Raw genomic sequence first — 60,948 nt, 5'->3', positions numbered from 1 at the left:
TGATTTTACATGAGTCCAGAATTTCCAGCCCCCAAACCCAGTGTACTTGGCGTTCTCATCTGCGGAGATTAGTTGTGAAGCTGTGAACCTGGGCCTTTTGCTTGGCAGTGACTGTGGGTGTGGGTGCAGCTGTGGCTGCCAGGGCTTTGGCAGGGTGGGGGCCCTGGATTGACATTCTGGGTTGACATTATTGGCCTCTGAGATCTCACAAACCTCCTTTTCTCTTCTGCTTTTTCTAGATCCCCAGAGGTGGGGGAAGAGAAGGTGGTCTTTCTCAGTTCCCTGCTCCTCAGCATAGCTTCCCACTAGGACTTCCCTTTCATTTCTGGTGCCCCTGCCCTTGTGCCCCTTCTGGGGGTATAGACCAGAGCTCTCTCTTTGCTTTCCCCTCCAACACACTCACTGGCCACCCTCCTTTCGCTTCCATCCTGTACACACAGACAGGTGAACCCATTTCCTTCTGACATCACAAGTCCTTGTAAAAAAAAGGCTGCATAAGGAGCAGGGAGCTAGGTGATTCTGCAGAATACCTTCCAGCCCCATCATGGAAGAGGGTTTCCGTGACCGGGCAGCCTTCATCCGGGGAGCCAAGGACATTGCCAAGGAAGTGAAGAAGCATGCAGCCAAGAAGGTGGTGAAGGGGCTAGACCGGGTCCAGGACGAATATTCCCGCAGATCCTACTCCCGCTTCGAGGAAGAGGATGATGAGGACGATTTCCCTGCCCCAGCTGACAGCTATTATCGTGGGGAAGGGGCCCAGGATGAGGAGGAAGGGGGCGCGTCCAGTGATGCCACAGAGGGCCACGATGAGGACGACGAGATCTACGAGGGCGAATATCAGGGTATCCCCCGTGCAGAGTCTGGGGGCAAAAGCGAGCGAATGACAGATGGAGCAGCTCTGGCTGGAGTGAGGGGGGGAATAGGCGATGGGGAGGCCCCCTCTGGAGGCCGGGGGGAAGCACAGCGGAGGAAGGAACGAGAAGAACTGGCCCAGCAGTATGAAACCATCCTGCGGGAATGTGGCCATGGCCGCTTCCAGTGGACTCTCTACTTCGTGCTGGGGCTGGCGCTCATGGCTGATGGTGTGGAGGTCTTTGTGGTGGGGTTTGTGCTTCCAAGCGCTGAGAAGGACATGTGTCTGTCCGACTCCAACAAAGGCATGCTAGGTAAGTAAGAGGGGGCACTGACCCCTTCATGCACCCCCTCCTCTGAGGAGGTAAAATGTGCATGTGAGAAGAAGGGCAGTCAGAGGCTTGGGTGGTCTGTAGTGCCGGGGCTCCCATGTCATGTTTCTTCAGAGCTTGTACTGGTGTGCTTTGCTTCCTGACTTGGGCGCCAGGACCAGTGTCCAAACTCCTTGGTTCATGGGGGTCCATTTAGGTCTCAAGAAGAATCCCGGCCATCATTTGTTACTTGGTCTAGGCAGCCTGTGTAGTGTTGAGGGGCTAATGGCCATTTCAGGAAGGGGTCCTGAAGGAGGAATCCCTCTGCTCACTCAATAATCTCTGTTGTGGGGCCAGAGAAATAGCACAGCGGTAGGGCATTTGCCTTGCAAGTGGCCAACCCAGGAGTAAAGGTGGTTCGAGCCTGGCATCCCATATGGACCCCCTTGCCTGCCAGGAAGGATTTCTGAGCAGATAGCCAGGAGTAACCCCTGAACACAGCCGGGTGTGGCCCCAAAACCAAAACAAACAAACAAACAAACAAAAAAGCCTGTTGTGTTGCCATTTGCTTTGCATCTTCCAAAAAAGCACAGACATAGGTAGAGTATAGAATAGATTATTATTTTTTTTTATCTCATTTAACTGTTTTCAGGAAGGGAGGAAGAAATGGGAGTTTAATTACCCATGCCACTCCAGATTTAATGGAGCTAGAGAGAGTTTTAGTAGATTTGAGCAAGGTGGGGTGAGGTTGGGGAGGGATTTTTTGGGGAGGCTTTCTCAGGGAACTTCAGAGAATCTGAAGGGAGGATAAATGGGACCCAGCGGGGGGGGGGGGGAGGAGAGAAAGAGAGTGAGAGAGAGAGAGAGAGAGAGAGAGAGAGAGAGAGAAAGAGAGAGAGAGAAAATATCTGGGAAACTAGTAAAATCCATTCCTCGTTTCAGACAAGTCAGACATGGCATATATTTGCATATGTGTGTGTTAAAAGTAGGGCCAGAGCCATACTATATGCCTTGCATGTAGTCAACTCAGGTTTGGTTCCTGGCACCCCGTAGGATCCCCCAAGCTCCCCACAACCTTGAGTGTTGCAATAGAAGTGAGAGCAAACAAGAGTGGAAGATAGAAAATGTAGATTTCTGGAGTTATCCCATGTTTCTGTTTCTGCCTCTGAGTCCCTGGCCTGCACAGATGACTGCATCTTTGCCATAAAATTCATCTCTCTCATGCATTCATCTCTGGAGGCCTTAGTCTTCCAGACTCACTCCATCTTATGTGATGACTGGCAGGAGAAGTGACTCTCTGTCTTCTCATGTGCTTCTCTTTCCTCCCTCCAGGCCTTATCGTCTACCTGGGCATGATGGTGGGTGCCTTCTTCTGGGGCGGCCTGGCTGACCGGCTGGGCCGGAGACAATGTTTGCTCATCTCGCTCTCTGTCAACAGTGTCTTCGCCTTTTTCTCATCTTTTGTCCAGGGTTATGGCACTTTCCTTTTTTGCCGCCTCCTTTCTGGGGTTGGGTGAGTGTCTGCCTCCTAGGACTGTGGCTTGGGGTGGTCACAGTGGCCCCTCAGTGATGTTGGAGCCAAAAGATCAATTGCCTTTGTTCTCCCTTCACTGTCAGGCTTGATCCCTGCCTCCTGTCTGCAAGCCATTCCCTCCTGGGCCACTCCTCACCCCTGATCCCCAGCTCCATTCAGAGCTTGGGTTCATGAGGGATTTTTGACCTTACACCTGAGCATCTAGGAACCCCTTTTCCAATCTCTGTATGTCCCACATTCCTCTCCATACCTTGCTGATGCCTATCATTGCCAGCTCCCCAAACCCTGAGCTGCCCCCCTCCTGTTCCCTTAGACTCCTGCCTGCACCCCTCCTCTGCCTATCTCTAGGGTTGTAGACTTCCTTCCACAAACTTGCCCTTGTTTTCCCCTTGCCCACCCTTTTATTTTGGGGTCTCCCCTCTTTTTGCAGTTTGTCCTCTTCAAGAGCCATTGTAGTTTTCTTCCTGGCCGGAACCCCTGCCTGCTTCCCTAGGTGCCATGGTTGGTTGTTTCATCTGGAGTTCCCTTCAAAGGCTCCTAAGCACTGGGGAGGGGGGTGAAGAATGTTTCCTCCTTATGCTGAACTCTTGCACTGCTCCCCAGGATCGGAGGCTCCATCCCCATTGTCTTCTCCTATTTTTCCGAGTTTCTGGCCCAGGAGAAACGTGGGGAGCACTTGAGCTGGCTGTGCATGTTCTGGATGATTGGTGGGGTATACGCAGCTGCTATGGCCTGGGCCATCATCCCCCACTATGGTGAGCAGCCCCTGCCCTTGAAGAACCCCCTCCCACTCTTCTACCTGGATTGGGTGTCCCCTGTCTCTGGCAGCTCTGCTAATGCTCTTCCTGTCCTCGCCAGGCTGGAGTTTTCAGATGGGGTCCGCTTACCAGTTCCACAGCTGGAGGGTCTTTGTCCTCGTCTGCGCCTTCCCCTCTGTCTTTGCCATCGGGGCTCTGACCACACAGCCTGAGAGTCCCCGCTTCTTCCTGGAGGTGACTGGGATGGGATTGAATTGGGAGGCACAGAGGCTTGTGTGTTCAGACACCCACTTAGGTTTGGCTACTTTTTTGCCTGCTGCTCCTCATTCTGGGGACTTGGTTCCCGTCACCTGGGGAAGCATCTCCAGAAGGGCTGGGGTGGTGGTGAACCAGGGCACCCATTTCACATGGGGCCTAAGATTTTGGCAGGCCCTGACCTAGCTCGGACTTGACAACTAAAACTACGGCCCATCCCTGTCCCCCTTCTCCCCGTCACTTTCTTAGGGATGGGAACCACCTTGCTATGTCTCTGCCCATCACCATTGCTTTAGACTTCACCTCTTTCAGGGGAACCCCAGAGCCCCAGGATCTGTGCACTTCCCTGTCCCCTGCATGTCCTCTTCCCCATCCCTGCCCAAGTCCAGCTGAATGCTCTTTCATAGCTGGGGACCAAGAGTCAGGGCTGGGGAGAGGGCAGCATTCTACAGTATCCAGTGACTCCAGAAACCAGGCTGGACATTGTGGGAGGCTCAGGGGTCTGTAAACTGCTGTGGGGGTTCACTGATGGGTGTCTGCAACTCTAGAATGGGAAGCATGATGAGGCCTGGATGGTGCTGAAGCAGGTGCATGATACCAACATGCGCGCCAAGGGGCACCCAGAGCGCGTCTTCTCGGTGAGCTTGGCCCAGCCCCCTGCCCCTCCCATTCCTCTAGGCCCATCCCATTCTGCCCCCATTTTCCTGACCCCCAACCTCATCATCTTTTTTTTTTTTGTTTTGTTTATTTTGTTGTTTTTTTTTGTTTTTGGTTTTTGGGCCACACCCATTTGACGCTTAGGGGTTACTCCTGGCAATGTGCTCAGAAATCGCCCCTGGCTTGGGGGGACCATATGGGACACTGGGGGATCGAAACGCGGTCCGTTCCTTGGCTAGCACTTGTAAGGCAGACACCTTACCTCTAGCGCCACCTTCCCGGCCCTCATCATCTTTTTTTTTTCTCTCCCCCTAACCTCATCATCTTAACCCCCATACCCTCAATCACCATTCCCCAGTACCATCCCCCAGCCCCACCCTATTCTCCATCCTCATCCTTCACCCCTTTCCCCTTGGCCCCCATCTCCCTAGCCCCATCCTCCTGTTCCCCCCACACACACCCAGCCCCCAGAGGGCCCCTCTCTGGGTGAGGGACATCCCTCACCCCTTCCTAGAAAGCTCCTGTCCCTCCAGCCCCACCCCTATACTTGGAAGGTAGGAAGTATGCTCTCTGGGACTCAGCCCCTCTCTTGCTCTCAGGTGACCCAAATTAAGACGATTCACCAGGAGGATGAGTTGATTGAGATCCAGTCTGATACAGGGACCTGGTACCAGCGCTGGGGGGTCCGGGCATTGAGCCTGGGGGGACAGGTAAGGGGATGGGTGGGGCCAGGGGAGAGAGGGACAGGGTTGGAGCTGGTGTGTAGGTGACTCAAGGGGTGAAAGGCAGACTGTTGGGGTGTGGGTTGCTGGAAGTGAGTACATCAGCTGTCCAACTTAGTTCTTTCTGTTCACCCAGGTCTGGGGAAATTTCCTTTCCTGCTTTGGACCTGAATATCGGCGCATCACACTGATGATGATGGGCGTATGGTTTACCATGTCCTTCAGGTGAGGGGAGCAGGAGTATGGAAACAGAAATGAAGGGGGTGAAAACTGAAGAAAGGGGCTCTTTACCTCCTCTAAGGTTTCACCCTATATTCATTTGTCCAACAGATAGGCAAAGGGCTAGAGCCAATGTCCAACAGGTAGGGCACTTGCATTGCATTTGGCCAACCCAGGTTCAATCCAGCCACCATATATGTTCCCCTGAGCCCCCCAGTAGTGAGCATAGAGCCAGGAGTAAACTCTGAACACCACCAGTGGATATGACCCTCCAAACAATCCCCAATCAATACATACAAGCTATATTTAGTGTCTATTCTGGGCCACACATGGTGCTGGCATGAAGTAGCCATGATCTCAGCCCTTCTGGAGTTGTTCAAATAACTGTAGGGGGTCCTTAACAAGGAAGATGAATGGGAGTTGAGGTGAGAATAGGATGGGAGCTTTTAGGGTGAGGGAAGAGCAGCTAGACTGGCAAGATATAAGAAAAGGGCTGGGGAGATAGTACGGCAGGAAGAGCATTAACCATGTAAGAGGTTGACCAGGGTTTGATCCACAGCATCCCATATGATCCCTCAAGTACTGCCAGTGTGATTTCTGACTGTAGAGCCAGGAGTAAGCCCTAGCATCATTGGGTGTGCCCAATATCCCCCCCCCCAATGATTAGAGAGAGAATTCTGTGGAGAACTAGTACAGGGATTAAGGCATATGTTTTGCATTCCCTGAGCACCATTTCTATCCCCCAACCCCTGGCCAAAAAAGGAATTGTGAATAGGTTAGTACAACTGGTGAGAGAGAGGACCAGATAGGCCGAAGAGGTGTTATGGCACCTGCCATACAAACGGCTGATTAGGGTTTGTTCCTTGGCACCATATATGGTGCCCCAAGCCCTCTTCAGGAGTTGTCCCTGAGACAGCTGGTGGGCCTCCCAGTCTACCCCCCAAAAGGAGAAGAGTTGGTGAAGGGAGGAGGGTGAGGCACACCTGACAGCATCTCCTGTCCTGGCCTCTCGTTCCGCGTTGCCCCTTGCCAGTCCCAGAGTTCTGTGTGATTCCATCTTCCTGGACACTTTAGCTACTACGGCCTGACTGTCTGGTTCCCCGACATGATCCGCCACCTCCAGGCTGTGGACTATGCAGCTCGCACCAAAGTGTTCCCTGGAGAGCGTGTGGAGCACGTGACCTTCAACTTCACTCTAGAGAATCAGATTCACCGTGGGGGCCAATACTTCAATGACAAGTACGTGCAGATGCATGCTTCACTCTATACTTCACATCCTGTACCTCTGACCCTCACTGCTAGCTAGGAGTTTAGGACCAAGTCCTGTGGTCTCTTACGAGTGCCAATTTGGGGTATAGGAGGGGAGTACCTTTCACCACTTGTCTTCCAGGTTCATTGGACTGCGTCTAAAATCTGTCATCTTTGAGGACTCGTTCTTTGAAGAGTGCTATTTTGAGGATGTCACATCCACCAACACGTTTTTTCGAAACTGTACATTTGTCAACACAGTGTTTTACAACACTGGTAAGGTGGGGTGTCTGGTGTCTGTTGGGCCAAAGGGTGGGGTGGGAAAGTGGGAGAAGGCATTTAACTTATTTCCTCACTTTGGGTTCTCCTGAATCTTCATCCTGGAGACCTTTTAGCTGCAAGCTGGGAATCTAGAAATGGAATGGAAACATTTTGCTGTAAGAACTGGAATAGCTGGTGAAAACATCCCTTTTCTTTGTATCTGGCTGAAATGTAGCTCAGGCAGTGATTTTATGTGCAAAATCATTCATAAGAGAGTCTTTGGGGAAAAGAAAAATAATCAGAGATTTGATGGAACAAACATTGGGAATTGTTTTGTTGTTTTATTGTTGTGGTTATTATTTTTTGAGCAGCACTGGTGCTGCTCTGTGCTCAGGGATCACTCTTGGTTGGGCTCAGTATACATATGGGATGCCAGGGATCAAACTGTGGTCAGCCCTGTGGAAGGCACATGCCCTTTCTAGTCTCAGGTTGGGACTTACTACATGGATTGTTTTTTGGGGGGTCACACAAGGTGGTACTCATGGATTACTCTGGCCTTATTGCTTAAAGGATGCTCTGGGAACTGCTGGGGAATCATGAGCTGTCAGGGATGGAACCCAGGCCTCCTACATGCAAAGCACATACTCTAAGCCTCTGAGTCCTCTCTTAGACTCCAGAATCCTCTTGCTTTTTTGTTTGTTCTTGCATTTTGGGACATGCCCAGAAGTTCTCAGGGGCTAGACCTGGCTCTGTGCTTGGGGGTTGCCCCTGGAGGTCCTTGGGGGGAATCCAGACAGAGTTAGCTACATTGCAAGGCAAGTGCTGTAAGCTCTATTTATCTAGCATCTGAATCTACTTCTTTAGCAATAACTCGCCAATGATTTGCAAAAGAAGTGCTGATTTTGTGAGCTCCCTTGAACTTTCTTACCTCCGGTGAACCACCTCACTGGAAAATGAATGAAGAGGCCATCTCATAATTTTAGATATTTTCAGTGGTGTTTCTTAAATCCATCACATAGTGGCTGCTTGGAGTCAATTCAGGACAAACCAAAAGGAGTCAGCACTAAAGACTGTTAGTGGGAAATTTGGGGAGAGCCTGTCTGGGTGTTTTGCTGGCAGCTGTGTCACCTCTATAATAGAGATGGCATCCTGTGAGAGTCTTCACTGAGGCAGCCCAGAGCAGGAGCATTCCTCTCCCACCTTGCCCTAACTCCACATATCTTGGTCTTTACCCCAGATCTGTTTGAGTACAAATTTGTGAAGAGTCGCCTGGTAAACAGCACGTTTCTGCACAACAAGGAAGGGTGTCAGCTCGATGTGACGGGGACAGGAGAAGGTGCCTACATGGTCTACTTCGTCAGCTTCTTGGGGACATTGGCTGTACTTCCGGGGAATATTGTGTCTGCTCTGCTCATGGACAAGATTGGGAGGCTCCGAATGCTTGGTGAGAGGCCGAAGTGGGGTGCCGAAGTGGGGGCTATTATCAAGCATTGCAAGTGAAGATTCCATTCCAGCTTCTGCATAGTGGCAGCTGGAGCTGAATGTGGCATGGGAACTTCTGGAGGATTAGTAAAGGAAGAGTGCAATAGCAAGTGGTGGAGAGTACAGATGCTGAAGTTATGCATCTTTTATTGTTGTTGTTGCTATTTTTTTTTATTTGTTTTGGGGTCATTCCTAGCAGTACTTGAACTGTGCCTGGATCTATGCTCAGGACTAACTCCCGGTGTTGCTCAGGGAACCATATATGACACTGGGGATTTGAACCAGGGTCACAGCCACACAGCTGCATGCAAAATAAGTGCCTTCCCTTCTGTATCATCTCCAGCTTGGAAGTTATTTTTGGGCTACATCTTGCATTGTTCAGGGCTTACTCTCTGTACTTAGGGGTCACTCTGGACTGCAGACTACTTGTCGTGTCAGGGATCAAATCCAAGTTACTTGTTTATACTGTCTCTCTGGCTCCAGGCTGATGATTCATCTGTGAGCCCACTTACGTACAAAAGGGAGTGAGGATCATACCTGTTCATAAGAGTGACATTGTGAAATACATGCAACTTGCTTGGTCCATAGCTGGCATTGAGAAAATAATTGTTCCTGATAGTGTCCATTTACCAGGGGTCTCAAACTAGTGGCTCACGGCCGCAAACAGCCCTCCATAAAACATTTTATGGCCCTGCCCTAGAGGAATCTTTTTTTGTTTTGTTTTGTTTTAGTTGTTTGGGTTACACCCCCCCCCAATGTTCAAGGCTTACTACTGACTTTGCACTCAAGGATCACCCCGACTTTGCCTCCTGCGGCCCCCAGGTAAATTGAGTTTGAGACCCCTGCAAGGAGAAAGAGCCTCACAAGGAGCTAGTCTTGGAGGAGCTTGAGAGGGAAGGCTGGGTGTAGCAGGCTTCTGTGTAACTAGGCCCTTGTTTTTGTCTCCTTTCCTGACTCTAGCTGGCTCCAGTGTCATGTCCTGTGTCTCTTGCTTCTTCCTGTCTTTTGGGAACAGCGAGTCAGCCATGATTGCTTTGCTCTGCCTCTTCGGTGGGGTCAGCATTGCCTCCTGGAACGCGCTGGACGTGTTGACTGTTGAACTCTACCCCTCGGACAAGAGGTAGATGGGATGGGCTGTGGGTGGAGATAGAGCAGAAGATTTAGGGGAGCAGTGGGCTGAATAGAAATACATTCAGGTCAATGGGCACACTGTTGAGTTTCTAAAACTCTAAAAGTTGGTAGCATCTGCTCATTGAGGTCATAACTACTAACCTGATTTTGGGGTCTCTTTTTCTCTCTCTCTGGCCTCTTAATTTTTCTCTATTCCCTGATTGTACCGGCCACTCTTCTGTCCTACATCCCTCTATGGATGCTGGCTCCTGTGCAGAACCACCGCCTTTGGCTTTCTGAACGCCCTGTGCAAGCTGGCAGCAGTGCTGGGGATCAGCATCTTCACCTCTTTCGTGGGAATCACCAAGGCTGCCCCCATACTATTTGCCTCAGCTGCCCTGGCCCTTGGGAGTTCTCTGGCCTTGAAGCTGCCAGAGACCCGGGGGCTGGTGCTGCAATGAGGGGGCCCCTGGGGCTTCAGGGCGGCAGGCACACTGTGAGATCAACAGTTCCCTCTCCTGCTCCCTGCCCTGCTCCCCAGCCCCTCAGCCCTCCATGTTGGTGTCTGAGCCATGTGATTATGTGTGTGTGCTTGTGTATGGCCCCATGGGCTGGGACTAAAGGAAGGTGCCATGGTCCCAGGGCTGGGGTGCAGCTCTTTGGCCCTCTCCTACTACCTTTGACTTCATAAGAGAAGGCTTGGCCTGGCCCTTCTTCCCAGTGTTAGCCAGAGACCCTCTCTTCCTGGCTCCAGAGCAGGTTTCATGCCCTCCCAGGCCTTCCCTCTGCCTGGACCCCTCAGAGCACTCATGCCCTGGGGGGTGGGCAGGGGCTTGTCATAGACTCGTGTACACCCCATAGACCATGAACTTGGGAGTCAGGTGGGAGCCCTCACCCTTCAGCTGGACTCTGGGAGCGTAGCAATAGCACTCTGTTCCTGGGCTCCACTTTTCTTCTGGGCTGCACTTTCTGGAACAAGTTTTCAGATTGATTTCTAGTTCCTTCGGAGGCAGCCCAACAGGACTGTGTGAATGCGTGTAGACGTGCCATGGGCAGGGGTACCCCTAGACTATCCTCAGATACAGCCAAGGGTACTTTTAAGGGACATGTGCATCCCTGTCTCCCATGGTTACCCTTTAGCTTGTTTCAGTGTTAGACCTGGGAGGAGTCCAGGGCCCACGGTGATGAGGCCAGAGTAATGCCTGGATGGGGCCTTACCCCTGGCTGTGCCAGGCCCAACCCAACCTGGAGCTCAACTGGGACCCCAGAGGGAGAGTTCCAGGGCAAACCAGTGGGTCAAAAGCACAAGGAGGAGCTGCAGCCTGGAAGCTCCTCCAGAGAGGCCATGTTTCAGCAGTCAGACAGGGACCCCTGTGCAGAGGACCAAGCCTTTTTCCCATCTCATTTCCACACCTCTGGCCCTGTAGGCTAAGCTGCTCCTGCCCCGCCTGCCTCCCTGTGGTCACTTCTCTGGTGCCCCCTCCCACTATAGCTGTGATGTGTTGTAGTTTTTAGCTGTTTGTAAAAATGTTTAAAAAAAAGTTAAAAGGATAAAAGTACAAACAACCACACAAAACAAGAAAATCCAAATTCACTTTCCTCTTGCTGTGTCTGGCACCCCCAGCTCATGGCCACACCTGTTTTGTGGCCCCAGGTGGTAACTGTCTGTTGTCTGTGCCCAGGACTGCCATGTTCCCTCCCTGCTGGACTCAGCATCTTCCTGTAGCCCCCGGAGGGATTCTCCATCTTTCTGCTCTCCTGGGGACCCTAAATACAACATGTCAATGTGAAAAATGAAAACTAATCATGAAAAATAAAAAGGAAATATCTTTCCAATCCAGAATGGTTGCTTGTGCTGTCCTTGGTTTGATTTGGGTGAGTCCAGGAGAGGGACAGTTGCAGAGAATATTCTTTCCCCTAGCCAATGGCCCTGATGCCTTATGGCCAATCCTTGTGGAAAATGTCCTCAGTAAACTTGGAATTGAGTCTATGACCCAGCAATTCCACTTTTGGGTACTTATGTTCAGGACTTAAAACATTCATTCAGAAGGACACACACACACCATTTTCATTGCTGCAGTTAGTAAATAAAATAGCTAAGACATGCAATCAATATAGGTATGTAATCACAGATTAATGGATTATTAGGGTGTGTCATATATATACAATGGAATACTATGCAAAGAATGAAGAAATCAAGCTATTTTCTGCAATCTGGTTGGAACTGGAAGCCATGTTGAAGTATTCCAGAAAGACAAATAGGATAATCTCACTTATCTGTCATATATAGAATAATTGGGTGAAGAAATGTAATGTTGGAAAGGGGAGAAATGTCTTGATCCCTCTTAACTCCAGAGCTAGGGAGATAGAAAAGAAACCAAGGCAAGAAGATGAGAAAGGGTAGTAGAGGGGGCGGGCAGGGATTGGGGCTTCAGTTATATTGGTGATATGGGAGAGTGGTAAAATTATAAATCCAAAGCACAGATTAAATAACACTAAACACATGAGCTCTTGGCTGCAAATGCCAAGCTTTGTAATGTGCCTGTCAAGGTAGCAGGCAGTGGATAGGTCGTAGGGGAGAAAATGGGAATACGGGTGATGGGAGTTGAGACTGGAGGTGGAATTGGGGTTGATATGATATGCCTAAAACTCAACTATCAAGAACTTTGTTAATCATGGTTCTCTAAATAAAAAAACAAACAAAAAAACCAAAAAAACCTCTCACCCCCAAGTTTGAAAACCAATGGACCAAGGACTTGCACAGATATTTTTTCCGAAGAAGACATCCCAACAGGGATATGAAAAATGCTGCAACTGGGCTGAGGAGACAGTACAGGGGCTACAGTGCTTTCCTTGCATGCAACCCACTCCAGTTCAAAGCCTGGCACCTTCTTTTTTTTTGGGGGGGGGGGGGGTCATATGCGGCAGCACTCAGGGCTTACTCCTGGCTCTACACTCAGAAATCGCCTCTGGCAGACTCGGGGGACCATATGGGATACCTGGATTTGTTTTTGTTTTTTGTTTTTGGACCCGGCAGTGCTCAGGGGTGACTCCTGGCTGTCTGCTCAGAAATAGCTCCTGGCAGGCACGGGGGACCATATGGGACACCAGGATTCTAACCAACCACCTTAGGTCCTGGATCAGCTGCTTGCAAGGCTAACACCTCTGTGCTATCTCTCCGGGCCCTTTTGTTTTTGTTTTTTTGGGATGCCTGGATTTGAACCACTGACCTTCTGTATGAAAGGCAAACGCCTTACCTCCATGCTATCGCTCCGGCCCCAAAGCCTGACACCTTCTAATCTAAAGTCTCCAAACACTGGTGGGAAAGATCCTTGACCACTGGTGGGTGAGGCCAACCACCTACCCTACCCCAAAGCTACAAGTTAGGGAATGCTAACCAAAACCACAATAAGAGTTTTTTTTTTTTTTTTTTTTTTTTTTTTTTAAAGACAGGAGAGGCATCAGGTAAGCTGATATTCAGCCTTAAAACATGAAATCCCTAGAGCCAGAGCACAGTGGTTAAGGTGCTTGCCTGGCATTCAGCTGATCTGGATTCGATCCTGGCTTCCCATGTGGTTGTCTGAGCACATTCAGGAGTGATTCCTTAATGCGGAGCCAGAAGCAACCCCTGCGCATTGCTGGGCATGACCCTAAGAAAAGTCAAAACAAATGCAGGGAATTCTTCAGTTTTCTAAATGTGACAAGGGAGAAACATAAATTATTCATTCAGGAATAAGCTCACCAGAAAGGTAAATACTATGATTTCACTTAGTGTATGAGTCAAATTCATAAAGATCCACTGAGAACAGTGGTTGCGAGGGGCTGTGGGAGAAGAAAATGAAGGGTGCCGCTGTGGTGATGCTGGGGATTGCATGAGGCAGGTGCTTGAACTATTGCATTCCACTCTCTGGGAACTCTTTACCTGTAGGACCCACAGGTGTCTGAGGTGATCTCACTCCCTTCTCGCTCTGGTCCATTTCCATTCAAATCGTTTGCTGGGTTTTGTGCATAGCCCTCAAATCAACTCCTTCAGTTCTGGTGTTCAGGGATCACTCCCGGTAGGGATTGGGGACCATATGAAGTGCTGGGGATCAAACCTGAGTTGGATGCTTGCAAGGCAAGTGCTCCCTGTTTCTTAGGAATCTTCAAGATTTTACTTACGAAAGCAAATCCAGTTGGAAACTGGCCATCTTGTCAAATTCTCTAGAATGGAAATGTGCCTAACCTGTCTCATCTATTTACTCCCTGACCTGTCCACCTTCGTTCCTCGCCCTGTCACAACCTTTATTTTTATTTTAGTCTGTGCTTTCCTTTCAGGATCCCTCTGGATCACTTTTATGACACACCCTGATTTCTCTAAGGATCTCTGATCTCCCAGGAACACCTGGAATACTGGCCATTAATAACAGCAATGAACTTTATCGGGTCAATTCTTTTAATGTAAGCATTATTTCCAACTCATCAGGCCCGGTAGATCCTTAGTCACAAGTAGGGAACCGGGCAGTTTTTCAGTCCGGGGTGAGAGCACTTAGGACTCTGCTTGTCCTGGAACAGTGGTGCTCAGTCCCCAAAGTCAGAGTCCTCTCTCATCTCATCGTGGGGCTCAGGGGGCGCCTCTGGTTTTCTTGCTTCCGCCCAGGCAGGGGGGGCTCGTGTCCAGCTGAGGATTCTCCCTCCACTGGGCCGGGGTCCGAGCCTGGATGGCCAGCGCATGGACCGGCCCCGCCAGTTCCTCCGACAGCACCTCGTGCACCAGCCGGTGGCGCTGCAGCGGCTTCAGGCCCTCGAAGCGGGCGCTCACCACGGCCACGCGGAAATGCGTCTCGCTGCCGGGAGGGACGGCGTGGCCCCCGCTCTCGTTGCACAGCTCCAGCACCTCGGGCTCGAAGGCCTGCTCCAGCTTGGCGCGCATGGCGGCCTCCACCGGCCCCCCGGCGCCCGCGCCGCTCCCGCACGCGCCCACGCGGCTGGCCATGGCCAGGGGGCGCCGGAGCAGCATGGGGACTGCGGAGGCCAGGACGGCGGACGGCCCGCGAAGGGGCGACGGAGAGCCCGGGGCTACTCAGAGACCTGCAGGGAATGGGCGAGAGGTTGCAAAAGTGGCGCCTCTGCTGTTTTGGGGTTCTCAGCGGGTCCACCAGCGCCCCTCTAAACCCCAGCCTGGGCCCCACGGTACCTTCAGCGCACGCGGGTCGGGAGCTGGGCTCAACTAGGGCCCAAGGACAAGTTCAACACCTTCGGCCGAAACGCCTCGAGCCGCTGGGCACCCTGGGAAATCCAGTCCTCGCTCACCGGGAGTCGCCGGTGTGGCCCGCGGGCTCATGGGAATTGTAGTTTCCGAGGCTTCCAGCTACAGGAATTCAAAGAAGACTAGAATTCTGGCCCAGTTGGCATGGTTCAATCCATTTTGGAGGGGGTGTTTGGATCACACCCGGGTTCTTCCTGGCTCTACGCTGAGAAATCGCTCCTGGCAGACTCATTCGGGGGACTATATGGGATGCCGGGATTCGAACCACCGACTTCTGCATGCAAGGCATATCTCCATGCTATCTCTCCGGTTCCACCCCCTTTTTGGGGGTTCAATCTATTTTTATTGTAAAGACATTTTTACAGGCCACCTGAAGCCAATATTATTCATTTTACACGCGAGAAAAATGGGAGTTCCGAGCCGTTCTTATTTTATGCCAGTTCTGTTCTGGAGGCTGGGAATAAAGATAGGGCCTGTTCTCAGAATTTACAGACTGTTCAGATAATGGACACGTGAGGTTGTGCACAAAGGATGACACTATCATGTGCTAAATGCTGTATGTGAAGAGGCCCCAGACTGAGGACCACGAAGAAAACTCTGGGTGGAGGTTTTAAAACAGCCCTAGAAGAAGCAGTAGGACAACTTCTCTGCCCCCCCCCCCAATATTAGGTAATAGTGGCATAGGAAGAGAGAGAAAATGTGGGGGCAGATAAATATGATTGAGGGAGAGAAGATGGTGCTGGGAATGGAGGTGGCAGATACAGGGATATAAGATAGCCAGCTGCCCTGGGTCCCTAGGTCTGCGATGTGGTATGTAAAGATTTCTCAGCAAGGAGTAATGGACGATATATAGCTTTTCAGTTCAATTTATATATGCTATCTCCTGTTTGATTACACCTTGTTTTATCCAAAACAAAGATTATCCCAATACCTATATTTATATACTTTTATCGTAAAAGTATACTTTAAAATTTTATATGATTTTATGATGTAGTTATATAATCATTATACTCTTGTTTGTATGTTTGGGGGCCACAATTGGAAATGTTCAGGGATTATTCTTGGTTCTGAGCATATGAATAACTTCAGGTGGGGTCTGGGGGTCCCTATGGGGTGATGAAGATCCAATTTAGATCAACTGAACGTAAGCAAGCTCTCTAGTCACTGTTCTATCATTCTATCCCTATAATCATGGCACTCATAATGAGGCTGCTGTTTGTAGAGAAGCCGAACCCCCTTAACCCTTGCTCCTTGCTTCCAGGATACTATGCAGATTCTGTTTCACACTCTTGTCTAGGGAGACCCTAGATCCCCCTTTGTCCTTGGGAGGAGTAGGGGAGAGAGAGCACCCATTCATGTCATTTCTTTTTTTTTTTTGGTTTTTTTGGGCCACACCCTGTGACGCTCAGGGGTTACTCCTGGCTATGAGCTCAGAAGTTGCTCCTGGCTTCTTGGGGGACCATATGGGACGCCGGGGGATCGAACCGCGGTCCGTCCTAGGCTAGCGCAGGCAAGGCAGGCACCTTACCTCCAGCGCCACCGCCCGGCCCCCATTCATGTCATTTCTGACCTTGCATGTCACCCTAATGAAATACTCCTTCATGGTGCCATAGCAGTTTCTTTATTTCTGCATGAAGCTGACCCACCCAACACTGTGGAGTCTTCAGGCCACGTGGTGGGGTTGGATCAAGTAAGGGGTGCCACTGCCATCTCGTCAAGCCGAATCCCTATCTTTAGCTTCATGTCGGGCCAGAAAATAAACCAGCATGTGAAGGTGTGAGACTGAAGAAGAAAGTCTGATTTTTTTCAACCACTATGCAAAATATTTTTATTTCCTTTGTTTGGGGGCCACATCTGGCAATGCTTAAGGGTTACTCTGGCTCTGCACTCAGAGATTAGTCCTGTTGGTGTGTGTGGGACCAGATGAGTGCTGGGAATTGAACCCAGATCAGGAAACTGCAAGACAAGCACTCTATAAGCTGTACTATTTTTTCAGCCCCTAAAATCCGGCTTTTTTAGTTTTGTTTTAGTTTTGTTTTGGGGCCACATCCAGTGGGACTAAGAAGTTACATCTGGCTCTGTGCTCAGGATTAATTCTGATGGGTGCAGAAGGCCATATGGGATCACAGTGATCAAACCCCAGGTCAAACTGTGTGAAAGCAAATGCCCTATCCACTGTACTATCGCTTCAGTCTAACTTGTTTAGCAACTTCATTATAATTAGGTATATTATTATTATTATTATTATTATTTATTTATTTTTTTTTTTTTTGGTTTTTGGGCCACACCCTGTGCCGCTCAGGGGTTACTCCTGGCTATGCGCTCAGAAGTTGCTCCTGGCATATGGGACACCGGGGGATCGAACCGCGGTCCGTCCTAGGCTAGCGCAGGCAAGGCAGGCACCTTACCTCCAGCGCCACCGCCCGGCCCAGGTATATTATTTTTATTTAATGGATATGCTCCATTATATCATCAAACACTGTGGCTACCTACCTCAGTTATATTATAATTGACATTTTGCAACCCTCGGTGGGGGACCCCCGACCCGCGGGGATGTGGGAATGAGGGTCGCTAGTTATTTGTGGGTTTACTCGAGCAGGTCCGATCTGTGAAGAAAACTTAAGAAGTTAGTAAGAAAGACCCTCAAGACAACTCACACTGTTCAACAGGGGTTTATTGCCCGGGGAGATCAGCTTTTAAGGGCAAAATACGTCAGGGGGGTGTTACAGTTTTCCACCAATTACAATTGCAAGCACTCATTAGCGTAAGCTGGGGGCAGGTAATAGGGAGGGGTAAAGAGGTAGACCTGAGCACATGTTTATACTGAAAGCACAAGATCCAAACAGGGTCTTATAAATTTTACTCAGCAAGCATAAATAAAACATCAGCTGTAAACATATAAATCTTTTGCTAACACAAAGGCAAGTTGCTCTATATTTTTCTCTCTGGCTGGATGTATTGGGCTGCTTTGAATTTACTTTAGTGTTTGTCTATTTCCTTTGTCCTCAGGGCATAGGTGCCTCTGGTCACGTGGGTAACAAGGTCAGGGATTTCTGAGGCACCTTTGTTCTAGGTTCCAGCAGCTCGGTTCCCCACAACATGACTGAAGAGACATATAAGTAGGTCTGTGACTCATAGTGGAGCCCTTATTTTGCAAGTATGTATGGCACTGAGTTTGATTCTGGTACTATCAAAACCAAGCAAAAACAAGCAAAAAACAATCCCTAAACCTGTATCCCTCTCCTTCCCTTCCCACAAACAATAAAGAGAAATGTATTAGTGAAGAAGACACTGGAGGTCTTAGAGATAGGACAGCTCATAACTTATCTTGCATGCAGCCAAGGCAGGTTTGATTCCCAGATCCTAGAATACAGAGCCAGGAATAAGCCGTGACCAAAACAAAAGAGAGAGAGAGAGAGAGAGAGAGAGAGAGAGAGAGAGAGAGAGAGAGAGAGAGAGAGAGAGAGAGAGAGAGAGAGAGAGAGAGAGAGAGAGAGAGAGAGAGAGAGAGAGAGAGAGAGAGAGAGAGAGAGAGAGAGCCATAATAACAAAAATTTGTGATCTAAAGAAGATTGGCGATCCTGGTGGTTTGTTACAAAGTGCAGGAGAGACTGTACACCTAGAGTAGAGATGAAGTGCCAGTGATCTCAAATGGAGCAAACTGTATCTTTAGTAAGAAGCCTATGTGCTGAGCTGTGTAGCAATTACTCTAGCAGTGGTCCTCACACATATTGTAGTTGTTCCCGTTTTGTTTCTTCACTTCAAAATAAGATATATGCAATATGCAGATAAATTTGTTCATAGTTTGTTTTTTGTTGTTGTTCGTGGGTTTTTTTTTTTTTGGGTCATACCCGGCAGCGCTCAGGGTTACTCCTGGCTCTATGCTCAGAAATCGCTCCTGGCAGGCTCGAGGGACCATGTGGGATGCCGAAATTCAAACCACTAACCTTCTGCACGCAAGGCAAATGCCTTACCTCCATGCAATCTCTCCGGCCCCATAGTTTTTATTTTTATTATAGTCCGGTCCTCCAACGATCTGAGGGACAGTGAACTGGCCCCCTGATTAAAAATTTTGAGGACCACCGCTAGAGTGTGAAGTATGCCAGCAGTAGTTTCCAGTGTTTCATCTATTTGTGCCCAAAATATCTAACTGAGAGAGGTGAATGTCAGAGAGGTGAAATGAAACATTCCCAACTCAGACATAAGTGACAGATGTTCCCATGGTGGAGCAGAAAGTGAGAGAAACATCCAGCCCAGTGATCAACATAGTATGTGCTTTGTGCCAACAGCAGGATATGAACAGAGATGTGGGTTATAGTCTGGGTATGGGAGAAGATGACAACTGAACCTGAAAAGGTTCTGAAAAGGTGAGATATTTGCCTGATTGAGTGGGGTACACAGCTCAGACTGAAGGCACTGGGAAAGGGGCCCAGATAATGAGGATTGGGTCGAAATGGTTGAATGGACCTAGAATGCAAAATAATAAATACCCAAGATGGTCTGGGAAGAACTTCAGCTGATTTTTGTTAAAGATCCCTGAGGCATTCAAGGAGATAGATGTTTGAGGATGTGTGCTTTTATAAATGGCCTGAGGTATTTATCATTTAATAACTCTGCTAAGATGATTGGGAAAGGAACTCTGTGGGAACAATAGATGGTAACTGAATGAAATGGACATTTCAAGCTATTAGTCAAATCTGAACTTAATACAATAATATTTTATAGCTGGGTGAAATATAAATTAGAAAGGTCAATTCATTCTTTCCTGCCTGACCAATTCTCCCCCCAAAATGATGTTAAGCCTAATATAAATTACTTTATTTAAAGACCACGTATTCCATTGTTAATCATAATACATTTATTTCCAGGTAAGTTAAGTGAAATTTTTTTTGGGGGGGGTACCACACTGGCGGTGCTCAGGGGTTACTCCTAGCTGTCTGCTCAGAAATAGCTCCTGGAGGGGCCGGGCAGTGGCACTAGAGGTAAGGTGTCTGCCTTACTTGTGCTAGCCTTGGACGGACCGTGGTTCGATCCCCCGGCATCCCATATGGTCCCCCAAGCCAGGAGCGACTTCTGAGCACATAGCCAGGAGTAACCCCTGAGCGTCACCGGGTGTGGCCCAAAAAAACAAAAAAAAACAAAAAAAAGAAATAGCTCCTGGCAGGCACGGGGGACCATATGAGACACCGGGATTCGAACCAACCACCTTTGGTCCTGGATCGGCTGCTTGCAAGGCAAACGCCGCTGTGCCATCTCTCCAGGCCCTGAAGTGAAATTATTTTAAGAAATAAAAGAAAAGAAAGAAAAAAAAGAAAAGAAAAAAGGAGAAAAATAGACAAACAATACAGCAACAAGAAAATTTGTGAAAATTACAATAATTGGAGTAATTAAGTCGTCAGAGGTCTAAGCTCTTTGCTGGTTTATCTTTTTGCTGCTCCGTGTGTGTGTGTGTGTGTGTGTGTGTGTGTGTGTGTGTGTGTGTGTGTGGCTTCAAATACATGCTGTCATCTAAACAGATGTGTTCCTACTGGGGGGTGATAGTATTAAAAAAATTGGGCCTTGGAGCTGGAGAGATAACATGGAGGTAGTGAGTTTGCCTTGCATGCAGAATGATGGTGGTTCGAATCCCGGCATCCCATATGTCTCCTGAGCCTGCCAGGAGCTATTTTTGAGCATAGAGCCAGGAGTAACCCCTGAGCATCTCCAGGTATGACCCAAAAACCAAAAAAAAAAAAAAAAAAGAAAAAGAAAAAGAAAAAAAGAAAAAAAGGGGATTATTTTGTGGCCACATATGCTGCCAAATGGCCCAGAAATTCCAAGCACTGTAGCCAATACTATGACTTTTGTGGGATATATTTTTGGCTGCCAGGTCTTCCTGAAGTCTGACAAGGTGGGGAGAACATGCCTGTACTCACTCCAAAAATATCTTGGTGATGTCAGCCCAAATACAGGCATGAAAGTTTTGTTGGTTTGTTTTCTCTGCAAAGAGCTGTAGTTGAGTGGTGAAGCTGGGCCTTTGGCAAAGTGACAATTGTTGATGATAGGTGCAGATGGCATAGCTTTAGCTGTGTGGTGACTTGGTCTACTTCTCTCAAAGATTGCCAGCTTTCGTGGTCAGTGTACCCATATTTTTTACATTTTGGTTTACATCTCTTTCGAGAATAGCTCGAGTTTATGGAACTGTTTGAATGTAGACCTGTCACTTTTTGTTTTTTGTTTGTTTTTGGACTTGGTGTGGCAATACTCAGAGTTTATTTCTAGTTCTGTACAGGAATCATCCAAGGTGGACTCTGGGATCAGAATGGAGTCCCAGGGGTTGAATTCATTTAGCCTTGTGTTGGACTGACACTTTACTTGTTCTATTATTTTTCTAGTTCCTTAATCAAGTTTTGTTTGTTTGTTTATTTTGCCACACCTGACAGTGCTCAAAGACTATGTTATTGTGGACAGAAATTGAACCAGGATAGACTGCATGTAACGCAGTCACTTTATCTATATATTTTTTTCTGTATTCTCTTTGACCTCTCTAATAAAATTTTTATTGTGTCTGTTTTTGCTTTGGGGCCACACCCATCGATGCTCAGGAGTGCCTGACTCTGCAGTCAGGAATCACTTCTTATGGCTCCAAGGACAATATGGGATGCCAGGGATCAAACCTGGGTTCACAATATGCAAGGCAAATTTCTTACCCTTCTTATAGCTCCATCCTGACAGTTGTTTTATTTTTAAAATAGTGTATGGGTGTTGGATCTTGTCAAATGCATCTAGTAATTAAGTTTTGCCTTTTTTTGTTTGTTTCTTTCTGGGCCATAATCTGGTTGTGCTGAGAGGTCACTCATGTGGGTTAAGGAGACCATATCTGGTCTCAGGGATCGAACCCAAGTTGACTATGTGCAAGGAAAGTGCCCTAACTGGTGTACTTTCAGGTCTGTACACTAGCCCTTGAGCTCTGTATCCCTAGCGAGAGTTTTAACTCTTCTGAGTTTCAATTTCATTATTTGTGAACAATTATAGCTATTTCATGTGCACCCACAGTATAGGACTTACCACATAAGAAGAGATCACTATATTTTCTTTTCCCTTCACCATTCCTTATAGCACTGGATAGGAGTGATAAAAATAAAAACAGGTCAGATGGTTAAAGAGAAGGGGAGCCACTAATTTAAGCAGGGTATCAGGATTGTGGTAGGATCTCTACTATCTTATACAATTGAGATATTGACACTATCAGGATTTCCACATGATTAATTTCTTGGGAAAGACAAATGCAACACAATTACCTTATTCATTGTACTATTTCTATGGTTCCCACTAATATTTTTAAATGATTACAAAAATCATTTTAATTCATCCTCCCTCATTTAACTGTGTTCAGCACTTACTCTTTGACTCAGAGAGGACCATATGTGGATGGAACCTGGGTTGGCTACATGAAAGATAACTGCCTTTCCCATAGTACTATCTCCTCAACCTTGGGCCACATATTTTTATTAATACATGTTCCTCAATAATATCAATTAATATCAAAAGTAACATCAACTATTGAGGTAACATGTGTCATCACCTTTTACTGGACTTAGGTATTTTATAATCCTGTCTACCGTTCTTACTTACTAGGAGTAGTCTCTACAGGTAATGGCTTTACACTACTTTCCACAGTTTGTGAGACTTTCATATACCTATGCACCCCTTGCCTGAAAGGTAACAGTTATCAGCTAAAAATGGTCAGTTAAATAAGTCTAGAATAGAACATTATAATAGAATTCATTCTATTCCTTTCTCCCTGGTATGCTATCTCCTGTGCTAACTATGAAAAGTGTGTGTGTGTGTGTGTGTGTGTGTAATTAAGTTTTGCCCTTTTTTTTGAGAGAGAGAGAGAGAGAGACAGAGAAGGATTTGGAGAAAGACATTTACTGTATTTTCCGACAAATAAGATGACTGGGCATATAAAACGACCCCCTACTTTTTCTGTTAAAATATAGGATTTGGGGGCTGGAGAGATAGCACAGCGGTAAGGCGTTTGCCTTAGGCGCAGAAGGATGGTGGTTCAAATCCCAGCATCCCATATGGTCCACTGTGCCTGCCAGGAGCGATTTCTGAGCATAGAGCCAGGAGTAACCCCTGAGTGCTGCCGGATGTGATACAAAAACCAAATATATATTTAGGGTTATAGGATTTGGGCTATATTCGGTGTAAAAGACTACCTCTCTTTTAATGCACACCAAATGGAAATTAAAAAGCGTAAGAGAAAAAGAGTAGAACCCTCAAAGGTTAACACTATATGTTTAAGAAAGCTAGACTTTGGAGTGCCAACAATCATTTTATATTTGTCATTTGTAGTGAATGACTGATTTTTTAATTGTGATCTACATTGAGAGAGGGAGTGGGGGCTCCTATAAGAGCAGCTGGCTGGGGTGCAATGATTAATCGGACAGTTAGAGGGAGGTTAGAGTGCCTCCTCTGTGTCCCATAAAAGCTGAACAGAGGACTGATCACCAGAAAGCCACATACCAGCGACGACACCCAGTGGCTGGATGGGATGCAGCGCTCGGTAACAGCTCCTCTGTGTGCCCTAAGATGAATCAGGACAAGCAGAGGACTGAGCACCGGAAAGCCACATACCACCGATGACACCTGGCAGCTGAATGGGATGCAGTGCTTGGTAACTCAGCTCCTTTGTGTGCCCTAAAGATGAGTCAGGACAAACGGAGGACTGAGTGATGATGACTGGCAGTTGGAGGGGATGTGGCGATAAGATGTGGGGCGGATCACTTGTCTCCGAAGCTGGAGTAAGTTTCAGCATGCCGTATACTGTCGTATAAGATGACCCTTGACTTTTAATAAGTTTTTCATGGGTTAAAAAGTCGTTTTATGGGGCCGGAGAGATAGCATGGAGGTAAGGCATTTGCCTTTCATGCAGGTCATCGGCTCGAATTCCTGCGTCCCATATGGTCCCCCGTGCCTGCCAGGAGCAATTTCTGAGCATGGAGCCAGGAGTATCCCCTGAGCACTGCCGGGTGACCCAAAAACCAAAATCCAAAAAAAAAAAAAAAAAAAAAAAAAAAGGCAAAACAAAAAGTCGTTTTATACACCGGAAAATACGGTACATTAAAGATTTCTATTGAAGGGGCCAGAGCGATGGTGCAGCAGTGGGGCGTTTGCCTTGCACGTGGCTGACCTAGGACAGAACTCGGTTCCATTCTCTGGTGTCCCACATGGTCCCCCAAGCCAGGAGCGATTTCTGAGAGCATGGCCAGGAGTAATCCCTGAGTGTCACAGGGTGTGGCCCAAAAACAAAGATTTCTATGGAAGGCAGTGGTATTAAGTAAATGAATTTGCAGGGCTGTTGCTGAAGTCTGAGAACAATGAGGGTCAGAGGATGTGGGAAAAGCTTGAAAGAAGAAAAACTGCTGAGAAGCAAGTATGTGTGCGCGTGCGAGCTTGCGTGTGTATATGTGCCTGGATATATCTGCCCTTATACAGAGCTACCTCATCAGTGAAATCTAAGAGTGGGAGTTAGCACTGGCAAAGATGTATTTACGGCAGGACTCTAAGGTCTCATCAATGCTCTGAAGCAGTCACCAGCCAATCCTCACGAGACCCACTCATCTGTGCGGTGTGGGAGTTGGTCCTTATCCAAGCACCTCGGCAGCCTTTTGGTGCAGCAACAGGAAAGTGAACCCTGATCGGCTGGTTTCCCTAGTTCATTGTTCATAGCCTGTTTGTAGTGTTTTTATTTAAAAAAATCCTTTAACCATACCCAGAGGTGTTCAGTGTTCGGGGACCACTCCTGGCAGGCTGAGGAACTATGGGAAGCTGGGGATGGAATCAGGGTTATGTAAGGCCTGCTCCCCACGTGCTGTACTATTGCTCTGGTCTTATCAAGCTTCAGTTCCCACATACACAAAGGGAGGGAGTTGGGGGGCGTCCAGCCTTCACACAATGGACCAAAAAGCAACTTCATTTCCAGGTAACAATTTTGATTTTACACCTGGAAACACACTGCTAAAGGCCCTGTCTGCTTGCCGCCTGCCTCGCAGTCGATTTTGGCCGAATGTATTTGGGTGAAGCAGCTTGGAGTCAGAAAAGAAAGGGCGAACTGGAGTCGCCGAGGCCGAGGCGGTGGGGCCAAAGGACTGGGCCGATGGTGGCAGGGCTCTGAACTGAGACGAACGCTCAGGGAGGTGAGATCGAGAGATCCCAGGCGAGGAAACGCCGGGCTCCGGGCTCGAGCGACCTGAGAAGCACATCCCAAAGTGGCAGCTGCCTCAGGGAGGTCGGCAGGAGGCCGACGAGGAGGACCAGTCTCCTCAGGCCTGGGCGTGATCTCTTCCCCTGAGCCGGGAGCGAGGTGTCGTTTGCGTGTCCCAAATCCGTCCTAGCCGCAGCCTGTGTTTAAAGCCCCTGTCAGGCCAGGGACGGCTTCAATATGTCCGCAGTGACGGGCGACACAAGCCGGGTCCGCGTTCTGCTCTCCTATTGGCCAGCCGAGGGCCCCGCTCCGGCCAATCAGACGACGTCCCTCCGCCCCTCCCGGCCGCGCGTATAAATCACATCCCCCGGCTGGTCCAGGCCACATCCCCGGAGAAGGGCTGCTTGGTCTGTCTGCCTCTCGGGTCGTGATGTCGGGCCGCGGCAAGCAGGGCGGCAAGGCCCGCGCCAAGGCCAAGTCGCGCTCGTCCCGCGCCGGGCTGCAGTTCCCCGTGGGCCGCGTGCACCGGCTGCTGCGCAAGGGCAACTACGCCGAGCGGGTCGGGGCCGGCGCCCCGGTGTACCTGGCGGCCGTGCTCGAGTACCTGACGGCCGAGATCCTGGAGCTGGCGGGCAACGCGGCGCGCGACAACAAGAAGACGCGCATCATCCCGCGCCACCTGCAGTTGGCCGTGCGCAACGACGAGGAGCTCAACAAGCTGCTCGGGGGCGTCACCATCGCGCAGGGCGGCGTCCTGCCCAACATCCAGGCCGTGCTGCTGCCTAAGAAGACCGAGAGCCACAAGCCCGGCAAGAACAAGTAGTCGACCCGCCCGCCCCACCCCAAAGGCTCTTTTCAGAGCCACCCAAAGGCGTCCGTGGAAGGGCTGATAATACGGCGCACGAGCTCCTTTCGTCATGACAGCTTGGGCGGCTCTAACAAGAGCTTTTGTCCTTCGGTCTGGCTCGCCGGGGCTCGTTTGCTCTTGGCCTGGTGGTGGCTCTCGGTCTTCTTGGGCAGCAGCACGGCCTGGATGTTGGGCAGGACGCCGCCCTGCGCGATGGTGACGCGGCCCAGCAGCTAGTTGAGCTCCTTGTCGTTGCGCACGGCCAGCTGCAGGTGGCGCGGGATGATGCGCGTCTTCTTGTCGCGCGCCGCTTTGCCCGCCAGCTCCAGGATCTCGGCCTCCAGGTACACCGGGGCGTCGGCCACAACCCGCTCCGAGTAATTGCCCTTGTGGAACAGGCGGTGCACGTGACCCACGGGGAACTGCAGCCCGACGCGGGACGAGCGCGATTGGGTCTTGCCGCGGCTCCACAAGACCGCCAAGCTACACCACACCTATTCGCCCCGACTGCTAGAGCAGCCGTCTTCCACACCGCGCTCCGTCCTTTTATACGCGGAGCCCGGACTGCCTCTGGAGCGCCCCGATTGGCCGAAGCGACATCAGCCCTGGAGACCAATCGGGCGGCCCGGATCGGATCCCTCATTTACATAACCACACCCACTTCTGAAATCCAGTTGCGGAAGTCGCTCCGACCTTCTCGGCAGGTCCCCGCGCCCGGCGCCCTTAGGCTCTAAAGAAGACGTGATCCACACGCAGACGGAGGGCAACAAGGAGCGCAAGCGCAGCTGCCAGGAGAGCGCCTCCGTCTCGGTGTCAATGGGTTGAAGCAGGCCCAGCCGGACGCCGGCATCTCCGCCTTGGCCGGGTCTTGGGCACCAGGAACGCGTTCGTCAGCGACATCATCGAGCGCATCGCCGGCTTTCCCAGTCCCATCTCTGGTCACCGCTGGGCGATAGCTGGGACCAGACATTCCCCTCTAGGCTCGCTACCTGCTTCCAGATTCTTCTGATTTCTTTCTGTGCTGAAGTGGCACCAAAGGCCTTTTCTACCTTTGGGACTGTAGAGTTTTTCTTCAAATTTAGAGCTTTGTTCTCAGGAAAGACCCCCCCCCCCTTCCCTTTTCCACCTCCCACTTTTTCACCCATCACTCCCATTCTGTCCCATTTTGTGGTTCCTTCCAATCATACTTAACAACGTTAGTTCCACATGCCACAAGCAGAACAATGAGCGCCCTGTGTCTAAAATTACTCCTTTTGTCCCAAATCTTGATTTTGTTGATTAAGATATTATCTTGTTGAACAAGATAATGGTGGTCAGCTTTGCTTCTGGCTAAGGGGTCCTGATTGATTGCAGGGATTTATGAGTCTAAAAGGATGAGACTTATAGCAGATGGTGGTGTCATATCATGTTTCCCCTGTGTCTTTTCAAATACTTGTAGATGATGCTGTTATGTTTTTTTTTGGTTTTTGGGTCATACCCGGCAGCTCAAGGGTTACTCCTGGCTCTGCGCTCAGAAATTGCTCCTGGCAGTCTCGGGGGACCATATGGGATGCTGGGATTCTAACCACCGTCCTTCTGCAATGCATGGCAAATTTTACTACCTTTTACCAGGTCTGTGGAGAAACTGGATGCTCTGACCTGAAGGATAAATATTTAAGTCATTAGCTAACAGTACTTCTACCTCAGAGGTTAAGTGGGGCTGAAAGAGTCAGTTAATTGGACCAAGAATACCTCTGGACCAGGATCTCAGGAGAAACTGGACTGCTCTGACCTGAAGGATAAATATTTAAGTCATTAGCTAACAGTACTTCTACCTCAGAGGTTAAGTGGAGCTGAAAGAGCCAGTTAATTGGACCAAGAATACCTCTGGACCAGGGTCTCAGGACACATGCTCATACACTGCAAATAAATACTTGCTAAATGTCCATGCTGTGGATGACAAAGACAGTTGTGCAGGTTGTTTTTTTGTCTCCTGAGAGCCAGGTCAGGAGGATTTAATTCCCCAGAACCCACAAAATGGAGTTTTGAGCCTGTAGAACCAAAAACAAATGCCCAATAAAGTAAACTTGCATAAATAGTATACTCCTTTATACCATTAGTGGGAAAAGAATGTGGTGTACATTTTAAAGTTAAATTCAGGATTTTTTTTTTTTTTTTTGGTTTTTGGGCCAAACCCGGTAACGCTCAGGGGTTACTCCTGGCTATGCGCTCAGAAGTTGCTCCTGGCTTGGGTGACCATATGGGACGCCGGGGGATCGAACCACGGTCCGTCCAAGGCTAGTGCCACCACCCGGCCCCTAAATTTAGGATTTTAACAGTAGCTATAAAATATTTCTTTTTATATAAAAATAAGCTCTGAGCTAATTTGCGGGGATGGTAAATAACTACTTACAAAATTTTATTTTTGTTTTTGTGTAACTGAAATTGGAAAGTTAGAAGCATAATTTCTGAGTGACTGGGAGTAAAAATGAGTAAAGATGAGATTGTAAATCACAGTTACTAAAAGAAGAGGACAAGGGCAAATTTGATCAGGTTGATTAAATAGTAAAGGGATCACAGAAACAAAGAGTAAATATTTATATTAATACAATACTTAAACTGTATTAATCCCTGGTTGCACCAATTATTGTATATGTTAGTAACTATTGTAGATGTTAAAAGAATAATATTCCGTTCAAGAAACTATGTAGTCTGTAGCTAATGTATGAAAGTTCTGGGTGAACTGGATTTAAGACTCAACCATTTTTTTGGAAAACCAGGTCATGTCCTCATGTATAAATAGAAAGTCCCTCTAATCTCTCCAAGTTTTAATATGTGGTCCAAAGACCACACCCTAGTCTTTTAAAGAATGTATTTTTGGTACTAGAATGTATTTTTGGCACAGTGGATAAGGTATTTGCCTTGTACATGGTCGACCTGGTTTTGATTTTTGGCATCCCATATAGTTCTCTGAGCCTGCCAGGAGTAATTCCTGAGCGCAACCAGGCATGACTCCAAAACAACCCCTGAAAAAAGAATATTTTGGGGCTAGAGCAATATAGTTCAGTGGGTAATGTGCTTGCATTGTAAGTGGCTCACCTGGATTCAAACCTGGGTACTATGTATGGTCTCCTGATCCTCACCAGGAGTGATATCTGAGTGCCAAGCCAGTAGTAATCACTAAGCCCAGCAGGCAAAGTTCTGAAACAAAACAAAAATGTATTTATAATATTTGATAATGAAGAAGTTAAAAATATACACAAATACCTAGTCAAATCAGTGACCAAGTCTAGCTATTTTCTTTCTTCTTGAGTAGTGATTCATCTTATTATTCTTTAACTCAAAAAAATCATGAAACATTTTGACATTTATACAATCTTTTACAGTGTACACATAAATTTAAAGAAAATTATGATTATATTACTTTTTTTTTCACTTGGACCACTCCCAGTGGTGCTCAGAGATTATTCTTAGCTCTACATTCAAGAATCACTCCTGTTGAGCTCAGGGGACCATATGGAATGCCAGGTATGGAATTGGGGTTTGCCACATGCAAGGCAAAAACCCTATTCGCTGTGCTATCACTCTACCCCCCCCCCCAAACAATATATTACATGTAATTTTTCTCAAATGCTTTTATGGGATACTTAACTCACTGAATACTAAATTTCATGATGATATGTATAATTTATGAAAAATAAGTTTCTAATTTTAAACACTGTCATTTACAAAAGTACAGTACAGTTATTTCTTGCATTAAATGTTCCAACACCAAACCCACCACCAGTATAACATTCCTTTCACCATTGTTCCCTCTTTCCTGACCTCCCTCAAGACTGCTCCTTGACAGGTACAAATAATTTACTTAGTAGTCTATGTTACAAATATATGGTAATGGAATTACTGAAATAAAAACTTCTTTTAAAGAAAAAAATCTGAGGCTTCCTGATCCCTGCGGAAGACTGCTGAGAAAGATCACAGCAAACTTTCACGGACCAGGTTCACCAACCAGGTAGGCAGTCCCAGTCCCACAAGGCGGTTCCATCTCCTGCATGGTGCCTTTATAAAGCCTCTGCATCAATCCATTTTTGGCTTCCTGAGCCAAACAGAGAAGCAGGGAGGAGTGCAGCTGCTCCATTTCACTATATGGCTGTGTGCATCTCCCAGCCCTTTAACCCCATCATGACATATCATGACACCCTATAAGTGTGTCAATGGGGAAACAATGTAGGACAAGAGCATGCATAAAGAATAAAGATGGCAGCTCTGATTACCCAGAGTAAACCAACCATATAGTTAACCCCTCAGACTAGGAATTTATAGTAGTAATATGGAGAATGTTCACAGAACTCAAAGAAAGAATAGATCAAGCTGAAGAGAACACTAAGATAAAAATCAGAAAACTCCAAACTGAAATGACAGGACTGAAAAACTCAGTAGATGAAATTAAAAACTCAATGGAAAGTCTCTTCAATAGAGTAACAGCAGCCAAGAACAGAATCAGTGAGCTGGAGATGAGATGCAGAACAATTTCATACATCAGAGGAGGCTGGAAAAGAACCTTAAAGCAAATAATCAGATAATGGAAAAAATACTCAAAGAATGTGAACAGATGAAAATAGAAGTCTTTGACAAATTCAACAGAAACAACCTAAGAATCATTGGAGTCCCAGAGTCCCAGGAAGAAAATCCCTAGGAAGAATCAATAGTCAAGGACATCATTACAGAGAAACTCCCAGGCCTAAAGATGGCATGCAACCAAACCCTGTATGCCTGAAGAGTACCAGCTAAGAGACCCAAAGAAAAGCACCCAAGACATATCCTAGACACAATCATGAATCCCACAGATAGGGATAGAATACCGAAAGCAACAAGATTAAAAAGGAAAATTGCATTCAAAGGAACATCCTTAAGATTTACAGCAGACCTATCACAAGAAACTCTCAAGGCCAGAAGGCAGTGGTGGGTCATAGTGTCAAAACTCAATGAAATGAATGCTTCACATAGAAAACTGCACCCAGCCGGACTCACTTTCAGGTTTGAAGGAAATATACATAGCTTTACAGATAAAAAGCAGCTCAGACACTTTACAGACTCAAAACCAGCCTTAAAAGAAAAACCGAAAGTTCTACTTTAAGATAAGACTGACCAAAAGACACACCAAACTTGTACATAAATATGACACTAAATACCATGATCATTCTCTCTCAGTGTCAATGGACCAAATGTACCAGTTAAGAGACACAGAGTGACAAAATAAATCAAAAAGCTGAAGCCAGGGCCAGAGAGATGGCGTGGAGGTAGGGCATTTGCCTTGCATGCAGAAGGATGCTGGTTTAAATCCCGGCATCCCATATGGTCCCCGAGCCTGCCAGGGGGGATTTTTGAGAGCAGAGCCAGGAGTAACCCCTGAGCACAGCCTGGAATGACCCAAAAACCCCAGCCCCCCCCACCCAAAAAAAAGCTGAAGCCAACATTCTGTTGCCTCAAAGAAACACATCTAAATAGTTAGAACAAACATAGACTCAAAATAAAAGACTGGAGGAAAATCATCTAAGCAAACAACTCCCTTAAAAAAGCTGGTGTGGCCATATTAATATCAAATGACACAAACTTTAGACTCAGAAAAGTTGTAAGGGACAAAGATGATTATTTTGTACTAATCAAAGGATATGTACAGCAGGAAAAAAAAATCACTCTCCTAAACATATATGCACCCAATGAGGGACCAGAAAAATATTTAATACAATTGTTGACAAACCTGAAAGAAGATATAAATAGCAACACAATAATAGTGGGAGCCCTCAACACTACCCTGTCACCCCTTGATAGGTCAACCAGGCTCAAACACACAAGAATATACTAGCTCTGAAAGAGACATGGAAGAAAGTGGATTAGTAATATATATAGGGCACTCCATCTCCAGAGAACTGAATACACATTTTTCTCCAATGCACATGGGTCATTTTCCAGGACAGACCACATGCTGGCTCATAAAACATATCTCCATAAAATCAGGAGGATAGAGATTGTACAGATCACAAGGCACTAAAATTAGAAGTGTACTACAGGGGCCGGAGAGATAGCATGGAGGTAAGGCATTTGCTTTTCATGCAGGAGGTCATCGGTTCGAATCCCGGCGCCCCATATAGTCCCCTATGCCTGCCAGGAGCAATTTCTGAGCCTGGAGCCAGGAATAACCCCTAGCACTGCTGGGTGTGACCCCCCCCCCCAAAAAAAAAGAAGTGAACTACAAAGGGTCACAGAAGAAAAACTTCAACACCTAAAAACTAAACAGCATGCTGCTGAACAACCACTCAGTCAGAGATGAAATCAAAGAGAAAATCAAAACATTTCTGTGTTGCAGGGTCTTGTGTCTCAGCAATCCTAGTGGGACGGAGTCCTTTCATGAGAGGAAAATGGGCACATGAGTGGACGAATCTAAAATATGAAATAATTGAAACCACACAAAATACATTGTATGGGGACCCGCGTCTGCATCCTCATGATACAGGCAAGAGATAAACTTTACTTTTCAGCTGATGACATTTTAAGCATAACTCTGGTATGCAAGGTATTTCCAGGGAAATACCTGCTAGTGAGGTAAGGCGAAACATAAGACAGAGGTGTTCTGGATTTGCAAGAAGCTTCTAATAGCAAAGAGAAGAGAAACTGGTTTTACTACAAAAGTTTTCAGCCTCCCAGAAAGTAGAATTTAAGAAAGGCAGAAGCTATTGTTTACCACCATGAAGCTGAGACCAGAAAAACAGGTTGCTGGCAACTATCTGCACTCAACCTTTGAGTTGCAAATATACTAGCCAGCGGGGAACTTTGGTGGTCTTTGGTGCTGAAATTTCTTTTGACTGCACAAATGACTGAGGCCGAATTTCTGTAGTTTTGCAAGGGAGGCAAAGCCAAATAAGAGATATATAATGTCGGGCCGGAGAGATAGCATGGAGGGTAAGGAGTTTGCCTTTCATGCAGAAGGTCATCGGTTCGTATCCCGGCGTACCATATGGTCCCCCGAGCCTGCCAGGAGCGATTTCTGAGCGTAGAGCCAGGAGTAACCCCTGAGCGGTGCCGGGTGTGACCCAAAAACCAAAAAAAAAAAAAAAAAAAAGAGATATATAATGTCACCACATGTCATGAATATAACAGAAATATAGCCAGTAATCCATGCAGGAGTTATGATTGACTTCTCCAACGGGCCTTCTGGCTGAAATATTTCTTGGGGGAAAATCAGGCACTGCACCAGGAAAGCCAATAGACACATCTGGTGTGTGCTTCCCTTAATAATGAAGACATCCACGTTATGTGCAGTAACATTTCTGGAAACAAATGACAATGAAGACACAAACTATCAGAATTTATGGGACACAGCAAAAGCAGTACTAAGAGGAAAATTTATAGCTTCACAAGCACACATCAGAAAGGAAGAAGGGGCCTACATAAACAATTTAATGACACAGCTTTAAAAATTAGAAAATAATCAACAAAAGGAGCCAAAAATAGGTAGGCAGAAGGAAACAATAAAGCTTAGAGCAGAAATCAATAAAATGGAAATTAAAAAATAACAATTCAAAAGATCAATGATAGAAAAATTGGTTCTTTGAAAAATAAACAAGATTGATAAACCACTAGCAAAGCTCACAAAGAAACACAGAGAAAAACTTAATAAATCACATTAGGAAAGAAAAGGGTGAGATCACTACAGATACTGCAGAGATTCAAAAGGTAATCAGAGACTACTTTGAGAAACTCTATGCCACTTATCATGAGAATCTGGAAGAAATGGATAAATTCTTGGAATTTTTACAATCTTCCATGGTTAAACCAGGATGATCTAGCATATTTAAATAGACCCATTGCTACTGACGAAATTAAAAGAGTAATCAAAAGTCTTCCTAAAAAACAAAAGCCTAGGCCCAGATTGATTCACTAATGAATTTTTTCAAACCTTTCTAGAGGAACTACTCCAAATCCTTTTCAGGCTCTTTCATGAAGTTGAAAAATCAGGAACACTCCCAAATAGTCTTTCTTATGAAGCTAACATCATCCGGATACCAAAACCAGATAGAGATGTCGCAAGAAAAGAAAGCTACAGACCAATATCCGTGATGAACACAGATGCAAAGATCCTCAACAAAATTCTGGCAAACAGAATCCAATGCCTCATCAAGAAGGTCATACACCATGACCAAGTATGATTCATTCCAGGAATGCAATGATAGTTTAACATTCATAAATCAATCAACATAATAAACTATATAACAAAAATATAAATGATCGTATATATAAATGGTCATATATCAATATCTGGTCATATCAATAGATGCAGAGAGAGCATTTGATAAGGTCCAACACCCATTCTTGATCAAAACTCTCAGCAAGATGGGAATTAAAGGAACCTTTCTCAATATAGTTAAGGCCACCTACAGCAAGTCAGTGGCAAATATTATCCTCAATGGAGAAAAACTAAAAGCCTTCCCTCTAAATTCTGGCACAGGACAAGGCTGTCCTCTCTCACCACTCCTATTCAACATAGCACTGGAAGTACTTGCTTTAGCAATTAGGCAAGAAAAAGATATTAAGGGAATCCAGATAGGAAAGGAAGAAGTCAAGCTCTCACTGTTTGCAGATGACATGATACTCTACTTAGAAAACCCTAAAGACTACCAAAAAGCTTCTAGAAACAATAGACTCATATAGCTAGGTGGCAGACTACAAAATTAACACACAAAAATCAATGGACTTTTTATACACCAATAATAATAGGGAAGAAATGGACATTAAGAAAACAACCCCATTCACATTAGTGCCACACAAACTCAAATATCTTGGAGTTAACTTGACTAAAGATGTGAAGGACTTATACAAAGAAAACTATAAAACTCTGCTCCAAGAAATAAGAGAGGACATGTGGAAATGGAAACACATACCCTGCTCGTGGATTGGCAGGATCAACATCATTAAAATGGCAATACTCCCCAAAGCATTGTACAGATTTAATGTGATACCTCTAAGGATACCCATGACATTCTTCAAAGAAGCGAATCAAACACTTTTGAAATTTATTTGGAACAATAAACACCCTAGAATAGCTAAAGCAATCATTGGGAAAAAGAATATGGGAGGAATTACTTTCCCCAACTTTAAACTGTATTACAAAGCAATAGTTCTCAAAACAGCATGGTATTGGAATACAGACAGACCCTCAGATCAGTAGCATAGGCTTGCATACTCAGAGAATGCTCCCCAGACATACAATCACCTAATTTTTGATAAAGGAGCAAGAAATCCTAAATGGAGCAAAGAAAGCCTCTTCAACAAGTGGTGTTGGCACAACTGGCTAGCCACTTGCAAAAAAGCGAACTTAGACCTCCAGTTAACGTCATGTATGAAAGTAAAATCCAAATGGATTAAAGACCTCGATATCAGATCTGATACCATAAGGTATATAGAAGAACACATAGGTAAAACACTCCATGACATTGAGACTACAGGTATCTTCAAGGAGGAAACTGCACTCTCCAAGCAAGTGAAAGCAGAGATTAACAGATGGGAATATATTAAGCTGAGAAGGCTTCTGCACCTCAAAGGAAATAGTGCACAGGATACAAGAGCCACCCACCGAGTGGGAGAAACTATTCACCCAATACCATCAGATAAGGGACTAATATCTAAAATATACAAAGCACTGACAGAGGGTCCGGAGAGATAGCACAGCGGCGTTTGCCTTGCAAGCAGCTGATCCAGGACCTAAGGTGGTTGGTTTGAATCCCAGTGTCCCATATGGTCCCCCGTGCCTGCCAGGAGCTATTTCTGAGCAGACAGCCAGGAGTAATCCCTGAGCACCGCCGGGTGTGGCCCAAAAACAAAACAAAACAAAAAAAAAACAAAACAAATCAGAACAAAAAATACCCAAAAAACCAAAGCACTGACAGAACTCTATAAGAAAAAGCATCTAATCCCATCAAAAAATGGGAAGAAATGGACAGACACTTTGATAAAGAAGAAATACAAATGGCCAAAAGACACATGAAAAAAATGCTTCACATCACTAATCATCAGGGATATGCAAATCAAAACAACTATGAGGTACCACCTCACACCATATAAATTGGTACACATCACAAAGCAGTGTTGGTGGGGATGTGGAGAGAAAGGAACTCTTATCCTCTGTTGGAGGGAATGCTATCTAGTTCAACCTTTATGGAAAGCGATATGGAGATTCCTCCAAAAACTGGAAATTGAACTCCCATATGATCCAGCTATACCACTCCTAGGAATATACCCTAGGAACACAAAAATACTTCCTTACACCTATATTCATTGCAGCACTATTTACCATAGCAAGGCTCTGGAAACAACCAAGATGCCCTTCAACAGATAAATGGCTAAAGAAACTGTGGTACATATACACAATGGAGTATTTTGCAGCCATCAGAAGAGATGAAGTCATGAAACTTTCCTATACATGGATGTACATGGAATCTATTATGCTGCAGAGAGAGAGAGAGAGAGAGAGAGAGAGAGAGAAAAGAGAGAAGAGAGAGAGACAGAATGGTCACACTCATCTATGAGTTTTAAGAAAAATGAAAGACATTCTTGCAATAATTTTCAGAGACTTCATGAAGCTCACCACAATGAGTGATGAATTTAGTTAGAGAAATAACTACATTGCGAATTATCCTAACAATGAGAATGTATGAGGGAAATAGAAAGCCTGTCTAGAGTACAGGTGGGGGCAGGGTGGGGAGGAGAGATATTTGGGACATTGGTGGTGGGAATGTTGCACTGGTGATGGGGGGTGTCCTCTTATATGACTGAAACCCAACCATAATCATGTTTGTAACCAAGGTGTTTAAATAAAATATTAAAAAGAATTAAGCAGTAGTCATCAAAACAGTGTGGTTTTGGAATAAAGACAGATCCTCAGGTCAATTGTATGGATTATTTGGAAATGATTGTTAGGGCCAATCAAAACCCCAACGACAGAGGGTTAGAAATAGAAACAGGGTGAGAGAGAGAGAGAGAGAAAGAGAAAAAGAGAGAGAGGAGAGAGGGAGAGAGGCAGAGAGGCAGAGAGAAAGAGAGAGCGAGGAGAGAGGGAGAGAGGCAGAAAGGCAGAGAGGCAGAGCAGGGAGGCCTGAGGCTTTATAGCCAACCCAGGAGGCCAAGAGAGGGAGAGAGGTCCAAGGGTAGGAATAGGGCAAGGAGTCAGTCAGGGCAAGGACCAGACAAAGGGAAACTGTACAAGAGGCAGCAAAAGACAGCAGGACCCAAGAGCCCAGCAAACAGTTTCTCCAGCAACTCGGCAGAGAACATTCATTGGGAGCAATCCGCAATCAGAGCAATCCAGCGTAGCCAGCAGCAGCTCCTAGCACATCAGTCCCAGCTTTATATATCCCCAGGACAACTGCCATCTAGCAGTCTTTACAAGGGTCAGGTATCTGGTAACTGACATCTTCACCTTTAAAAGAATAGTTGCACACTTATGGCTTGCCAAGGGCAGTAAGATTCTCTGTTTCCTTAAAATATATCACAAATATATGATCAATTAATCTGGATAAAATTTCAAGAAATATAAGGCAGAGAAAGGAAATCCTCTTCAACAAGTGGTATTGGAAAACTAGTGAAATACATGGAAAAAGTGAATTCAAACCTCTTTCACACCTAGCAAAAAAGTCAAATCAAAATATTTTAAAGACCTTGATAACTACCTGAGTTCATTAGATACATAGAGGAAAATGTAAGGAGAACACTCCATAATATAGAATGTAAGAGTATGTTCAAGGAAGAAACACCAATGGCCAAGCAAGTAGAAGGAAAGATAAATAAAGAGGAATACATTAAACATGAAATGGGACTACCCATCTGATAAAGGTTAATATCCAAGATATACACAGTACTAGTAAACTTAGCAAGAAAAGAAAATGAAAAAAAAAAAAAGCAGAAATTAAGGAACAGATCTTTCTTCAAAGATAAAATTAGATGGCCAAAACCCACTTTTAAAAAAGTCACATATTTATGTAAAACAATGTGGATATTTCCCCCCAATGAAACAGAAATTGAGCTTCCATATGACCCAGCAAGTCCACTCCTAGAAATGTACCCTGTGAGTCCAAACACACAATGTAGAAAAGCCCTGTGCATCTCTATGTTCATGGCAGCACTGTTCACAACAGCTAGAGTCTAGAAATAACCCAGGTGCCTGAGAACAGGTGAGTGGCTACATCCTGTGGTATATCTATCTATGCACTGGAGTCCTAGGAAGCTGTTAAGGAGAAATAGCCTTAAATTGGTTTATACATGAATGGATTTTTTTTTTTTTTTTTTTTTTTTGGTTTTTGGGTCACACCCGGCGGTGCTCAGGGGTTACTCCTGGCTGTCTGCTCAGAAATAGCTCCTGGCAGGCACGGGGGACCATATGGGACACCGAGATTCGAACCAACCACCTTTGGTCCTGGATCGGCTGCTTGCAAGGCAAACACCGCTGTGCTATCTCTCCGGGCCCTATTTTATTTTATTTATTTATTTTTTTGTTTTTTTTTTTGGGCCACACCCGCGGTGCTCAGGGATTACTTCTGGCTTTCTGCTCAGAAATAGCTCCTGGCAGGCACGGGGGACCATATGGGACACCGGGATTCGAACCAACCACCTTTGGTCCTGGATCGGCTGCTTGCAAGGCAAACGCCGCTGTGCTATCTCTCCGGGCCCATGAATGGATATTGATGGAAGGTATGATGTTGAGCAAAATGAGCCTAAAATGTGCCTGGGGGGCAAATGTGTGTGTTTGAGGCGGGGTGGGGAGGAGAGAGAGTCTTGCCAGGCATGGAAACTGGGGCAGTGGCGCCGGACCTAGGAGCAGGACCCCGGACGCGGAGACCAGCCGGGAAGGGCACTTAGAGTGAATGGCCGCAGCCAAAGCGGCTTCTGACTGTCGCGACTTCTGCACCACGACCCGCGAGTTCTCTGGGTGGATTCCAGCAGCGGGCGGGGATTATGTAAATGAACGTCCGAACCGGGCCGCCCGATTGGTCTCCAGGGCAGATTCTCTTCGGCCAATCAGGGCGCTCCAGAGGTAGTCCTGGCTCCGCGTATAAAAGGGCGGCTGTGTCGGCAGTCAGGGTGCACCAGTGGAGCGGACCTGTGTGGTGTGGCGTGGCTCGGTGGTCGTGTCGGGTCTCGGCAAGGAGGGCTGCAAGGCCCGCGCCGGGCTGCAGTACCCCGTGGGGCGCGTGCACCGGCTGCTGGAAGAGGGCAACTCCCACCCTGCGGCCCCGCGGGCGCCGGGGAGTGTCGTCTGCCAACCCTGAAGGAAGGGGGTTCCTGCTGGGCGAGCCAGGCAGCCCGAGTCTGGGCTGCTCTGTCCCGTTCCGCCAGGGGGCCGCGGAAGGGTCCTCGGGTGGCCGGGCGGGTGGCTTGGAGGCCAGATGGGCTCAGACGGGGCACTTCGGGGCGCGGGGAAGGGCACGCAGATGGGTGGCGCCGGCGTGTGGCATCGCCTAAGGGAGTGACGGGCCCGGAAATGTCTAGCAGCGGCGGAGAACGAGCGCTGGCTAGCGCGGGCGAAGTGGGAGTGGGCGGGGCGAGGGCCGCGCGGGCCAATCAGCGCCCGGAGGCGCGTGACGTCACGGCCAATGGGCGGCCGGCGCGGACCTTTCGAAGGCCGCCCGCGGCTATAAAGGTGGCGCGGTGGCCCGGCCTGCCTCACTGTCCTTGGCTGGCCCGGGCTGGGCTCTGCCGCCCGATGGCCCGGACGAAGCAGACGGCGCGCAAGTCGACGGGCGGCAAGCCGCTGCGCAAGCAACTGGCCACCAAGGCGGTCCGCAAGAGCGCGCCGGCCTCGGGCGGCGTCTAGAAGCCGCACTGCTACCGTCCGGGCACCGTGGTGCTGCGCGAGATCCGCCGCTGCCAGAGTCCACCGAGCTGCTCGACCGTCATGGCCGTCGCTGCAGGAGGCGAGCGAGGCCTGCCGGGTGGGGCTCTTCGAGGACACCAGCCTGTGCGCCATCCACGTCAAGCGCGTCGCCATCATGCCCAAGGACATCCAGCTCGCAAGACGCATCCGCGAGGAGCGCGCCTAGGTTCACCGGCCCGCCCCCCGAACCTCCGCCAAAGGGTCTTTTCAGGGCCCCCCACAGGCGCGCTGGGGAGCTGTACCGCTGGGTACGAGAGGTCTGGGTCCTTCCGTGCGCCCTTGGACCGCCCCCGACCGAGGGCGCGTTTCCCAGCGCTCTCCTGTCGGCTTCGGCCGGAGGTTGGGTGTCTGAGTGGGAGGAGGGGTGTCCCTGAAGGCCCCACGAGGGCCTCCCGCGGGTGCCTGCCCCTTGCCCCTAAGGGATAGGAGCGTGACGGGCACCCACTCCTGAGGGCAGGGCCCGGGATCCTCAGCTGTGTGCAATCAAACGCCCTACCACTGTGCTATTGCTCCTCCCCAAAGTTTTTTTTTTTTTTAGGGCCATACCTGGAGGTGATCAGGGGTTACTTCTGGCTCTGTATTCAGAAATCGCTTCTGGCAAGCTCATGCTAGGAATCAAACCCAGGTCCGTCCAGGGTCCACCACATGCAAGGCAAATGCCCTACTGCTGTGCTATCTCTCCAGCCCCTGGCCTTAATTCTTTTTTTTTTTTTTTTTTTTGTTTTTGGGCCACACCCGGCGTTGCTCAGAGGTTACTCCTGGCTGTCTGCTCAGAAATAGCTCCTGGCAGGCACGGGGGACCATGTGGGACACCGGGATTTGAACCAACCGCCTTTGGTCCTGGATCGGCTGCTTGCAAGGCAAACGCCGCTGTGCTATCTCTCTGGGCCTGTGGCCTTAATTCTTAACACTCCAAAATACGGATCCCCACTGAGGGCCTAGATGAATTCAGTTAGAAATCATGCTAGGGGCCAGAGAGATAGCATGGAGGTAAGGCGTTTGCCTTGCATGCAGAAGGACGGTGGTTCGAATCCCGGCATCCCATATGGTCCTCCGAGCCTGCCAGGAGCGATTTCTGAGCGTAGAGCCAGGAGTACAGGCGTAGCCCCTGAGCGCTGCCTGTGTGACCTAAAAATCAAAAAAACAAACCAAAAACCATGCTACCTTGATTTTGACACCAGAGATCCCACAAGTAATACAGTTATAGTTGATCAAGAGCACTGTCATGAGACAGGTTCCAAACACAGAAGAACGAAGCTATTGGCGGGACCCTATGAGGTTAGGTTATATGAGTTCCCTACTTGCTGTTGTTATCACTCCGGCCCCTGCCCTACTGAAGCCACAACTACTCTCTCCATCACCCAGAATCAATCACCATTTCCCAATGGTCCTGCCTCATCACCCCTCTACAAAACATCTCTCCTCCCTAGATGGCCAGCTTTCTGCTGTGTGTAGGCAGGCGTACTCATTGTCTTTCACGGTTTGGTTTACATCTCATTAGAGAAATGAGTAAGTCTATGGAGCTGGCAGTTTGAACATGGTGACTATATTTGTGGACATGGCTCCAGATTATTTTTCTATTTGAGAAACTACATGCAGGGGTAGCATATATCTACAGAGCATGGGTTTTTGCTATATGAGTTCCCTTATCTCACACTGTAATCTTCCTGCCTTTTATAAGAAGTGCCAGATATGTCTTATTTTTTGGCTCAAGATATTTATAATCCCGGCCGGGAAGGTGGCGCTAGAGATAAGGTGTCTGCCTTGTAAGCTCTACCAAGGAATGGACCACGGTTCGATCCCCCGGCGTCCCTAATGGTCCCCCCAAGCCAGGGGCGATTTCTGAGCACATAGCCAGGAGTAACCCCTGAGCGTCAAATGGGTGTGGCCCAAAAACCAAAAAAAAAAAAAAAAAAAGATATATATAATCCATTTGCTATTTGGAATCTATATCTGTCAAGGACCAGTCCTGAAGAGGATTTAAGCAGGAAAACTGTGAAGTATTAAGAAAATGAGACAGTTGAGAAATAAGAAAAAAGGTCTGGTTAGGGGTTCTGGTTAGGGGGCTCACACTCTCATGGGCTAAACACCCTGACTATCCCTCCCTTTCCATATATATTGCTCCAAACCAGGAATTATTAAAAGGAGGACAATATATTTTGATCAATTCCCTAACTATTATAACCTATTAGGACTAACATTTTACACATCTGAGTGTCTCAGTATATCGTAAGCTTAGTTCAAAGATAATTACCTCTGAGAGGAATCAGAGATAAAGCCACTTAGTGGCTCTGCTTTGGTGTCAGCTTGCATGATATCCAGTTCCTGTCTATTCTGCCTTTCTCCTCCCTCTATCTTAACCATTTGTTCCCAACATATATTTACTTTCACTCCTACTAGCATTTAAAAAGAATCAAATGCCAGCACAGTTCGTTTCACGTTATTGATGACCTTATTATGCTTGATGCTGAACTACATGTCAGTTTACAAGAAAAAAAAAATTGCTACTTGTCAAAGAATGGTTTAAGATGGTAGAGCTAGTAAGGTGTTTACTTTGCATGTTTCCATGCTGGCTTTCATCTTTGGTACCATATATGGTCCCTCAAGCTTTACCAGAAGTGACACCTGAGCAAAAAGCTAGGAGTAACACTGCTAGGTGTGATCTAAAAACAAAAATAAACAAAAATGGAAGAGACATAAAATTATGTGATAGATTACACTTTTGAAGAGATAGGAAAGAGAAATACATTTTTCTGCCTTGAAGCCAAAAGAAAGAGATGTTTTTGGTATAGTGAGAAAAAATACTTAAACTTTTTTTTGGGGGGGGGCCACACCCAGCGGTGCTCAGGGGTTACTCCTGGCTGTTTGCTCAGAAATAGCTCCTGGCAGGCACGGGGGACCATATGGAACACCGGGATTCGAACCAACCACCTTTGGTCCTGAATCGGCTGCTTGCAAGGCAAACACCACTGTGCTATCTCTCCGGGCCCAAAATACTTAAACTTTAAGCTCCTTTCAGATGGTCTAATATTCAAATAGTCACAAAACAGATTTACAGGAGAAAAACATTTAATTTTATGTCTCCATAGACATGAGGGAATCCAAGATCAGAAAGATAAAATCAGGGCCTGGAGAGATAGCACAGCGGCGTTTGCCTTGCAAGCAGCCGATCCAGGACCAAAGGTGGTTGGTTCGAATCCCGGTGTCCCATATGGTCCCCTGTGCCTGCCAGGAGCTATTTCTGAGCAGACAGCCAGGAGTAACCCCTGAGCACTGCCAGGTGTGGCCCCCAAAAAAAAAAAAAAAACAAAAAACACAAAAAAACCCAGAAAGATAAAATCAGGTCCTCTATAGGGGTTTAGGCTTTTAAAGGGGTAGGAGGGCAACTCACATAATGAGAAGAAATGTAGAGGACAGGAGTAGATGATTGTCTTGCCATGAGTTAGACGTTACTTCTCTATTACACTTATAGCAGACACTCCTATCTAAATTATTCTAAGTAATTATGGAATTAAAGTAGACAAACAAAATTGTCTTTTGATCCTGCAGCATCTTGATTGCCTTAAATTCAAAGTAATCACACTCCAAAACCATGGTCTGAACTACTTTACCTGCTTTTGATCTAGTGGTGTATTGAGAAAATTCATGGGGACATTATTGGCAGCAGGTCATCTTTAAAGACTTGAAGAGTTTTTACTAGTGAGTCCATCTGGACCTGGTCTTTTATTTTTAGGAAGCCTTTTTATTACCATTTCAATGTTATCACTATAGATATGTCTGTTCAGATATTCTCTATCATTTTAGTTCAGCCTTGAGAGAGTATAGGCTTCCAGGAATTTATCTATTTCTTCCAGGTTTTCTTGTTTTGTGGCAAAAAGTTTCTCTTGGACTTCAGAAGTATCTGTAATGACCTCCCTCTTTTCATTTCTAATTTGATTTATTAAATTTCTCTCTTTGTCAGTCTTGCTTGCTTTCAAAGAATCAACACTTGCTTTCATTGAACTGGTTTCCGATTCATTTTTTTCTGCTCTAAGTTTTATTATTTCCTTTGCCTACTAATTTTTGGTTCCTTTTTTGGTCCTTTACTAATTTTTAAGCCATGCCTTTAAGTTATTTATGTAGACCCTTCCTTCCTGATCAATATTTGCAAAACTATAAGTTTTTCTCTTAAAACTGCTTGTGCTTTGTCCCACAAATTCTGATATTTAGTGTCTTCATTCTCATTTGTTTCCAGGAATCTTTTGATTTCTTCTTTTATTTGGTCTCTGACCCACTGGTTGTTTAGTAGTGAGCTGTTTTATTTCCAGGTGTTAATTATTTTTCTCCATGTCTGTCTGTATTTCATTTCAATTTTTAGTACATTCATGGTCTAAGAGACAGCTGATGCAATTTCTATCTTTTTGATTTTGTAGAGGTATGTTTTTTTTTTTGTTTGTTTGTTTTTGGTTTTTCGGTCACACCCGGTGGTGCTCGGGTTACTCCTGGCTGTCTGCTCAGAAACTGCTCCTGGCAGGCACGGGGGGGGGGGGGGGGGGGGGGGGGGGGGGGGGGGGGGGGGGGGACGGGACACCATATGGGACACTGGAATTCGAACCAATCACCTTTGGTCCTGGATCAGCTGCTTGTAAGGCAAACGCTGCTGTGCTATCTCTCCGGGCCTGTAGAGGTATATTTTATGGCTCAGCATGTGTTCTATCTTGGAGAATATCCCATGTGTATTGGAGAAGAATGTGTATCCAGTTCTCTAGGGATAAAGAAACACACACACACACATATATATATGTATATATGTTTATATATGTGTATATATGTTTATATATATGTTTATATGTATATATCATAAACCATTCTCTTCCATTTCTTCCTTCAAAGCCACTATATTCTTGTTAAGTTTTAGCCTGGTTGATATATCAAGAGATGGCAGGTTGGTGTTAAAGTCACCCACTATTATTGTGATGCTACTGATGTCTTTAAGTCTATTAGCAGTTATTTTAAGTGTTTTGCTGGCCCTTCATTTGGTGCATATATAAATATAAGGAGTGTAGTTTATTCCTGATGTACACATCCCTTGATTATTAAGAAATGAACATCTGTCTCTTATAACCTTTTTGAGCCTAAATTATGTGTTCTCTGACATTAGTATGGAAACCCCAGCCTTTTAAACAGGGGTCTTCAAACTTCGGCCGGTGGGCCACATGCGGCCCGCAGAGAAGTCTGATCCGGCCTGCCAGCAGTGAGCGCTGTTTGGTTGCCAAGATACCTGCCAGCATATACACTCAGTGTATATTCAAATATCAGGAACCAGGCACTCAAAATGGTAACCATCTTTGATAGCACTTATGCCTGTGAACAGACTTTTTTTTTTTTTTTTTGTGAACAGACTTTTTCTTTTTTTTTTTTTGGTGGTTTTTGGGTCACACCCGGCAGTGCTCAGGGATTATTTCTGGCTCCAGGCTCAGAAATTGCTCCTGGCAGGCACAGGGGGCCATATGGGGCGCCAGGATTGGAACCGATGACCTCCTGCATGGAAGGCAAATGCCTTACCTCCATGCTATCTCTCCAGCCCCGTGAACAGGCTTTTTCAAGAATGAAACATCTGAAATCTCCAACCAGATCAAGATTAACTGATGCCCACTTGCATCACTTGTTACAGCTGGCAGTGACAAATATGGAACTGGACATTGACCATCTCATTAGCCAAAAGCAGGCCCACAGTTCCCATTGAAATACTGGTGCGTGATCTGTTTATTTATAAATGGTTTTCATTTTATTTATATAAGATATGTGCAGTGTGAGTAGGAATTAATAGCTCATATAGTCCGGCCCTCCAGCTCTCTAAGGGACCGTAATCCGGCCCCCACTTTAAAAAGTTTGAAAACCCCTGCTTTTATTTTTTATTTTTATTTATTTATTTAAATTTTTTTTGGTTTTCGGGCCACACCCGGCGGTGCTCAGGAGTTACTCCTGGCTGTCTGCTCAGAAACAGCTCCTGGCAGGCACGGGGGACCATATGGGACACCGGGATTCGAACCAACCACCTTAGGTCCTGCCTGGATCGGCTGCTTGCAAGGCAAGCCGCTGTGCTATCTTTCCGGGCCGACCCCTGCTTTTTTTTTTTTTTTTATGTCTTTATTCGTATTTTTTTTAATTATGAGAACAAGGATGCAAAGAAAGAGGACAAGGTAAAGTTACAATGGAAGGACAATCCATAACATAATTCTCAGAAGTCCCCTTGCTGATATCCCAACTTTGAAATTTCATCCAAAGAACATTAAGATTGTAACACACTGTAATATTTCTTAACAGCACACAAGGCAATCTAAAGCCATAAAACTTACATAACTCCTTAAACATTACAGGCATAGCATTTTTTTTTACATTTCCATATTCATGCATATTAGCTTAAGTTAACCTCAAATCTTAAGTGGGTTCTTTTTAAAGATTAGAGTCAAAGGAGCACAGCAAAAATGGTGTTAGAGTGGCAATTGTTGTTTGCATAGGCCCACCAAAATATGAGGGACATGGAAAGAAATAACCTTGGCCTAAATACAAAGAGACCCTACCCCTGAAGTTTCCTGGCACAAGACCAACTCTAGGCTCCAGGCAAGCTAGATCGTCCAATCCAAGACATTGTCTGTAGTGCCAACACACTTTTATTTTTCACACAGTCTCTGTTGTTGGTATCAAGCTTCTGTATTAAAGATCCTGGAATCTGTATATCCAACATTGAAGTCAGGATGTGGAGCGTCCTCTGGTTTCACCTCACAGTCAAAGTGCAACGCAGGGAGCCCTGTCCTGTAAGCAGGTCGTTGTTGTTGTTAAGTCTTCTCAGTGTTAATGGAAGTCTCTTTTGAGCAGGACAATGTCTGAGCAGTGTAGAGTCTTCCTTGGTAGAGGATTGCTTCCAGGTGATGCTATAGACCAGCCTGGATGTTTTGTGGATGGCTTCCCTGGTTCAGGGAAATGCCCTTTCTTCTGAGGTCTGTGCCAGGTCGTTATGTTCAGGGTGTAAGGTCCCTTTGCACTATAAGATTTGTCTGTACCAATCTCTATTAGATAGGATCTTATTTATATGTATAGTATTTTCCCATTTTAATGTGCCTATGCAAAAAAGGAGCAATGCCACGTGGTGTTCTTGGCACATCTGGGGGTGATAAGAACAATTATGGTTCAATCATAAGCATTAATCTGGGGGACTCTTTCTCTAAGATTCCTTGTTAAACAGCTCAAAAAGAGAAGATGAAAAGTGGTTAGAATCATCACTATATAAGACAACATTTAGTTAGAATTATAGCTATCAGAGAAAAAACACAAAATATTCTAAAGAAATACGTGTCCATTTTATGTATCTTGAAACAGTTTGGGGTTGTTACACACAATACACGGCTTTGGTCTGTGATAAGGCTTGTACACTACTGATTAAAAAGAGTAATGTAGATTAGAGATGTTTTGGGGGGGTAGAGAGTAAAGGAATAAAAAAGAGCTTTGTAGGGATGTGGGAAAGGGCACAATACAAAATAAAGATTCTGGATACGTAACACGTAACATAACAGTAAGGAATTCTCTTAATACATGAGCCCCCGCGCGGTTCTGTAGTTTTGGGATGCATAGGGAGGGATTTCTCCCCCCTCCCTCCAGGGCCCGATTAACCAGGCGTGGCCCTGAAGACCCACCAGGTTTGGGGGGATCTGGTCCCCTGGACTAGGAGTTCAGCCCAGGGGCCCTGTGGCTAGCTGTCCTGCCCAGAACCCCCAACATACCAGGCAAAGACCCAGAAATCCTGGCATGCGGAGTGTTCTGAGCCCAGCTGCACCTCTCCGACCCCTGCTTTTAAAGGAAGTTATTTGCTTAAAGGATTGTCCTCCAACCTTTGATGTTGAGTTTGTGTTTACTTTGTCTATTCAAATGTGCTTCTTGCAGGAAGCAAAGTATTGGATCCAACTTTCTGATCCATTTTGCTACTCTGTGTCTCTTAATTGGTGCATTTAGTCCATTGACATTGAAAGAGATTATTTGTACTGGAATTTTGTGTCATCTTTTTGTAGAAATTTGTTGTATTTAGTCTATTTTGCCTTAAGTAGACCCTTCAGTTCTTTTAAAGTTGATTTTGAGCCTCTGAAGTTTGAACTGTTGTTTATCCATTAAGTTGTGTATCCTTCCTGCTGAATGTAAGTCTGGTTGGGTGAAATTTTCTTAGTGAAGCATTCATTTATTCAAAGTTTTTCACTGTATTCTACCACTGGACCTGAAGGGTTGCTGGTGATAAATCTACTATAAATCTTTTTTTTTTTTTTTTTTTTTTGATTTTTTGGTCACACCCAGCAGCGCTCAGGGGTTACTCCTGGCTCTATGCTCAGAAATCACTCCTGGCAGGCTTGGGGGGACCATATGGTATGCCGGGATTCGAACCACCATCCTTTTGCATGAAAGGCAAATGCCTTACCTCCATGCTATCTCTCCAGCCCCAAATCTACTATAAATCTTGTTTTCTTTTTTTGTATTTAATTTCCCTTTTTATCTTGTTGCTTTTAGTATCCTATCTCTAGCCTATCCTATTTATTGTATTCATCACTGGGACTAGGATGTGCCTTGGGGTGCTTTTATTTGGATTTCTTTTAGCTGGTAATGTTTGGATGTCCAGGATGTGAGTACAAGCCAGGTTCATGCCTCCACCTGGTAACCCCTGGTCTACAGAGCTGTTGGGATCTGGGGATGGGTCCCCTTTGACTTTGGTGCTCTACTGTTTGCTCTCACCTGCCAACTGACTGCTGTTGCCGGAGACAAACTCCAATGCTTCTTGATGGACTGTGCAGGGAAACTTTCTTGGTAAGTAAATTTTTTCCACAGTGTTTATGAGGAGTCACTGAAAGCCTGCAACTGTTACTTAGTTGTAGCTGAGTCTCACTTGCTGTGGCCAACTGAGTTCATAATGTACGATTCTGGTCACAAACATCATGATGCAAGAGTCTGAGACATGGGCCCGGAGAGATAGCACAGCGGCGTTTGCCTTGAAAGCAGCCGATCCAGGACCAAAGGTGGTTGGTTCGAATCCCGGTGTCCCATATGGTCCCCCGTGCCTGCCAGGAGCTATTTCTGAGCAGACAGCCAGGAGTAACCCCTGAGCACTGCCGGGTGTGGCCCAAAAACCAAAAAAAAAAAGAGTCTGAGACATGTTATGAGTTACAGTCTCTGCCTTATCCTATAGATGCCACCAAGTCAACAGTCTTGAGCTTGGTCTATTGTCACTAGGTAAGTGTGGAGCTAAAAACAAGTTGGTTGTGGCTTATAGTAGCCAACTAACACTTCACTGTAAAAATAAAGAAATGACCGAGAGCAAGCAACCTTACAACCAAGTAAAATCTGGATTTACAATATACAATTTTGGGGTGGTGATGGTAACAATGAAACAGTTTTTAATTTTCTGGGAGTGATTCTGATTGCAGGGCTATGTAACATAGCGAAGGAAAACCATGCACCCTGGATTAATATGCTGGTGACAATAAAATGGAGTGTGCACCACTGATCTTTGCAGCAATTCTTCACATGTTTCACCAAATTTGCCTCAATATTGTCTTTGAAATATTCCAGGGACAGATTTGGGGTGTGTGTCATTTTTTGCCTTGTTGGGAGAAATTCTCTGCATTTTATTCAAGCACATGATGTAAGGTGAATCTAGGTAACTTTATTTTTCCCTAATTCTCTTCTTTTGATATGTAAAAGCCCACTGGATAGTTGATTTTATATCTGATTTGACTGACCTTTCCCATCCCTGGATTTGGGTGTTGGTTTGACAGTTGGCTTGAGGCTTGGCAGAGAAAGCACATGACAGAGAGAGGCAATGAGGCAGAAAGGCCATGAGGAAAAAGCTGACTACAATAAATCTTGTCTTGACTGGCTTGGTATTATTTCTCTGCTGCTACCCTGCTTCATCAGACCCGTCCACCTCAAGGGTTAGAAATACGGTGCCTGGGGTGAGCTCATCAACTCATGAATTTTTCTTTTTATTTGGGGAGGTCTCACCAACTTGTGGATTTTTATATTTTTATTTTACAACATGGGAGTGGAGAGACAATCACATTCACATATTAAAGGGTTGGTAGCATAGAAGGTCAACACTTGCAGGCATATCATATACCAAAATGCCTCAAGTTGGTAGATTCCAACTCAGGAACCCAGGTTCTATCAACCAGAGTTGACCAAAAACCTTTGAAATTTTATCCCCTTGAGGTTAGTTCTGGCCTTAATTCTTGACTTTCATTGACATTCCATTTCATTAGAAATAAGATTTTCTTGTAGTCAACAGTGGTTCCTCTTTTTTTTTAAATCAGTTTTAAATTAACACTGTTGTCTCTGTGTTATCTTTCTGTAGAGCATCATTGGTACTTTTCTACAGTCATCCAATTGCATTTTCCTTGTGTCTGTTATTTATTACAGAGGCTCACTGTGCCACCTACTAACACTATAAGTTTCCTCATTGAAATTAGGTAGGAAAAAGTGCTATTGGTAAACCATAGTATCAGAAAAAAGTCATACCCTCAGATCAATGGAACATACTTGAATATTCTCAGACTGACCCTCAGGTTATGGTAAGAAATCTTTAATAAAGGGGAAGAAATATAAAGTGGAGCAAGGAAAGCATCCTCACAAAGTGGTGTTGAGAAAAATTGGTCAACTACATCAAAAAGTGAAATTTATACCTCTCTTTATTTGATGCACAAAAGTCAGATAAAAATAAATTAAAATCTTGATATCAGACCTGGTACATAGAGAAAAACATTGGCAGAGCACTCCATGATATTAAAGCTAAAGTTATCTTTAAGAATGAAACAACATAAAAAAAAAAAAAGAATGAAACAACACTGATCTTTCAAGCAGAAGCAAAGATAAATGAGACTATATAAAACTAAGAAGCTTGGGGCCGGGCGGTGGCGCTGGAGGTAAGGTGCCTGCCTTGCCTGTGCTAGCCTAGGACGGACCACGGGGTTCGATCCCCCGGCGTCCCATATGATCCCCCAAGAAGCCAGGAGCAACTTCTGAGCGCATAGCCAGGAGTAACCCCTGAGCGGCACAGGGTGTGGCCCAAAAACCAAAAAAAAAAAAACAAAACAAAAAAAAACAAAACAAAAAAAACTAAGAAGCTTCTGGGGCCTGAGTGATGGCACAGTGGTAGGGTGTTTGCCTTGCACATGGCTTACCTTGGACAGACCGAAGTTTGAGCCCTGGTGTCCCATATGGTCCCCCAAGCCAGGAGTGATTTCTGAGTGCAAAGCCAGGTGTAACTCTGAGCATCACTGGGTGTGCCTCCCCCCAAAAAACTAAGAAACTTCTGCACATCAAAGGAAATGGTGACTAGGATACAAAAACTACCCAAGGAATGGGAGAAACTATTCAACCAATACCTATTTGATAAGGGTATCTAAGGTAACAAGGCACAAATTAGGAAGATTAGCATCATTAAAATGGCAATACCCCTCCAAATCGTAGAGATTTAATACAATCTCTATAAAGAATCCCATGACATATTTAAAAGAAATATATCAAACGTTCCTAAAATTTATATAGTACAGTAAACCTCCATGAATAGCTAACGCAATCCTTGGGAAAAAGAAGGGAGGCATCATTTTTCCTATCTTCAAAATGTATTACAGGACTGGAGTGATAGCACAGTGGTAGGGCATTTGCCTTGCATGTGGCTGACCTGGGACGGACATCGGTTTGGTCTCAGGCATCCTATATGATCCCTCAAAGCCAGGAGTGATTTCTGAGTGCATAGACAGGAGTAACTCTTGAGCATCACCGGGTGTGGCCCAAAACAAAAACAAAACAAAATATATTAAAAAGTGGTTGTATTAAAACAGCAAAACATTGAAATAAAGACAATAGAATAGACTTGAATATCCTGAACAAACCTCAGGTATATAATAAGTTAATTTTTTTTTTTTTTTTGGTTTTTGGGCCACACCCAGTGACGCTCAGGGGTTACTCCTGGCTATGCACTCAGAAGTCGCTCCTGGCTTGGGGGACCATATGGAATGCCGGGGGATCGAACTGCGGTCCATCCTAGGCTAGCACAGGCAAGGCAGGCACCTTACCTCTAGCGCCACCGCCTGGCCCAATATGTTAATTTTTGATAAAGGTGCCTAAAATACAAATTGGAACAAGGAACACCTCTTCAAAAAGTGGTGTTGGTAAAACTGATTTACTTACATGCAAAAAATGAACTCAGCTTCCTTTTTAATATCATGTGAAAAAGTCAAACCAAAGTGGATTAAAGGCTTTGATATCAGACTTGAAGCAATAAGCTATAGAAGAAAATGTAGGCAAAACTCTCCATGGCACTGAAGCTAAAGGCATCTTTAAGGATGAATCACCACTGGCCAAGCAAATGAAAGCAAAGATAAACAAATGGGACTACATTAAATTAAGAAGCTTCTGCACCTCAAAGAAATGGTAAGCAGGATATGACTGCACACAGACTGTGATAATATCTAAGATATGTAAGGCACTAGTAGAAAAAAATCTAACCTCATCTATTGATGGGGGAAAAGAGTTAAACAGACATTTCCTCAAAGAAATTCAGATAACCAAAAGACACATGAAAGATGTTCCATATCATTAATCATCAGGGAAATGTAAATTGAAACAATGATATATCATCTCACACCACAGAGTTTGGCACACATCAAAAAGAACAAGAACCTCCAGTGCTGACGAGGATGTGGGGAGAAAGGGACTCTCAGTCACTGCTGGTAGGGATGTTGACTGGTCCAAGTTTTTTGGAAAATAAGATGGAAATTCCTCAAAAAACTAGAAATTGAAATCCCATATAATCTAGTGATAGTACTTTTACGATTATACCCTAGACCCTCCAAAACACTTTAGAAAAGGAATGTGTCCTCCTGTATTCATAGTAACACTATTTACAATAGCCAGAATTTGGAGACAACCCAAGTGCCTGAGACCAGATGAGTTGGAAATGATCACTCTGGAAAATAACTGGGTACTGAAAGGAGGCAGCAAACCACTGTCTACAGGGAAAGTGTGTGTGTGTGTGTGTGTGTGTGTGTGTGTGTGTGTGAGAGAGAGAGAGAGAAATAGAGATATTTAAGAAAAATAAAAGACAGTATGATAATACCCAGAGACAATAGTGATGAGGGCTGGAAGGACCAGCCTATGATATAAAGCTTATAGCAAAGAGTGGTGAGTGCAATGGTGAGAAATAACTACACTTAAAAACTATCATGACAATGGTAGTGAATGAGAGATATAGAATGCCTGTCTGGAAGACAGGAGATGGGGGAAGGAGATAAGGAGAATTGGTGGTGGGAAGATTGCACTGGTGAAGGGGGGGAGTGTACTTTTTATGAAACCCAACTATAAACATGTTTGTAAACATGGTGCTTAAATAAAGATATTATAAAAAATAGCTGCCGCAGAGATATGCAGGGGGCCTCTGTAAGAGGAGAGAGAAGAAGGGTGGGAAGGAAACTGGGGACATTGGGAGTGAGAAATATGCACTGGGTATTGGACATTGTATGACTAAAACTCAATCATGAACAAATTTGTATCTCTGTGTCTCATGGTGATTTAATTAAAACTTATTTAAAAAACAAAAAAAACTTATTTAAAAAACAAAGCAAAACTATAGTCTTATACATGTGTTATTCTGGCCATTTTTTTTTCAAATAAAATATTAACCATATATGGGGCGAGAGAGATGGATGGCATTCGTGGCTCCTAAAAGCCTCTTAGTGGCACCAGGCGAAGTTCTTGTCTTCAAACACTGTGGGAGTGTTCTTCAAGCAATAATAATAATACATTAGGGCCAGAGAGATAGCATGGAGGAAGAGCGTTTGCTTTTCATGCAGAAGGTCATTAGTTTGATTCCTGGCATCCCATATGGTAACCTCGAGCCTGCCAGGAGCGATTTCTGAGCCTGGAGCCTGGAGTAACCCCTGAGCTCTGCCGGGTGTGACCCAAAAATCGGGAAAAAAATACATTAGATAATTTTTATGTTAAATATTGAATAAATGATGTGAGTTATTCTGAAAAATGTAGTTAACAAATGAGAAGGGACTGGAGAGATAGAGCAGGGGCTATGGCACAGGGGTGTAGTTTTTTATGTGGCCACTTATCTCCAGTGCCATATATGCTTAGGGATTAAGCACCACTGTGAGTCTCTGAGAACAGAGCCAGGAATATCACTCCCCCCTCCACACACATCTACCATAGCTGCTGCTGAACCAGGTGTCCCAGTCTGTAGGAGTTTCCTGGGAGGAAGCAGGAGTGAAACCAAACCCCAAGTGTTTGATTGGCTTCTATCTGTGTGAGGGAGCTACTGAAGCACTAGGAGCAGACATCCTAGGCAAGTGGAGGCACCAAAAATTGGAGTTATCTCTGTGTTTTCTCTTTCTAGAAACGTGTTGGCCAGTGCCAGATGCTGAGTGAGGAAAACAACAGTGATTGGTCCGAGAGCATAGGCAGATTGGTAGACAGATTAGAGATCTGACCTCTGCTGGAATTAAACTCAAGTTTAACATTCTTTTGAATTACATGACTTTTTTTTTTTTTTTTTTTGGTTTTTGGGCCACACCCGGTGATGCTCAGAGGTTACTCCTGGCTATGCGCTCAGAAGTCGCTCCTGGCTTGGGGGACCATATGGGACGCCGGGGGATCGAACCGTGGTCCGTCCAAGGCTAGCGCAGGCAAGGTGCCTACCTTACCTCTAGCGCCACCGCCCGGCCTCAGACTTCTTTTTTTTTTTGGGGGGGGGGGCGTCCACACCCGGCAGTGCTCAGTGGTTACTCCTGGCTCCGCGCTCAGAAATCGCTCCTGGCAGGCACGGGGGACCATATGGGATGCCGGGATTTGAACCAATGACCTTCTGCATGAAAGGCCTTAACTCCATGCTATCTCTCCGGCCCCGAATTGCATGACTTTCAAGAAATCAATTGGCAATGACCCAAGGGGAAAGAAGACATATTAAGAAGATAACTACTTCCTGCCCATCTGTATTAGTAGCCTAAGCTGATAGTTTTAGTTTGGAGAAATCAGAGGGAAGCATATCTGCACATCAAATACTGAAAAGGAGTTTCATCAGTAAAATCACACACATTATCATTAGTAAAAGTCACACACATGTATAAGCTTGAAGTTACCCACAATCAAGATGGCCAATTATAGAAGGGAAGTAGATGCTGGTAAAATTGAGGCATAATTTATAAAATCGGAATAAAAGCAAAAAGATAAGTAATTCTATTCTCTTTAGTTTCTTGTAAAAATTTAAAACTTTTTTTTGTCGACACACCTGCAACCAAAGTCCCTGAGAAACACATTACTGGTTTTTCCTACTTTTAGAACATATATGCTGTGTTGTCTTATAAGAGATGGCTTTAGGAGACCAGAGAGATATCAAGGAGGTAAGGCGTTTGCCTTTCATGCAGAAGGTCATTGGTTCGAATCCCGGCATCCTATATGATCTCCTGAGCCTGCCAGGAGTGATTTCTGAGTGTGGTGCCAGGAGTAACCCCTGAGCACTGCCGGGTGTGACTCAAAAACCAAAAAAAAAAAAAAAAAAAAAAAAAAAGAGAGATGGCTTTCTTTTTGCTGTACCTTGTTTTTTTTTTCCCTTCTACAAGTCCCTCAGGAAACTAAGCTTTTCTCTCCAGGGAGTCAGGGAGAGTTCTGTTTTCTTTGAAAAATATTTACAGAACCATGAGAAACTTCTTCAATAATTTTCTCTTTCTAAAGCAATTTGGGGATGTGGTAAATAAGGTTAGGAAATAGCTTAGGTTGCAGAAATGGTAGGAACAAATGCAGAGTAAGAGAATTTGTATGTGATTAAAGTGGTTAATGTAGAAGGAGGAAAAATTAAATAAATTTAGTGCAAAGGGGTATTGGGACAAAAAGAAGGGAGAATTCAAATCCCTTCCGTACCATCTAGTGGTATGGGTATCTGGTATGTGTGTGGAGTAGAAAAGATGAGTGATACAATTTTATTAGTGCTGCCTCTGCTTTTTGTATTCTATCCTAGTTGCCTGGTCTTCTGTCTAGGTCCCAAAATTACAAAATCAATAGTCATTAAAACAGCATGGTTTGGAATAAAGACAGACCCTCAGATCAGTGGAATAGACATGAGAATTCAGAGAATGTTCCCCAGACATAAAATCAATTGATCTTTGATAAAGAGGCAATAAATGCAAAACAGAGCAAGGAAAGTCTCTTCAAACAAGTGGTGTTGGGACAACTGGTCATCCACTTCCAAAAAAGCAAAATCAAACCTCTATCTAACACCATGCACAGAGGTCACATCCAAATGGATTAAAGACCTTGATATCAGACCCGAAACCATAAGATATATAGAACAGCATGTAGGTAAAACACTCCATGACATTTAGACTAAAGACACCTTCAAGGAGGAAATAGCACTCTTCAAACAAATGGAAACAGAGATAAACAGATGGGACTATACTAAGCTGAGAAACTCCTGTACCTCAAAGGAAATAGTGCCTAGGATACAAAGCCAACCACAGATGGGAGAAACTATTCACACAATACCCATGAGATAAGGGGCTAATTTCTAAGATATACAAGGTACTGACAAAACTTTAACAAGAAAAAAGCATCAAACCCCATCAAAAAATGGGGAGAAGAAATGAGCAGACACTTTCTCAAAGAAGAAATACAAATGCCAAAAGGCACATGACAGAATTCTCCACATCACTAATCATCAAGGAGATGCAAATTAAAACAATGAGGTACCATCACATGCCACAGAGATTAGCACATATCACAAAGAATAAGAACAATCAATGCTGGAGGGGAAGTGGGAAGAAATCTCTTTCACTGCTTGTGGGAAAGTCCCCCAGTCCAGACTTTATGTAAAACAATATGGAGATTTCTCAATGTTGCATTAAATAAAACTAGAAATTGAGCTCCTATATGATCCAGCTATAGCACTCCTAGGGATATAACCTAAGAATACAAAAACACAATACAAAAATACTTTCCTCACACCAACATTCATTGCAGCGCCAGAATTACTATAGCCAGAATCTGGAAACAATCAAGATGCCCTTCAAAAGATGAATGGCTGAAGAAACTGTGGTACATATACATAATGGAATATATTATGCAGCTGTCAGAAGAGATGAAGTCATAAAATTTTCTTATGCATGGATGGACATGGAAACTATTATGCTGAGTGAAATAAGTCAAAGGAGAGAGATAGACATAGATTAGTCTCACCCATTTATGGGTTTTATGAAAAATAAAAGACATTATTGTAATAATCCCCAGAGACAATAGAGATGAGAACTGGAAGGACCAGCTCAGGATATGAAGCTCACCTCAAAGAGTGATAAGTACACTTAGAGAAATAACGACACCAACAACTATCATGATAATTTTAATAAGTGAGAGAAGTAGCATGCCTGTCTTGAATACAGGCAGCAGATGAGGGAGGAGAGAAATGGGGGGGGGGCATTGGTGGTGGAAATGTTGCATTGCTGAAGGGGGGGTACTCTTTTTTTTTTTTTTTGTGGTTTTTGGGTCACACCCGGCAGTGCTCAGGAGTTACTCCTGGCTCCATGCTCAGAAATTGCTCCTGGCAGGCACGGGGGACCATATGGGACGCTGGGATTCGAACCGATGACCTCTTGCATGAAAGGCAAACGCCTTATCTCCATGCTATCTCTCCAGCCCCCAGGGGGGTACTCTTTATGACAAAAACCCAACTACAATCATGTTTGTAATCATGGTGCTTAAGTAAAGATGTTATTTAAAATAAAAATAATAATAAAGTTAGTTAATCATGAGGGCTGAAAAAGAGGGAGGAACAAAGTTAAAAGAATGGAAACAGGGGGGCCGGGAAGGTGGCGCTAGAGGTAAGGTGCCTGCCTTGCAAGCGCTAGCGTAGGACGGACCGCAGTTCCCCCTGAGTCCCATATAGTTCCCCCCAAGCCAGGGGCGATTTCTGAGCACATAGCCAGGAGTAACCCCTGAGCGTCAAACGGGTATGGCCCAAAAACCAAACCAAGGGGCCGGGCGGTGGCGCTGGAGGTAAGGTGCCTGCCTTGCCTGCGCTAGCCTAGGATGGACCGCGGTTCGATCCCCCGGCGTCCCATATGGTCCCCCAAGAAGCCAGGAGCAACTTCTGAGCGCATAGCCAGGAGTAACCTCTGAGCGTCACAGGGTGTGGCCCAAAAACCAAAAAAAAAAAAAAAAAAAAAAAAAAACCAAACCAAATAAAATAAAATAAAATAAAATAAAATAAAATAAAATAAAATAAAAAGAATGGAAACAGGGCCCACAGCGGCGTTTGCCTTGCAAGCAGCCGATCCAGGACCAAAGGTGGTTGGTTCGAATCCCGGTGTCCCCTATGATCCCCCATGCCTGCCAAGAGCTATTTCTAAGCAGACAGCCAGGAGTAAAAAAAAAAAAAGAAAAAAAAAAAAAAAAAGAACGGAAACAACACTAAATATATTTGCCTGCTGCAAGGAGAGGAAGCCAGATATTTGCATAAAAAACCAGCACAGGGTTCAGCAGGCCTCTGCCATGCCAGAGGCCTTCTTAACCAGGCCTGGGGGGTGGGGTGCGGGACTTGGGTGACCCCAGCACTCCTCTATGGCCTTGCTCCAGATCTCCAGGGCTTTCCCGGGCCACATGCCTGGGTAAACCAGCGAGGTGGGTCCTTTGGCGGAGCTTGAAGGTACCCTAGGCTTTCCCCCATTCCCCACTGGCTCCTTAGGGAGGGGCAGGGTGGGAGCTCTGAACTTCTGGCCTCTCAGGTTCTGAAGCAGTCACTGATAATCTCTTACCAGCCTATATTTTCAAAACCAGAAGATCAGAAGATCCATTAATAGTACTCACTATCATTGAATTATGTTTTTATGTATGCAGAATGTCCATTTTGTACTCTGTCCTTTCGCACACACCTACAAAAATCATGTTTCTCTTTAACTCTCTCAGACCCTATCATCATTACTCCACATTTATCCTTTTTAACTTAAGTACTGTAGAGTTCTAAGTCACAGACCAAGTGGTGCCCTGGATTTAACGCCCCCCCTCTCCAACTATTCCAAAAGGTATAAAAAGGACAAGTATGTCTTTTCAGCATTTTTTTTTTTTTGGCTTTTGGGCCACACCCGGCGATGCTCAGGGATTATTCCTGGCTGTCTGCTCAGAAATAGCTCCTGGCAGGCATGGGGGACCATATGGGACACCGGGATTCGAACCAACTACCTTTGGTCCTGGATCAGCTGTTGCAAGGCAAACACCGCTGTGCTATCTCTCCGGGCCCGTCTTTTCAGCATTTTATGTGTGTTTTCTTTGACGGCTATAACTCTTGCTGAATATTTTCTTATACAGTAATAATCCCCCCCCTTTTTATCTTTTCTTCTCTTTGTGAACTGCTCAATAGGGAATTTGGTGAAAGAGTCCCTCAATTTAATGCTTATGTTTGAACCAAGTCATGGGTATTGTTGGACGTGTTCTTACGCCCCCCATATACTCTGATATGCCACGTGGCTTTATTTCTTGTTTGCATAGACACATTAAAATGGGAAAATACTATACATACAAATAAGTTCTTATCTAATAGAGTTGGGAACACACAAATCTTGTAGTGCAATGGAACCTTACACCCTGAACATTGACATAAAGACCTGGCACAGGCCTCAGAAGAATGTGCATTCTCCATCCACCCCTGATCTAGGGAAGACATCTAAAAAACATCCAAGGTTGTCCATAACATCACCTGGAGGCAATTCTCTACCAGGGAAGACCCTACCGCTGCTCTAACATCAACCTACTCAAAAGAGACTTCCCTTAACACTGAGAAGACTTGACAACAACAATGACCTGCTTACAGGACAGGTCTTTCTGTATTGCCCCTTAATTGTGAGGTGAAACTAGAGGATACTCCACACCAGCCTGACTTCAATGTAGGATGTGCAGATTCCAGAATCTTTTTTTTTTTTTTATTATTTTAATTATGACAACAAAGATGCAAAGAAAGAGGACAGGGTAAAGTTACAGTGGAAGCCCAATCACCCATAAACAGGATTCTCAGTAGTTCCATCAATGATATCCCAGCCTTGAACTTTCAGCCAAAGAACATTAAGAAAAACAAAACTGAACCCATGTACAATACAATTACTTTGTCCCTCAAATCCCCAGTTGTAGTACATATTGTTTCTTAGCAGCACACCATATAATCTAAAGATATTAGACTTATGTAACTCTTTAAACATTGAGGGCAAAGTACATTTATCTAGTTCCATGCACATGCTTACTAGTTTAAGTTAACCTCAAAAGTTTTAATGGGTTGTTTTTCTTAAGGATTGGAGTCAAGAGAACATAGTAAAAAACGATATTAAAGTGGCATTGTTTGCATAGGCCCACCAAAACATAAGGGACATGGAAAGACAAATTATGGTCTAAATACATGGAGACCCTACCCCTGAAGTTTCCTGGCACAGGACTGACTCTAGGCTCCAGGCAAACTAGTTTGTCCAATTCAAGTCATAGTCTGTAGTGGCAATACACCTCCATTCCTCACATAGTCTCTGTTGTTGGTATCATTCTTCTGTATTAAAGATCCTGGAGTCTGCATATCCCATATTGCAGTCAGGATGGTGCAGAGCATCCTCTCGTTCACCTCACACTTAAGGGGCAATAGAGAGAACCATGTCCTGTAGAGCAGGTCATCGTTGTTGTCATGTCTTCTCGCAGGTCATTGTTGTTGTCACGTCTTCTCAGTGTAAACGGAAGTGTCTTTTTAGGAGGTCGATGTCACACCCTTGGTAGTGTCTTTCCTGGTAGAGGACGGCTTCCAACTGTTGCTATAAAAGACCTTGGATGTTTCGTAGATAGCTTGCCTGGTTCCAGCGTGAATGGAGAATGCCCATTCAACTGGGGCCTATGCCAGGTCATTATATCAATATTCAGGGTGTAAGGTACATTGTAATGAGATTTATTAGATAATAACTAATCTGTATGTATAGTGTTTCCCATTTTAATGTGTCTATGCAAACAAGGATCAATGCCATGAAGCGTTATTGGTGCATCTGGAGGCAATAGGAACAAGACCAGCAATTTCCATGACATAGTTCAATCATAGGCATCAAACTGAGGGACAGTTCCACCACAATCCTTACTGAACAGCTTACAAAGAAAAGACAAGATGAAAAGTGGATAGAAACATCATGGTAGAAGAATATATAGAGAGTTACAGCAGTTAAAGAAAATAATCATAAAATATTCAAAAGATATATGTGTTCAATATGTGTTCGATTTATGTCCTTCTAAATAGTTCTGGGATTTGTAAGATCTACTGTATGTCTTTGGT

General features: G+C 45.4%; 3 protein-coding genes and 2 pseudogenes across 3 annotated transcripts; 3 read left to right on the top strand and 2 right to left on the bottom strand.

Annotated features, from left to right (window-relative positions):
* The first annotated feature begins 214 nt into the window (after positions 1–214).
* Positions 215–11,252, top strand: SV2A (synaptic vesicle glycoprotein 2A). Its single transcript, XM_049775696.1, has 12 exons — positions 215–1,166; positions 2,496–2,676; positions 3,301–3,452; positions 3,556–3,689; positions 4,259–4,348; positions 4,967–5,077; positions 5,226–5,314; positions 6,383–6,547; positions 6,699–6,832; positions 8,055–8,261; positions 9,260–9,419; positions 9,687–11,252. The coding sequence occupies exons 1-12, from the start codon at positions 545–547 to the stop codon at positions 9,868–9,870; spliced, it is 2,229 nt and encodes a 742-aa protein (XP_049631653.1). The 5' UTR covers positions 215–544; the 3' UTR covers positions 9,871–11,252.
* A 2,585-nt stretch (positions 11,253–13,837) lies between these two features.
* BOLA1 (bolA family member 1) lies at positions 13,838–14,549 on the bottom strand. The gene has a single exon (XM_049775787.1). It carries the CDS (start codon positions 14,406–14,408, stop codon positions 14,013–14,015), a length of 396 nt encoding a protein of 131 aa, XP_049631744.1. The 5' UTR covers positions 14,409–14,549; the 3' UTR covers positions 13,838–14,012.
* A 10,724-nt stretch (positions 14,550–25,273) lies between these two features.
* On the top strand, positions 25,274–25,672 carry LOC126012009 (histone H2A type 2-B). The gene has a single exon (XM_049775792.1). It carries the CDS (start codon positions 25,280–25,282, stop codon positions 25,670–25,672), a length of 393 nt encoding a protein of 130 aa, XP_049631749.1. The 5' UTR covers positions 25,274–25,279.
* Positions 25,673–25,764: 92 nt separating this feature from the next.
* Positions 25,765–26,296, bottom strand: LOC126011870 (histone H2A type 3-like; annotated as a pseudogene).
* A 13,126-nt stretch (positions 26,297–39,422) lies between these two features.
* On the top strand, positions 39,423–39,765 carry LOC126012010 (histone H3.3-like; annotated as a pseudogene).
* Positions 39,766–60,948: the final 21,183 nt, after the last annotated feature.

Source organism: Suncus etruscus, chromosome 6 (genome assembly GCF_024139225.1).
Source record: "Suncus etruscus isolate mSunEtr1 chromosome 6, mSunEtr1.pri.cur, whole genome shotgun sequence".
Taxonomy (NCBI): domain Eukaryota; kingdom Metazoa; phylum Chordata; class Mammalia; order Eulipotyphla; family Soricidae; genus Suncus; species Suncus etruscus.
The sequence above is the reverse complement of the archived record's forward strand: the minus strand, read 5'-3'. Positions and strand labels throughout refer to the sequence as shown.

Coding starts and splice junctions, on each gene's coding strand:
- BOLA1 (XM_049775787.1), bottom strand. CDS start 14,408: ATGCTGCTCCGGCGCCCCCTGGCCATGGCCAGCCGCGTGGGCGCGTGC.
- SV2A (XM_049775696.1), top strand. CDS start 545: ATGGAAGAGGGTTTCCGTGACCGGGCAGCCTTCATCCGGGGAGCCAAG. Junction 4,349..4,966: donor ACCCAGAGCGCGTCTTCTCG/GTGAGCTTGGCC, acceptor TCTTGCTCTCAG/GTGACCCAAATTAAGACGAT. Junction 9,420..9,686: donor CTCTACCCCTCGGACAAGAG/GTAGATGGGATG, acceptor GCTCCTGTGCAG/AACCACCGCCTTTGGCTTTC.
- LOC126012009 (XM_049775792.1), top strand. CDS start 25,280: ATGTCGGGCCGCGGCAAGCAGGGCGGCAAGGCCCGCGCCAAGGCCAAG.